This window comes from Triticum urartu, chromosome 7, assembly GCF_003073215.2.
Source record: "Triticum urartu cultivar G1812 chromosome 7, Tu2.1, whole genome shotgun sequence".
Taxonomy (NCBI): Eukaryota; Viridiplantae; Streptophyta; class Magnoliopsida; order Poales; family Poaceae; genus Triticum; species Triticum urartu.
In genome coordinates, this window is record NC_053028.1 from 657,537,090 (window position 1) to 657,598,721 (window position 61,632).

The 61,632-nt window shown below is 46.8% G+C and overlaps 3 protein-coding genes and 1 pseudogene across 4 annotated transcripts; 2 read left to right on the forward strand and 2 right to left on the reverse strand.

The window, feature by feature from the left end:
* Positions 1-8: 8 nt before the first annotated feature.
* LOC125522595 lies at positions 9-2,134 on the forward strand. 2 transcript variants are annotated; one of them, XM_048687642.1, is made up of 3 exons: positions 9-554; positions 633-1,640; positions 1,716-2,134. In XM_048687642.1, the coding sequence occupies exons 1-3, from the start codon at positions 141-143 to the stop codon at positions 2,004-2,006; spliced, it is 1,713 nt and encodes a 570-aa protein (XP_048543599.1). In that variant the 5' UTR covers positions 9-140; the 3' UTR covers positions 2,007-2,134. The 2 variants fall into 2 exon arrangements, with proteins under 2 accessions (XP_048543599.1, XP_048543600.1); XM_048687643.1 differs by having other exon boundaries at positions 654-1,640.
* Positions 2,135-16,320: 14,186 nt separating this feature from the next.
* LOC125523950 (formin-like protein 5) lies at positions 16,321-19,943 on the forward strand. The gene is made up of 4 exons (XM_048689022.1): positions 16,321-17,324; positions 17,424-17,567; positions 18,442-18,627; positions 19,576-19,943. Exons 1-4 carry the CDS (start codon positions 16,410-16,412, stop codon positions 19,654-19,656), a joined length of 1,326 nt encoding a protein of 441 aa, XP_048544979.1. The 5' UTR covers positions 16,321-16,409; the 3' UTR covers positions 19,657-19,943.
* A 416-nt stretch (positions 19,944-20,359) lies between these two features.
* Positions 20,360-25,009, reverse strand: LOC125523948 (vacuolar-sorting receptor 6-like). Its single transcript, XM_048689021.1, has 10 exons — positions 24,498-25,009; positions 22,535-23,015; positions 22,073-22,449; positions 21,901-21,984; positions 21,649-21,807; positions 21,474-21,556; positions 21,289-21,352; positions 20,974-21,206; positions 20,764-20,869; positions 20,360-20,678 (listed from the first exon to the last, which is right to left on the reverse strand). The coding sequence occupies exons 1-9, from the start codon at positions 24,793-24,795 to the stop codon at positions 20,765-20,767; spliced, it is 1,884 nt and encodes a 627-aa protein (XP_048544978.1). The 5' UTR covers positions 24,796-25,009; the 3' UTR covers positions 20,360-20,678; position 20,764.
* Positions 25,010-29,804: 4,795 nt separating this feature from the next.
* LOC125519315 lies at positions 29,805-31,207 on the reverse strand (annotated as a pseudogene).
* Between the last annotated feature and the right edge of the window lie 30,425 nt (positions 31,208-61,632).

Below are 61,632 nucleotides of genomic sequence, written 5' to 3' on the forward strand. Positions count from 1 at the left end.
TACTGCTGCTAGGATTGCAGCTAAGTATGAAGGTGTTATCAGTGCTAATCCAATGTGGAATATTGCAAACTTGAAAGCACACATCAGGGAAGACATGTTTGCAGAAGTTAGTACTTCTCAGGTGAAGAGAGCTAAAGGGAATGGTGATAAAGAAAATGTTTGATGCAACTAAGGAACAATACACTAGGATATTTGACTATCAAGAAGAGTTGCTTAGGAGCAATCCTGGTAGCACTGTTGTGGTTAAGCTTGATCCAGCTTGTGCAATTCCAACCTTTCAAAGAATTTATGTGTGTTTGAATGCTTTAAAGCAAGGTTTCATGTCAGGCTATAGAAAAGTCATTGGTTTGGATGGGTGCTTCTTCAAAGGAGCAACAAATGGAGAGTTGTTATGTGCTTTGGGAAGAGATGCAAATAGCCAAATGTATCCAATTGCTTGGGCCGTGGTTGAGAAAGAAAACAATGATTCTTGGGACTGGTTTTGCTCATTACTCTTCAAAGATGTCAATGTATATGATGGTGAAGGCTGGGTAATAATTTCAGACCAACAAAAAGTAAGTTATATGTTTTCTTTCATTTACACAGGAATATATGATGTATGTGATGCCATGTCTAACACAATTTGTGTACAGGGTATCATCACAGCTATACAGAATTGGGCCCCTCATGCAGAACATAGAAATTGTGCAAGACATGTGTATGCCAATTGGAGAAAAGAATTCAGAGTGAAAGAGTGGCAGAAACTTTTCTGGAATTGTGCAAAGGCTTCTTCTGTGAGCCTTTTCAACTTGGCAAGGGCAAAGTTAGCAAGAGAGACCGTCGAAGGTGCAAGGGCAGTAACCAGGTTAGATCCCAAGCACTGGTCAAGGGCATGGTTCAGGTTAGGATCTAATTGTGACTCTGTTGATAACAATATTTGTGAAAGTTTCAACAAATGGATCGTAGATGCAAGATTTTTGCCTATTATTTCAATGCTTGAGGCAATTAGACGAAAGGTTATGGTTAGGATTCAAGAAATGATTGAAAAATGTGAGAAATGGACATTAGAAATTGTGTGTCCTACTATAAATAAGAAGATGAACAAGTACATAGATTGGTCTGGGACTTGTCATCCTATCAGCAATGGAAATAATGTGTTTGAGGTCACCCAAAGGAAACATTACAGATTTGGTGTTGATCTAAATAGAAATAACTGCACTTGTGGTTATTGGCAAGTATCTGGTATGCCTTGTGCACATGCAATTGCAACAATACACACCATTACTAGTGACTTGACAAGTTACATTGCTAGTTGTTTTTATGTTGAGGCATTCAAAAGAACATATGCACATTGTCTGCAATCTGTTAATGGCGTGGATTGTTGGCCAATATCACCACGGACTAGACCTGCGGCTCCTGGTTATGTCAAGATGCCTGGTAGGCCAAAGACTGAGAGAAGAAAGGAGGAAACTGAGAAAAAAGTGTCGAAGACCAGATTGCCAAAGACTGGGACACTCATTAGGTGTGGTAAATGCAAAGGAGTTGGTCACAACAGAACAACATGTCATAGACAGCCAGGTGGGCAACAGAGTGGACAACAAAGTAGACAACAAACTGAACAACAGAGTGGACAACAAAGTAGAGAACAGAGTTCACACAGGGTGAGTAACCAGTTTATGTTGCATTTGTTTATTATTGTGTATTGCATGTGCTCATTACTATGTATTACATTGCAGGAAAATGTTGTGCCTTCTCAACAAAGCACCAATGATGCAGCCACATCTAGAGGGACAAAGAGACCAGTACCCATGTCCAAGCCTCCTAGGCCTGCTGTCCAAGGGAAAGGGAAGAATATTCAGAAGAACAAGTCCTCCTCGAAGGCTGCAATGAAAGGTGTCACTGTCAATGTGAGTTCTAGCTCAGTTGTCACTGTTAATGTGAAATCAGGAAATGCTAATTCACAGTTCAAGGCACCTGGAAGGGACACAAAAAGGCAAAGGAAGTTACCTACAAGACTGCTGGACTGAGTGTTGTGCTACTAAGGCCTATTTATAGTTTGTTTGTGTGGAACTATGTATGTTGTTATGTCTATGGTGAGACCTATCTAATTTGTTTGTGTGGAACTATGTGTGCTCTAATGTGTGTGCTATGAACCTATCAGAATTTATATATGATGTCAGAAACTGTGTGTTGTTACTCTCATATTTCTCAAAAAACAAACGAAACTATGGCAAATTTTCCCTGGTTTGTTGGTGCAAGCTGGACAGAGAGAGTCGCGCCACGTTGGCAAAGACTTGTCAAACCCGGGCTGAGTCAGCAGCGAAACCGCGTCGTCTCTGCGGAGGGGCGAAATATGACTGGTTTGGAGAGTTTGTGGTGCAACCTGTTCGGTTTTAGAGTTGAGGGACCAAAAGTGGCCAGATCAAAGAATTGAGGGACGAAAAATGGACTTTTCTCGATTATTTATCTCGGGACTCGTTATGTAAGAGTGCAGATTATTCGAGTAACATGTCAAAAGATATCTGTCAGACCTAGGGTATTGTGAAAGATTAATTCCAGAATCAAACATGTTCAACGCCTTGATGAATTAAGTTTTAAGGCTCAACAGACAAGTATTAAATATAAGGCATAAGTGTTAAGCATTATATAAGATTAATTTCTTGATGCTTAAGTGTTCTGCTAAAGACATTAAAGCTAAGAATCATATTTTTCAAAGAGCCTTGCCTTCTAATGTTGTTGGCATAAAGAATAAATGGTGGGCTACTATTAAGGATCAAATTATGATTTTGGAAACAAAACATATTTCTCTTTTTTTTAAAGCGCGCACATGAGGATATGCACAAGAATATATGAAGAGAAACTGCACTCCTGGGACCACTGCAACACCATCTCCCCACAAACCTAAAGGGGTTTGTTCCTTCGATGGAATGATGTACTGTTGTTAGTTAGATCAATGCTACTTAATTGACCATTGTATTTTATTGGCTCTGTATAAGTTCCAGCAAAGGGATGAGCTCATAAGTTTTTCAAGTAAGAGTTAAGTTCATGGAGCTCCTAAGTTAAAGAAATTCCATTTCGAGATGACGTGGTATATTGTAGTAACTGGGTTATACGGTACTAATGGACCGTTGCAATCCTTTTATCTCGTATGCCATTTTATTAAGAAGTGGGCTTATAAGTTTAGCCTTGCGATCAGGCGGAGAATGTTGGATGTTTTTTATCTAGGCTAAACCTAGGTCAATTAAGATCAATTATTAAGGCTGCTACAGTGCAGCTGTAACATCCACAATGCGGCTATATCTCCCACGTGTCGGGGCACGACTTAGAAGCATAGCCGCATGGTAGGCATGTCGCAAGAGGGGTAATCTTTACACATCTCATGTACTGAATAAGAAAGGGATAAAGAGTCGGCTTACAATCGCCACTTCACACAACACATAAAATATATCATACATCATCCAGAATACAAACAAGGTCCGACTACGGAACCAAAATAAAGAAAGACAACCCCAAATGCTAGATCCCCGATCGCCCCAACTGGGCTCCTCTACTGATCATCCGGAAAAGAAACATAGTAACAGCCCGAATCCTCGTCGAACTCCCACTTGAGTTCGGTAGCATCCTCTGCACTGGCATCATCAGCACTGATACGTCTCCAACGTATGTATAATTTTTGATTGCTCCATGCTATATTATCTACTGTTTTGGACATTATTGGGCTTTATTATCCACTTCTATATTATTTTTGGGACTAACCTATTAACCGGAGGCCCAGCCCAGAATTGTTGTTTTTTGCCTATTTTAGGGTTTTGAAGAAAAGGAATATCAAACGGAGTCCAAACGGAATGAAACCTTCGGGAACATGATTTTCTCAACGAACAAGACCTAGGAGACTTGGACCCTACGTCAAGACGCAGAAGAGGAGGCCTCGAGGTAGGGGCGCGCCTACCCCCCCCCCCAGGCGCGCCCTCCACCCTCGTGGGCCCCCTGTTGCTCCACCGACGTACTTCTTCCTCCTATATATACCTATGTACCCCCAAACGATCAGATACGGAGCCAAAAACGTAATTCCATCGCCGCAACTTTTTGTATCCACGAGATCCCATCTTGGCGCCTGTTTCGGAGCTCCGCCGGAGGGGGCATCGATCACGGAGGGCTTCTACATCAACACCGTAGCCCCTCCGATGAAGTGTGAGTAGTTTACCTCAGACCTACGGGTCCATAGTTATTAGCTAGATGGCTTCTTCTCTCTTTTTGGATCTCAATACAATGTTCTCCCCCTCTCTTGTGGAGAACTATTCGATGTAATCTTCTTTTTGCGGTGTGTTTATTGAGACCGATGAATTGTGGGTTTATGATCAAGTCTATCTATAAACAATATTTGAATCTCCTCTGAATTCTTTTATGTATGATTGGTTATCTTTGCAAGTCTTTTCGAATTATCAGTTTGGTTTGGCCTACTAGATTGATCTTTCTTGCAATGGGAAAAGTGCTTAGCTTTGGGTTCAATTTGTAGTGTCTTTTCCCAGTGACAGTAGGGGCAGCAAGGCACGCATTGTATTGTTGCCATTGATACGTCTCCGTCGTATCTACTTTTCCAAATACTTCTGCCCTTGTTTTGGACTCTAATTTGTATGATTTGAATGGAACTAACCCGGACTGACGCTGTTTTCAGCAGAATTGCCATGATGTTGTTTTATGTGCAGAAAACAAAAGTTCTCGGAATGACCTGAAACTCCACGGAATATCTTACAATAAATAATAAAAAATCCTCGCCAAAGATGAAGACCAGGGGGCCCACACCCTTTCCACGAGGGTGGGGGGCGCCCCCCCTAGGGCGCGCCCCCTACCTCGTGGGCCCCCTGGAGACCTCCCGACTCCAACTCCAACTCTATATAACTTCTTTCGGGGAGAAAAAAAATAGGAGAGAAGAAATCATCATGTTTTACGATACGGAGCCGCCGCCAAGCCCTAAAACCTCTCAGGAGGGCTGATCTGGAGTCCGTTCGGGGCTCCGGAGAGGGGGATTCGTCGCCGTCGTCATCATCAACCATCCTCCATCACCAATTTCATGATGCTCACCGCCGTGCATGAGTAATTCCATCGTAGGCTTGCTGGACGGTGATGGGTTGGATGAGATTTACCATGTAATCGAGTTAGTTTTGTTAGGGTTTGATCCCTAGTATCCACTATGTTCTGAGATTGATGTTGCTATGACTTTGCTATGCTTAATGCTTGTCACTAGGGCCCGAGTGCCATGATTTCAGATCTGAACCTATTATGTTTTCATCAATATATGAGTGTTCTTGATCCTATCTTGCAAGTCTATAGTCACCTATTATGTGTTATGATCCGTTAACCCCGAAGTGACAATAATCGGGTTATCGGTTATGACCGTAGTTTGAGGAGTTCATGTATTCACTATGTGATAATGCTTTATTCTGGTTCTCTATTAAAAGGAGGCCTTAATATCCCTTAGTTTCCATTAGGACCCTGCTGCCACGGGAGGGTAGGACAAAAGATGTTGTCGGTGTCAAAACCGACGGATCTCGGGTAGGGGGTCCTGAACTGTGCGTCTAAGGCGGATGGTAACAGGAGGCAGGGGACAGGATGTTTTACCCAGGTTCGGGCCCTTTTGATGGAGGTAAAACCCTACGTCCTGCTTGATTATTCTTGATAATATGAGTAGTACAAGAGTTAATCTACCACGAGATCAGAGAGGCTAAACCCTAGAAGCTAGCCTATGGTATGATTGTATGTTGTCTTACAGACTAAAACCCTTCGGTTTATATAGACACCGGAGGGGGCTAGGGTTACACAGAGTCGGTTACAAGGAAGGAGATCTACATATCCATATTGCCAAGCTTGCCTTCCACGCCAAGGAGAGTCCCATACGGACACGGGACGAAGTCTTCAATCTTGTATTTTCATAGTCCAACAGTCTGGCTAAAGGATATAATCCGGCTGTCCGAATACCCCCTAATCCAGGACTCCCTCAGTAGCCCCTGAACCAGGCTTCAATGATGATGAGTCCGGCGCGCAGATTGTCTTCGGCATTGCAAGGCGGGTTCCTCCTCCGAATACTTCATAGAAGATTTTGAACACGAGGATCGTGTCCGGCTCTGCAAAATAAGTTCCACATACCACCGTAGAGGGAATAATATTTACACAAGTCTAATCTGCTGACGTTCCCCGTAGTGTGACATCACACCACAGCCAGGTCTTTATTCGAATCGTTTTTCATAACCTGTCTCGGCGTGTTTCGCGAGGCGGTTTCCTTGGCATGTCTTGTCGAAGAAGAGATCATGTCCCCTTATTACGGGATTCCCATTAATACGGACGTGGGTAACCCAACCGCGCCATCAATTACGGCGCTTGGGGATAAGCAAGTTTTACCAGGGTGGTGGGGGCACATAGTTTTGTCCACCCTTATAAAGGGATAAGGTCTCACCTTTTTCTACCAACGCCTTCTTCCTCCTTGCCCATCCATTCTCGCGCACTCGAGCTCCAGCGCCCAAGTCCACATCCTTTTCCTCAACTCTCTCCAAACATTTCCGAAGCGGGAGGCAAGTGGATGGCCTCCTCTGTCACGGAGGGACACATAAAAAAACTACGTGGAGCCGGATACTTAGCCACGGATATCGCGCACCGGCTGCCAGCCGCGGGGCAGATCGTCCCTACCCCAGAACCTCACGAAAGGGTGGTTTTCTTCCCCCACTTCGTCCGCGGACTGGGGTTTCCCCTCCATCCATTCGTCCGCGGCCTTATATTCTATTATGGGCTGGACTTTCATGATCTGGCCTCGAATTTCATCCTCAACATCTCAGTGTTCATCGTCGTGTGCGAGGCTTTCCTCCGCATCCGGCCCCACTTCGGCCTATGGCTGAAGACCTTCAATATCAAGCCGAAGGTAGTAGGCGGCCAACAAGCAGAATGCGGCGAAGCCATGTTGGGCAAAATGCCCAACGTTACATGGCTCGAGGGCTCCTTCGTGGAGACCATAAAGGGGTGGCAATCGGGGTGGTTCTACATCATCGAGCCGCGCGACACCAACTGGGTGGCGGCCCCCGAGTTTCGATCCGGAATCCCCATGCGGCTCACTTCCTGAAAGGAGAAGGGCCTGTCTTGGGGCTCATCGGTGGAGCTGGACGGACTCCAGAAGTGTATCCGGAACATGACAAGCAAGAAACTTAAGCTTGTCAACATAGTCCAGGTCATGCTCTTCCGTCGGATCCTCCCGTGTCAACAACGGGCTTTCAACTTATGGGAGTTCGATCCGGCCCAGCACCAGACTCTGCGCGAGCTCTTCGACACGACGCATAAGGACGTCTGGAAGGTGCTGTTCAAAGGCGCCGAGGTCCCCCCTTCTCTTACCGAGGACCGTGGGTTAAGCGCGAAGCGCCCTGTGAATCCGGTAAGCTCTGTACACCGGGTAGGGTATTTATTTCCCATAGCTTAACCATGTGCGGGGTCTGAGCTCCCATGCCTTTGACAGGACTGGGTGGAGACATCGGAGCAGATTAACTGTTCGGCCCCTCTTCCCGAAGACCCTGCAGACGCTCTCTTGACGGAGATGCGGACTCCGGCTCCTTATGAGGTGCCGGAGAAGACCAAGTAGAAGGCCACGGGAACCCGAAAGAGTTCCCGGCGTCAAGTGGTATCGGACACATCATCCGATAACTCCGAGACGCACTCCTCCCGTGAAAACGAGGAGAAGGAAGATGAAGATTCTCCCCCTCCAGCTGGGGGAGACAAGAAAAAGAAGGCCGCCCCAACCGGGGAGGCCGAAGGGTCCAAGAAGGGAAGGACTCTCCTTCCGGACTGCTCCACCACCGCCGCCGACGGCGAAGACGAGTGGCTGCTCAGGGCCAAGCCCCTGGCGAAGTCGTAAGTATTCGGATACCAGAGTAACTCATAGCATACTTTTGTTGCACTGCTTCTCCTAACGTCGAATATGATTATGCAGTCCGCCCCAAGCCCGTATCGACGTATCCTCGTCGGACGGTTCCTTGGACTCGTCGGACATGAATAGTGATACACTTCCAACTGCCTCCTCTCCTTACTCTACGGACAATGCCGAAGTATTGTCTCAAGGGGCACCGAGCCGGGGGGAGATAGTCCCGGAGGCGCCTCAAAGCGACCTTCCGAACTCCAGGAGCAAAGGGAGAAGGCTCCCAGTGGCTCCAAGTTCGGCCCTCAGCCGAACACCGCGCCGGAACCTCTCGCTCAAATGGAACACGCATGATGACTGAAATTCCCTTTCCCGCAAAAAAAAAAATCACTCTCAGGAAGGGATTGCTCTTTTTTTGTCAATGGTATCTACTAGACCATTAAAAATTGTTTGTTTAGCCCTTTTTTGCGTGAGCATGGAGTGCATATAGTACAATTTATTCCTTCATCATCCTCACGAGTGCATCCAGCTCTACTTCACCTGAGAACTTGGGTCGTAGTATCGATGACAGCTCTACCTGAACCACTACTCAGCGTGTTGAGTGAGTTATTATATAGACAAACCCTTAATCAGTAGATTAGTGCACCCCACTTCTAGTAAATATAGCATAGAGCCAACAAGGTAGAGTCAACCTTGCTTCTGCATCATCAGACCGTAGCAGCTACACAAGTCATGGGCAAGCTCCAATGCTACATGGATGGATGATAGATACTAGCATCAATGACATCCGTCCAACGGCGGAGCTATGTTATGACCTAAGGGGGCCGTGGCCCCCCCAACCCAAACGATTTTATTTCATTACTAGGTAGCAGTGGCCCCTGCTGGCTGCAGCTCGGCCTAATCCATCTTCACGCGGCTTAATCCATCTTCACGTACAGTGCAGCAACTACAGTGCAGCAACGAACTAACTCATCTTCAGGCACGTGCTTCTCAGCTCATGTGTGTAGAGAGAGAGAGAAAGAGCGTACAGATCCTAAATGTAGGGCACGTTCGTGCATGGATAGATCAGCGGCAGCACATGACTAGCTGAAGTATTTAGGCATGACTTGTTCAGTGTTACAATATGGTGTGGTTCATCTCAACCAGCTGCCCCCGCCGTGACGCACAGCCTAAATCTGAAGAGCGTTGCCTGTACATCAACACTGATGTACAATGAATCAAACTAGGTTTTTTTTTTCTTGTGTGGTTTGATCTAACTAATTGGGGAGTTTTTGGTGATGGCACTATAATTTTTTCTCTAAGTGGCAGTTGGTCAGCCGTTGATTGCACTATTGGATTGTACACATTATAAATCAGTTTTACTAAGTCTTCGTGGATTAAGACTTCGTTATGTCTCAGTCGATACTATATCCCTTAGATCTTGTATATCCCTTAGATCTTGTATAGAGAATTGTGCATTCTTTTCTTCAGCTTCTTTCTTTTTCTTTTTATATACTATATCATTCGACTGAGGCTTGATTAAGTCTCAGTCAACCGAGACCTAACTACATTTATTATAAATTTCCTCTCAACAGGAGTTGCTCATCATGGATTTTTGTCTTTCGGCCCCCCAAGCATTTTTGTCTAGCTCCGCCACTGCTGCCGTCCCTTGTTATCCTTGAGGAGGGAGGCAACGGACTGGAACTTGAGCCAGGGCATGTGAGCATGCCTCACCCGCCTGCGCTGCTCGAACCGCTCACACATCTTGGCGTAGGTCACTTCAATGTCTTCGTCCGAGCCGTAGTCCGTCTCGTCCGACATGTAGTCCATCTCGTCCGCCTCCGCCATACCGGGGCCCCTCTCTCCGGCCAGCACCATGAACGCCGGGTCATTCGCCTTGGACTTGGCCTTGACGACAAACGTCTCCTCCTTCTCCGCCTTGGCCTTGACGACGAAAGCCTCCTCCTCCACACCCGCCTTGGCCTCCTTCTCCGCCTCCGCCTTGGCCTCCTCCGCCTCCGCACTGGCCTTGAGGATCGCCGCCACCTTCTCCGCCTCCGCCTTGGCCTTGAGGATCGCCGCCTCCGCCTCCGCCTCCATCCTGACGCTGACGAACGCCTCGTCCTCCGCCGCCTCCGCCATGGTGGCCCTGACGAACGCCTCCGCCTGCTCCTTCTCCGCCTGGAACGGGGTGAAGTGAAATCCCTCGTAGCCGGCGGCCATCGGCATGGCAAACTGCATCTCCTCAACCGCCATCGCCGGGTCTCTCTCGCCGATCTCTTCTGGTGGGTTAGGGTTTGGTGGATTGGGGATTTCTGTCTCTCTCTCTCGCTGGATCTTTGGAACGAAGGGGAGGAGGCGCGGCGGCTGGCGTATATATGTCCAGGCGAGCCCTAACCCAGGACCCGCCTCGGGTCGGACTCGGGTCCCGTCTCCGGACCGGCCTCTTCTTTCTTTCATTGGGCTGGGCTGGGCTGGGCCCACATCTTCTTTCTCTCTTTCTACTATCCTGTTTTTTCGGAGAGTGGGGGAGAGAGAGAACTCAGACAAGCTTGGGCCTCCTTTGGTTCATAGGATACGAATAATATAGGAATAGGAAAATCATAGAAAGTAAGATGACATGCATCTCAAATCCTATAGAGAAAAAGATGTCATTTGATGCATAGGATAGGATTTTTTCCATTGAGTCTAGGCTAATGTTTTTTTCCCTTTGAAATGTGAAGGATTGAATCCTATCCTACGTAGAAATAGGAATCCATTTCTATGAACCAAAGGGCTTCAAAGGAATTTTTCTTACAAAGTTCCAATCCTTTGTAATTCCTACAATATTCCTATGAACCAAAGGAGGCCTTGGGATTTTCTCCAGCCAGTGTCTTCCCATCTTTTGAAGACATGATCACTTTTTGAATTGTGAATATTTTTAAAGGCGGATATTTTTATAAGATTTCTGGAACATTTATTAGAAACACACAAAAATAAGTTTCAGGAAAACAATAAAATATGATTAGAAAAATTCAATGTTTTAAGTGAAAACATTTTAAAGAAAAATAGGAAACAATTTTTTGACATGAACATGTTTTAAAATTCAAGAACATTTGCTCGGGAGGTGCTCATATTTTCCTAGATTCATTTTAGGTCTTCGAGCGATGTGCGTTTAATGGGAGGAGACGTTCCCGTCAACTATGAAGGTGTCTGTGTCATCTTCGTCAATCTCAAGATGATGTGCCGGCTCAGTCTCTCGAAGGTGCTCATAGGGTAGGGTGTGCATGCGTGCGCTCGTAGGGGTGAGTGTATGAGCGTCTGCATACGTACTATGTTAAAAAATAATCGGAAATATTTTTTCAAATTGTGAATGCTTTTTATAAGTGGAGATTTTTTTAAAAAAATGGGAACATTTATAAGTTTCAAGAATTTTTTCATGAATTTTTTTCAAAAAAATGAAGAGATTTTTAAACTGATAGCTAAAATTATATTCATCTACTTACAAGGAAACAACAAACACAAGGAAGTTTTAGATTAATTCAAATTTTTAAGAGCTCCTTGAAAATATCATGAATTAAGTTGGGTTGTCTATTCTTTGCAATCTAATGGACCAGGTCAAGTCGTGCTCACAATACTATCAATCAAATACTATGGAGTACCACGGTATTAGGGATATCAGGTAATATCAACTTCTAGTGGTTGGAGACGATCTTAGTCCATGGTCGGCTTATTACTGATAACAAAACCCGCTTCCATTTCACGAAGAGATATAAAGCAAAGAAAAACAACTTTTGTGCTCTGAAGTTGGATACCATGAAAGCCTATGACCGAGTCAAATGGGATTATCTTAAGGCTATAATGCAGAAGGCAGGGTTTGCACCAACTTGGATCTCTATGATTATGAGTTTAGTAAGCTTGGTCAATTTTTCTGTTCTGTTTAATGATACTAAGCTTGAAACTTTTTAACCTACACGTGGTATCCGACAGTGGGACCCTATTTCTCCTTACATGTTCTTGTTGGCAGCGGAGGGCCATCCTTGCCCCTTAAAGCATAATTCTCAGTCATCGCACCTCTGTGGGATCGAAGTGGCAAAAGCGGCACCCCCGGTGAGCCACTTGCTTTTTGCAGATGACAACATGTTGTTATTCAAGGCCAATGGTGATGCAGCTAGAGAGTTGTCCTCTTTGTTGCAATGCTACTGTAATGCTTCGGGACGGAAAATAAATCTAACACTCAAGCGCCGCGCCTTTATTTTGACTGTTGTTTCATTTATGTTTTTACCTCCACGTAGTTGTTTAGGTAAAACCACCTTATTACCGTTTGGTCAGCAACTGACGAACAGACTATTTTCAGATAACACTCTGGGTGTGAATGTAGCCACGTAAGTGATGATGTAGTTGCGGGTTGGTAGTTACCTGTGCAACACCGCTCCCCTTTGGGATCGACATACCCTACTTACCGCGAATTGCAATAGCCATGTGCCCTTGCAGATCATCAGTTGCGGACAACTATCATTCTCCGCTAAGCAGAAATGCATGGTTGTGATGTCTACTACGCAACCTTTTTCTTGTGGATATTTTTGGGCCTTCAAGTGCAGAGGTTTGTAGGACAGTAGCAAATTTCCCTCAAGTGGATGACCTAAGATTTATCAATCCGTGAGAGGCGTAGGATGAAGATGGTATCTCTCAAGCAACCCTGCAACCAAATAGCAAAGAGTCTCTTGTGTCTCCAACACACCCAATACAATGGTAAATTGTATAGGTGCACTAGTTCGGCGAAGAGATGGTGATACAAGAGGTATATGGATGGTAGATATAGGTTTTTGTAAACTGAAAATATAAAAACAGCAAGGTAGCAAGCGATAAAAGTGAGCGTAAACGGTATTGCAATGATAGGAAACAAGGCCTAGGGTTCATACTTTCACTATTACAAGTTCTCTTGACAATAATAACATAATCGGATCACATAACTATCCATCAACATGCAACAAAGAGTCACTCCAAAGTCACTAATAGCGGAGAACAAACGAAGAGATTATGGTAGGGTACGAAACCACCTCAAAGTTATTCTTTCCAATCAATCCGTTGGGCTATTCCTATAAGTGTCACAAACAGCCCTAGAGTTCGTACTAGAATAACACCTTAAGATACAAATCAACCAAAACCCTAATGTCACCTAGATACTCCAATGTCACCTCAAGTATCCATGGGTATGATTATACGATATGCATCACACAATCTCAATTCATCTACTCAAACCAACACATAGAACCTCAAAGAGTGCCCCAAAGTTTCTACCGGAGAATCACGACGAAAACGTGTGCCAACCCCTATGCATAGGTTCATGGGCGGAACCCGCAAGTTGATCACCAAAACATACATCAAGTGAATCACGTGACATCCCATTGTCACCACAGATACGCACGGCAAGACATACATCAAGTGTTCTCAAATCTTTAAAGACTCAATCCGATAAGATTACTTCAAAGGGAAAAACTCAATCCATTACAAGAGAGAAGAGGGGGAGAAGAAATATAAGATCCAACTATAATAGCAAAGCTCGCGATACATCAAGATCGTGTCAAATCAAGAACACGAGAGAGAGAGAGATCAAACACATAGCTACTGGTACATACCCTCAACCCCGAGGGTGAACTACTCCCTCCTCGTCATGGAAAGCGCCGGGATGATGAAGATGGCCACCGGTGAGGGTTCCCCCCTCCGGCAGGGTGCCGGAACAGGGTCCCGAATAGGTTTTGGTGGCTACAGAAGCTTGGGGCGGCGGAACTCCTGATCTATTCTCTGTTCTGGAAGTTTTGCGATACGTAGGTATATATGGGTGAAATGAGTACGTCGGTGGAGCTTCGGGGGCCCCACGAGGCAGGGGGGCGCGCCCTAAGGGGGTGGGCGCGCCCCCACCCTCGTGGCCAGCTCCCGTATCTTCTGACGTAGAGTCCAAGTCTATCTGGTGGCTTTCCTTCCAAAAATAACTTCTCCAGTTGATTTCGTTCCGTTTCGACTCCGTTTGATATTCCTTTTCTTCGAAACACTGAAATAGGCATAAAACAGCAAATCTGGGCTGGGCTTCCGGTTAATAGGTTAGTCCCAAAAGTAATATAAAAGTGGATAATAAAGCCCAATATTGCCCAAAACAGTAGATAATATAGCATGGAGCAATCAAAAAATATAGATACGTTGGAGACGTATCAGGTTGCTCTGAGGATGCTTGCACTTGGTACCATCGACGATGCCGTTGGTGAGATGGTTCGGATGCGGGAGAGCACATGCCTAAAGACCACGGTGAGGTTTGCCAGTACCGCGGTGCAGGTGTTCGGAGCAGAGTATTTGAGAGAATGAAATGTGGAGGGTATAGAAAAGTTGCTCGCTATTGTAGAGGCAAGAGGTTTTCCAAGTATGGTTCAGTTGATTGCATGCATTGGCAATGGAAGAACTGCTCCCAAAGGTTTGCACATGAGTAACAATACCCCACCAAAAGAGCCACTATCATATTGAAAGAGATGGGATCACATGGCTCATGGATTTGGCATGCTTTCTTTGGAATTTCTGGTTCTCACAACGACATCAATGTGTTGCAGCGATCTCCCGTGTTCAAGAGAATTTGTAACGGGGAATCATCATCGTGCAACTACACTGTCAACGACCACGACTACAATATGGGGTGTTATCCCGATGACATCTATCCTCCGCGGGCAGCGTTTATAAAGACCATAGCCAATCCCCAAGGCAACAAACAAAGCCACTCTGCACAATGCAAGAAGCAGATAGGAAGGATGTGAAGAAGGCATTCAGAGTATTGCTCCAAGCTCGTAGAGAAATTGTTCGTGAAGCTGCAATGATGTGGAAATCAGAGACTTTGTGATAGGTGATGACATGTTGTGTCATTTTGCACAATAGCCCAAACCAATGTTTTGTCAAGTCTGAAGAACAAGTTCACATCCTGGAACAATAAGATGCAGATCAATTTATGAATGTTCTGTAGATGCATGAATATTTGAGAGCATCAGGTGCACATGCAGCTACTCAGTGATCTTGTGGAGCATACGTGGGCCCACAATGAACACCAAAAAGCTAATGTTTGAATTGTGCACTTAAAACAAATTTTATGTTCGAATTATATATTTCGCTATCAACAAATGTTATTTATGTGCGACATTCATGTGTATGATGGACGTGCATGGATATGCATGATTTGAATGTTTGGATTTAAGGTGTGTGGCTACCACGCACACTATAAGAAGGATTGTTTGGCGCCGGTCCTGATTTGCTAAGTCTGGTTTTTGTTTCGAGAAAAGGAAGAACTTATTCCTCAACCGGGTGAGAAATAGCAAAATTCTCATTCTACTAGAAGGTGCAGCGCGCACCATGATGATCCCCAGAAGAATGTTTCATTTGGAACGCTAATAACCACGCCCACTATGAGCATCTCATAAGTGCATTACACAATTCTGGATATGCATCGATAAAATAAATCCAAATTCCAGAGAATACATGTTTACTTACCGCATGCAAGCTGAAGCTTTGTCTCAAACATAGATCACATATATATCATGTGTGATTGACATTATATACCATTTAGTTGGACTCTAGCTACTGTTGTCTTAGCCGAAGCTCCAAAGGTCTATCCTCAAGAATCCTCTGTTCATCCTTCAATGTCTTTCATCACACGCCACTTCTCCCAAAATCAATAGAGAAAAGAGCGACTTTGCTGCTACTGCAAAAACAGATTTCACCAAACATCGGACAAAAAGCTAAACTCTATCATTACGAACTCATCTATTGGTGTCAAAAAGAAGCTTTCCTTTGTTAGTTCCAGTTCATTTACTTCAATGAGTCGATGTTTCTGAGGCCCTTACAAATTACAACCAACAGTTGATGGTCCTCTTTCTAAAAAAATGTTTTAGGAGCTCTGCACAAAACACAGCTGGTTCCATCTCAAAAAACTTTTGTTGATATCTAGCATTATGCCATGGGGACCGAACCTCCCAGCTACCATCATCCAAGATTCTGGCAACATCATAACTTGGAAGAGAAGCATCACGAGCCTATTTTTCTTGCTTGGATGCAAAGGGATGGGATCGGAGGAGATTAGATCGAGGTAATGAGAATGGATAGATACGACATTGGCGTGCTTGGTTGATTGCTCGATCGTTCGAGACAACATGTCACCTAATTCAGGAATGCTCATACATACGACACGGGTTAACTACGAGGTGGACCGAACCGACTGTCAACCTCTTCGTGCCGGCTGACAGGATGATCCCACACGTCTGCTACACCCCTCGACGCACCAGATAGCTCAATTTCGTGGGAGCTTAGTAACTGTACTGATTTTACAAGCACAAGTGACCATACGTGAAAGTGGAATATTGCTCTCAAATCTTCTAGCGAGAATGATGATCGGACGGCTAAAATACAGCCATCGACTGAGATCTAACGGCTACGATTTACGCCGGATCGAAATTCGTTCCAGGCCCCACTCCACAGCCCATTTCGTCGAACACCTCGCGAGCCCCAACCCTAGCCTGCATCGCGCGCTAAACCCATCCCCACCACCACCATGCGAGGCATCGGCGCCGCCGCAGCCGCCGCCGCCGCCCGGCGGCACGCGCACCTCCCCTCCTCCTACGCCGCCGCGTTCTCCTCCTTCTCCGGCATCGGCGGCAGCGGTGGCGCTGGGCGCGGGCGCGGGCGCGGCCTACCGCACTCCGCCTCCGCGCCGCCGCGCGCTCCCGGGAGCCCCATCCCCGAGGACGACAATGGAGCGGATCTCTTCGCAGCACCATCTTCTGCCGGCCGTGGCCGCGGGGAGCCCGTGATCCCGCCCTCCCCCACCACCCCGTCCTTCTCGTCCTTCTCCGGCGCCGGCCGCGGTCGCGGATCCCCGCTGCCCCCGCCGCCGCCGCCATCCGACGAAGATGCCCCCAAGCAACCCACCTTCGCAAAGCGCTTCGACTCCGTCCCTCCCCCCTCCGATCCGGAGCCGCCAGCCACCGCTGCCTCCTCCTCATCCGAGCCGCCGCGTTCGATCCCTACCTCCGGCGCGGGCCGCGGCGTGCCGCGTGTGCAGCCACCGGTGGACAGGGCCCCCGAGGAGAACCGCTTCGTTCGAAGCCGCGAGGCAAGGAAAGCTCCGACCCCTTCGGCTCCAAGCGGGCAGCCGAGATTGGCGCCACAGGAGGCTGTGAAGCGTGCTTTGGAGCTCCTTGGCCGTGACGATACTGGCGGTGGACGCGGCAGAGGGGGGCGTGGGGGCCGCGGAGGTGGCCGGGACGGTGGCCGTGGTCGGCCTGCTGACGTGAACGAGCGGGAAAAGGTCTTCTTGGGTGACAACGCTGATGGTGAGAAACTCGAGAAGCGGCTCGGGCCTGAGAAAATGAAGATTTGGGACGAGGCGTTCGATGAGGCAGCAGATGAGGCACTGCCACTGCCGATTGATGACGCGCTTCTCAACGCTATTCATACCAATAACATGGTGCGCTCTGCACTGCATCAGAGTTATCAAAATTATAAGATCTATGTGTGCTTGTTGGATCCCTGATGGGTTTTTATCTTTGGATGTTTGCGTGTGCAGATTGAGTTTGAGCCAGAGTACAATGTGAGCTTTGCTAATCCTGATATTGAGGAGAAGCCGCCTATGTCATTGGAGGAGATGCTGCAGAAAGTAAAGCCATTCATAGTTGCTTATGAAGGCATCCAGGACCAGGAAGAATGGCAGGTGATTTGTTTAACTGTCCTCATGCCATATCTGTTTCACCCTGGAAATGTTTGTGCAAATAGATATTTTCTGTGTGATATACTTGTATTTGCTGCAACTAGTAACCAAATACATCAGAGTGTGGCAGAGTAAGTCTACTGGACAAGGCTTTTTTACCTTGCTTTGCTGTTATAGCTTGCGTAATGGGTCCATATCTTTATTTGGATGATATAAGAATGCCTGCTTTAGACTTGATAAATAAATTATGGACCAGAGAATAATATCAAAATAGTACAGCTTCAGTTTGCAATTTATATCCTCGTGTGTTGGCAATCAAACTTCCCCTAACTTTGTCCAGTAGTATACATATAGAACTACCTAGATCGTGGTCGAAAAGGTATTTGTAGATTTGATGTTAAATCTCAGATCTACTTTGATAATGTTCTAGTGTTATAAGCTGATATGCATATTTTTGTAAATGATCTGGAGTCAGTATGAGGTTCACATAGAATATCTAACTTTCCAAGGTCAATTTTCTGGTTCGACCTGGCTGATAAGGTTAAGCTGCTAAACTATCAGATGAGTTTCCTGTTCCAAATAAAGGTAGTTTGCCAAATACATTGGATTTAAGTTTTGTAGATTATCTTTCCAGAAAGGCATGAACGTCTCAATAGTTTCATCATTAATATGGTAAGACGGTTATACTTTCCAGATACTGACCAGATTTGTAGAAAGAAGCATCTCTGATTTTAGAATTCAGCTTTTAGTGTGCCCTAAATTTCAAATTACATATATACATTAGCAGTTCACAGTTGTATACTTGCATTCACTTTGCTGCCATATGAGTTCTTTTTAGGGTTTCAACTGACCCACTAATCTACTGTATCATTCTTAGGATGCCGTGGAAGATATCATGAAAAGGGCACCCCATATGAAAGAGCTGATAGATATGTACAGCGGGCCTGATGTCGTAACTGCAATACAGCAAGAAGGGGAGTTGCAAAGGGTTGCCAACACTCTTCCAGAAAACATACCCAATTCAGTAAAGCGGTTTACTGATAAAACTTTACTTTCTCTCAAGGTTAGCCTTCTTATTACAACTGATGCTCTAGACAGCATAGTATCATGAGTCAATCAATTTAGCCTTTTGAGTAATTGAGCTGCTGAATGTTTAGTTGTAACGGAAGCAACATGATTCTTGTCTTATTTGGCTGGTTCTAACATAACCATTAATAGTCACCTTGTTTAAAAATAGATCAGCCTTCTGTTAGGATATCAAACAGATTTTAACTACGGCCGTGATCTCTTCCGGAAAAAAACTCTGGTCTTTGAACATCCCCTATCTAGCTGTATGTCTATGGGTGTCAGATACATCTATAAGAGCATCTCCAACAGTTTGTATGTTAGCTTGTTGGTAAAATATGCCATGTCATCAACCAACATCTTAACGTACAACATCTCCAATGGGTTGTATCTAGTATGCCCAATAGGATGTGAGATAATAAATAAGGTGCTCTCTCATTCTACATTGGAGCTTGTGCAATGGGTGTTGGTTCATGTACATACAACATTCCTCTCTTTCCTCATTTATTGCATGACACATCATCAAAAATCCTATGTGGCAAAGTCTACCAACAACTATCTTACAACCAAAGGGCCATAGTTTTTGAAGGCTCGTAGTGGGCGTTGATACTATCTAACTTTGAAGTTGGCTAAGCACATATGCTAAAAGTCAGCTTGTTATAAACTGCTTATGGATATGTAAGCATCACATATTGAAATATTTGCAGCTAGCATCGTAAACTCAAAATATGCAATGCCATTTGTCTCCATAGTTTTTGAAGGAAAAAGATGATAATCGTTTGCATTTCACATCTTAGTGTGCTGTTCTAGATAGTACCTTAAAAGGATAATTTATGTGTTGATACTTAATGTATTTCAGTATTCGTATCTTTTGTTTTCTTAGACAGAACCTGCTTCCTGCTTGCTACTCAGCTACTATTCGGCTGTGCCATCTTGTGTTTTGCAGAATAATCCTGGCTGGGGTTTTGACAAGAAGTGTCAATTCATGGACAAGTTTGTTCGTGAAGTTTCAGAGCAATACAAGTAAAAGGCTTCTGATACACTGTTGTAAGATCTCATTTAGCCCCTAAGAAGATTTAGCGGATTTTCCTTGTTTTGAGAGAAGGTGTAATGTTATATTCAATCCATGCAGCCCGTCTTCTTTCTACAGGCTGGTAGTTAGACAAATAAAATCACTGGGAAAGTGGATATTTCTTTTGGGAGATTTTCCTATCATCATTTTGATTCTAGAAGTGCCGTCGCCATTTGTTTATGACAACCCTGAAACTCTCTTACCTCTTTAAGGCACTAATGAGATAATGGATGCTTGAATGATCGTGGCGTGGTCTGTTTCCTCTTGTAATATGGATCACATATTTTGACCATTTTAGAAATAAAATGGTATTTATTTGGCAAGGGAGTCAGCATGGAGTCCTGTTTTCAGGGTACACAAGTCTTGTGGCCAAATAGGGTCACCAGAATCACATCATGGACCCGTCGATCGACGTGGACAAACCTAGAGCCTGGTGATGCTCCACTGTCCATGGAATGGATTGTAGGACGACGCATGGTAGCTCACGCAGCTACTAATAAAGTCGGGTTACCAGTGAGGACCTACTAGAAGTACCAAGTTATCAACTGCATGCCTACCATTGATTCTGAAACTGTAGCACTTACAACAGTATTGATACATGTCACAGTAGAGCCCCCGGTGTTCCGATGAGGGCATTCTAGAAAACAGACCTTAAAAATGACAGAAACACCAGTGCTGGTATTGGTTATAATCCATTGTACATCACACTTTGTATGTTCTTAGTGAAAGTATTCTGTCTAATGTGTTGTGATCCACAGCCACAAGGGGAGCAGAAATGCCTACCTAGCTATGTATCTACAGCTCACCCCTGTGCCTTGCTTTGTACAAACCATGGTTCTCTTGTTTCTTCTATATATAGAAAGTGAAGTTGTAGTAACAAAAAAATCATTGAAAAGCATCATAGCAAAGTATCTGCCGGGTATGGTTGATGAAAACTCTGCAAGCTTTCATTCCCAGATCCATTTTCCATCTATTGCCTGTTCATAAGATGCAGAAGCCTGAATCATTTTCAGGGATGTTTTAGTGCCCAAAAACAATTCATCTGTTGAATGATTTGATTACCTTAGGCGTCTGGAGCATGCTGCCGGAGCGGCTGGTGCTCGTTGTTCTGGCTGTCGAGCGGCATGTACTGGGACATGATGGCCATGATCTCCGAGTCCATGTACGACTAGTAGGAAATGAAACACACAGTCAGTTTTTGCCCTGTTGCACTAGAGGTCTTCTTGGTTAACCATTTGCTCTGGGGAGAAGGACGGTGCTGAACATACATACCCTGAGCCTGTACTTGTAGAAGATGAAGCCGGCGACCCCCAGGCCGGCGGCGCAGGAGACGGCGAGGACGGCGACGAGCCAGCCGAACCTGGACATGCTGTTGGCCACGCAGACGTCCTCCCCTCGGATGTACACCTGGTTGCCCCTGCAGCCGCACTCGTAGCTGCCCCAGGTGTTCTTGCAGTGGCAGTCCGGGCAGGTGCACGCCAGCTTATCCTTGCACTCGTCCAGGTCTGAAACTCGGCTCTGTTAGTACCCTCTCTCGATCATGTCTCATGTCAGTCTCAGCCAGGAATCGGCAGAGCGAGATCTTACCTTCGCATTTGTGGCCGTCGCCTTGGAACCCCGGCGGGCACCGGCACCCGCTCAGCGCCGTGTCCTGGCACCACCATTCATGGGTTAGCAGAGATCATGGATAGGTTCATAGGTAGACGATGAGGTTCAGAGGTTTCCTAAGTGAAACTCTGAAGGCTAGAAGTAGGGGAAGGAGGAGGTTGTACCGAGCAGGCGGAGAAGGTGCGCTCCCCCTTGGTCTCCGCCCAGCACCCGCCGTGGTTCAGCGCGCATCTGCCCGGACCAACAGCTGAAACAACAGGGGAGAAACATGAGCACACCGTGAAACCTCCAGCAGTATTTTCCTAGCGCCGTCGAGTGGAGGAAAGTGTAGGTAGGTACCTTTGCAGTGGGTGTACCCGTCGCCGTCGTAGCGGACGCCGTTCACCACCGGGCACTCGCAAACCCTGCCCCGGTACGTGTCCCTGCATGCCGTCACGTTCGTCGCCTCGTCCCGCCAGCACCCGCCGTTCCGGTGCAGGCACTCGTTCGTCTCCATGTCTGCGGAGAAAAGCTCGTCAGAAGTTCATCGTCGTTTCGCCGTCTTGTCTGACCGGCAGTTGGAATGGAAATGAAGGCCTTGGTGATGCCTACCATGGCTGAGGCAGACTTGCGGCTCGGTCCCCTCCTTGAAGCCGGCGCACACCGCCTTGAGCACCGCCGTCCTCTCCAGCTTCCCTGCACGCCCAACCAACAGCATCACGTCAAACCCTCACCTCTCCCGTCGCCGGAGAAATCTGCATGCAGCGACAGCCAGCCAACCAACCTCTGTACTGCACGTCGTTGATGACGAGCGTGGGCAGGATGGTGACGTCGCCCCTCGACCCGCGCCCGATCTGGTCCTCCTGCTCCTTGGACAGCACGGCGTTGTCGGCGTCGGCGTCGGGGTCGCCCATGCACGCCAGCACCTTCTCCAGCGACAGCCCCAGCGACGCCACCACCTCCTCGGCGCACGCCTTGCTGTACTTCTTCTCCTTCATGGAGCACCGGAGCTTGTAGTCCATGGCGAAGTCCCACCACGCCCACGGCCGCCCGCTCTCGTTCGCCACCCGGTGCACGCACAGCTGCCGCAGGTTCTCCACCACCACCTGCTTCCCCTCGTACCCCTCCCCGAAGTCCTCCTCCGGGTCCGGCGCGCAGTACCTGCACACCCGGTAACCACATTGTTCCTTGCCATGCCATGACAGGTACCAGAGAAAGCTTCCTAGACCGGCAATGGCGTACGTACCTGCCGTGGTTGATGCACTGGGACTGGCACTGGCGCGTGAGCCGGAACGCCTCGGGGCAGTACCAGGTGATGTAGTGCGGGGTGAAGCGCGCGTAGCCGCCGCGCTCCAGGATCTGGGCGTGGCCGCGGAAGCTCTTGACGAAGGCCGCCTGCTCGTCGCACCGGGGGCCGCACTCGTCGTTGCTGTTGGTCCAGAGCTCGTACTCCACCCGCTCGTCCGGGTGCGGCATCGACTCCCGCCAGTCCAGCTTCACCACCACCTCGCCCTCGGCGTCGGCCTTCTCCGCCATCCGCTTCAGCGACTCCCCGAAGGCGCGGTTCACCAGCGCCGACGGGATGTTGAGCTTGTCCAGGTACCTCGTGTCCGGGGACGCCTCGGGGGTGTCCATGGTCAGCAGCTGCTCGTCCACCGTGTCCGCGATCAGCACCGCCGCCGCGCCCGCCTGCTGCGCGTTCCATGACTTGAGCGCGAAGTAGCACTCTGGTGGGACAGTACAAACGCCAGTCAAATTGTTGTCAATTTACAGCCAGGGTTCCGTACCAGAATTCATCTTTTTATTTGTTACTACTACACAAAATGAAAGTGTGGAATTCTTCCTTTGCTTGGAAATCAATCAAGGAAGGATGATGAAACAGATAGTAGTTGATCTGATGCTTGAAGGAAAATGTCGAATTCTTTCTTTGCTTGGGGATTAACCAAGCAAGGATTGGACAGATAGTTGGTCTGTCTGATGCAGTCTTTGGCTTGAAGGAATTGCTTGCGGCACCAACTGATTCGAGTTGGTGGTGGAAGTGTTGTGATCAGGTGCGTTGCGATGGTTGGATCAAATGAAATGGGCACCAACAAATGAAGATAATCCATCAGGAAAATATTAGCTTAATCTTTTACAAATTCCGTTTTAATTTGGCATGTTTCCACATATTTGCATTTGAATTTGGTGTTCTTTTAACAAATTTCGTCACTATTCAAAATTTTGACTGGGTACATGATATTCGACCAAGAAAAGTTGCCTGATTCTACCTTTTCCAGTGACCACTAGCAGATCAGAATTGTGAATTCCCTTCCCCTACCGCAGATTAAAAAAGGTTCTGATCACAATGTCTCTTGTATCTAAGTTGGAGACCAATCCACATCATAAAACAAGGAAAAAAAGACGACTAGTGGCACTAAAGTAATTAGCATGTTTGCCTGTTTAAGATTAGCACATTGACTTAACCCGTCAATAGCATAGCTCTGACATTTACCAAGATATCGACACAAATTCGCCATAAATCGTCGGCAATCGAGCTCGCGCAATTAAGCTTGAGTAATCTCATTTTGACATGAACTTCAACAGTTCATTCCTCATGAGAATTAGCCAAAACCACTAATAAGGCAAATCATAGACTAGCATCATCAAAAGCGTGTATTTACCTCCACCGTCGAGCAGTAGGACGATTTGCGTTTGAATTTGGTACCTTTTTTTTTGTAAATTTCGTTTGAATTCGAATTTTTTGGCCACTTACATGACACTCAACCAAGAAAAGTCGCCTGATTCTACTACCTTTTAGTACAAAACAACTGACTAAATGGAACACGGCAAAAGTTATCTTTGTTCGTAAAGTCCCTTTCCCCACCGCAGATTTAAAAGCTTGTGAAAATCTCTCATATCTGAGTTGGAGATATATCTACATCAACAGGTTTAAAATACTACCACCAGCACTAAATTAATTAACATGTGTACGTAACAGGCTAATGTATTAGTACTACTCCCAGTAGCTTCCCAGTTAACACATCACCGATGGAAAAATAAATAAATTCGGCGGCACCGTAAATCGTCGAACAATTCAAGCTCGCATAGTCAGTCGCGCATCGGCAATGTCTTCCCCGTGAGAATTAGCCGGAGCCAGAATCAATCGATCAAATCAGCAGGGTTAATGGCTAGCTGAAGATAATTGCTGAGCGAGCTTGTGGTGGGTGTACCTCCGCGGTCGAGCAGGAGGACGACGGGGCGGCCGGACTTGGACTTGAACCTGGCCGGGAACTCGGCGCAGCCGGTGGCCTTCTTGTCCGGGTAGAGCACGACGCCCGTGAGCGTGCCGCCGTAGTCGGGCACGCCGAAGTTGCCGATGGCGGCGTCGTGGTGGCCCCGGATGTGCTCCGGCGCCAGCACCCTCACGCTGCTCTTCTCCACCACGAACCGCCCCCGCGCCGGCGCCACCATCGCCGCCGCCGCGGCAACCGCCAGCAGGGCAGCCAAGAACTGCCTCGCGCCACCCATTTCCGCGCGCGAGCTCGATCAATGGACCGATCGAATAGCACCGCCGGCTGTGGAGGGAGGGGGGGAAGGATCGGCCGAGGGGGCGTTTGGTGGGGAGGGAGCGAGGTTAGGTGGGCCGGGGAGAAAAGAAATGGCTCTTGCCGGGCGCGGGCTCGTGTGAGGCGGACGAGACGGGGTCGAGATGATGACGACGGGAGGGACGGGGGGAGGGGGTGGTGTTGCTTGGACTGTACTGCTGCCGAGGAGCTCGCGCTGGTTGCTTGGGTTGAGTCTTAAGTGACGTGCAAGGGAAGGGGAGGGGAGAGAGGCGGGAAGGCGACATGGGGGGTGGACGGTGTGTCTGTCTGTCTCTCTGTGTGCGTGCGTGGGAGCGGGCGGGCGGGCAGCGGCTGGTGGCGGGTGCATGCTCGGGGTAGGAGCGCGAAAGGAGAGGCGCACCTTTTTCCTCCTCCGGAAAGCAAAAATATGTGAGATGGGATCGAGTTAAGCCGAGCCAGGAAAACAGAGCGCGACTCGACTCGAGACTTTTGGGCTCGGAAGTCGTGAGATTCGCGTGCGTACGTACGTGTTGTCTCGACAACCCACGGTCGAGTCTTGTTTCGGCCGGGGTGCTCGTCACTGGCCTGAGTGTGAGCCTCTTCTCGGCCTCATCTCAGAGCATCTCCAGCGGTTCAGTCCTTTAGGAGATTGAAATAGCGTCGTGTGAGGGCGTGCCGGCGGAAAAATCGGCATGGGGTGATTGGTTTCCCAACTGCCGCCTCAGATGCCGTTTTTTAAAAATCAAACTCGGTCAAAATTCGTCAAACATGTCACAAATTTGGAGGAAATTTAGATGTTTTATTGATATTTGTACAAATTGAAAACATAAATCTAAAAGAAAACTAAAAACATAAATCTAAAAGAAAACTAAAAACAACAACAACTACTACTAGCCGCCGCCCGTCTTCTACATCCGAGTAGCTTGTAGAATTGATGTAGTCGCCGCCGTCGTTGTCGTCATCGTCCTACACACCACCGCTATCCTTGCTGCACCCCCGGCCTGCGTTGCCGATTCATGGCGCTCCATATCCTGCCGGATGTAGTCGTCCCGTGCCCATTTCAGTCTGGTCTCCTCGTCGGCGGCTATGGTCTCGTGCTCCTTCTTCACGGTGACGAGCCCCGGCTTGGTCTTCAGCTTGACGAGGCGGGAGGAGGAAGGAGAGGGCCACGACTGCCCTCGTTGATGACGAGGGCGGCGCCTCCTGTGGCTCTGGCTTAATGGGACGGAGCGCCGGTGATCCGAAGGAAAGGGAGCCCGACGACGAGGAGGACGCCGCCTCCATTCGCCGCGGCGTCCAGGAGCTGTCGTGGAATACACCAATCATAACTCTGGTCTGGTCCCTAGTTCCCTAAGTAGTTAGTGAAACTTCCAGCTGGGCGGCGGCGATAGAAGGAGGAAGGTGTTGGGTACTCCAATCACGGCATGTTGCCGGCCTCGATGTGCTCGAGGACGGCTTCGAGGGTGCGGCCGGGGACGCCCCAGCATTGGCGCCGCCCCTCGAAGTTGAGGCGGCCGCGGGGCTCGACACCATTGGTGGAGGCGAGCTGCTCCTCGTGGCGGCGGTCGAAATACGCCGTCCACAACATGTTGCTGTCGGGGGCATACCTCGACTGGTTTCGCACCTGCTTCGGCAACGACGACCGGATGCGCGCGATCACGGCGTCGCCGACGCTGAGCCTTATGTCCGGCGGGGCCAGGTAGTCCGCCTCGTAGAGGAGGCGAGCCTCGTCCTCATGCAGGCGGCGGCGACCGAAGCCATTGGGCGGCACACCGTCGCCAGGGTAGCGCTCGACCATTGTTGTCGGAGGAGGAGCATTGGCTGGGAGAAAGGGGGCGTCGATGGCGAGAGGGTCGTCTTCGGCGAGGGGGGAGAGGAGTGTGTGCGGCCACCAGCGAGGGAGGGCGGCTTTTATAGCGGCGGGTGGGCGACAAGCGGGCAGCATGCATGTGTACGCGTGGCGGGAGAGGGCAGGATGCGCATCAACGCGCCTTCACTGCGCCGCTGGTGAGGAATCAATGGAAGGCTGACCGGCGGTAGCCTTGGCATTGATTCCCTGCGGGAAACCAAGGTGATGAGGACGACGAACGCGCCTGGTCGTTGACTCGGCGGGTCCACCAGGCTTTTGCGCCAAAAATGTTTCCCCTAAGAGCAACTCCAAAGGGACGACCCATTTCGTCCGCCTGCGTCCGTTTGGGTCAGCGTGGACAAAAGTGGCGGCCCAATGCGCCGACCCAAACCCAAATCACGTCCGCACCGCGTTCGCGCCGACGCATTTGCGGCCCAAATTTGCGCCCCAAATGCATCAGCGCGGACGCCGAACGGACGCTTAGCGCGCCTTCTCGCTATCCGCCGCGTCCCCACATGGCGGCCGTCCAACTACCCGTTGCCCACGCGGTCAGCTTAATTTCTGACGACGGGCCCACGCGTCAGCGACGGCGCTCGTCCTTTTTTAAGCCGACCGTGCGGCAGGGCCGTCCTCATCCAAACTCGCCATCCACATCTGCCATCCTTTGCTCCCTCGTCGCCGGCAAACCCTAGCCACCACAACCACAGCGAGATGAGCCTCTTCTCCGGCGCCAACGGCAGCAAGGCCAAGGGCAAGTCCCCCGCCACCCCTTTCCCCTCAGAGTTCCTCCCGCCCCCGTCGGTGCCGGCGCCTCGCCGGCAGAGGCAGCGCGTGAACGTGCCAGTGCACCAGGCGGAGTGGCACTAGCAGCACCGCCAGCCTCTGCCGTATCCCGACGTGACGCTGCCGCACGACTGGCATCTAGATCCAGATAGGATCCCAGTGCCGGCGGCCCCGCGGTCGGCTCGTGCTCACGCGGAGGAGGTGCGGCGCCGGCGGGCGCTGCTGACGCCGGAGCAGCGTCGCGACCCCGCCTACGCAACCGACTCGCCCAACTGGGCGAGATGGTTCGCCTTCGAGCACGAGGAGGCGAGGCGACGGGGCGTGCGTGAGGTCGACCGGAGGTCGCCGCCACCGGCGCTCGTCGTCCGCGAGGAGGACCAGGCGGCGGAGGACGCCTACCAGGCAGCCCTTGCGGCCGTCTGCCGGGAGAGCGAGGAGGACGAGCGGCGCAAGGCGGAGGCGAAAGAGGAGGCTCGGTATGAGGCGGCAATGGCGCATGCCCTTGCCCTCTCCGTGGCGGACGACAACGTGGTGCCGCCGGTGGCCCCGCCGTCCCCCATCAAGCCGGAGCCGGAGCGGGAGCCGTCCCCCATCGAGCGCTATTCCTGGACGGGAGTAGTGCGCGAGTGGGTACGCGCGCCGTCGGTCTGGATGGGAGCGATGCCGACGCAGGAGCAGGCGTACCTCGAGCACTGGCGCAAGATCAGGATGGCTGAGGAGCGCCGCGACGGCGAGTACCTCGAGATGCTCGAGCGCGACCTCGAGTAGGAGCAGCGCGAGGCTGAGGAGGTGGCGCGCCAGGCCGCGGCTGCACAGGCGGCCGCACACCCCCGCGGCGGCACTGCCTGCGCCGGAACACGGCGTTCGCCTGGGCCGGGCCGGCGCCGACGCTCATCGACCTCATGAACCCCGAGGACGACGACGATGACGCCTATGGCAGCACGCCGCCTCGTAGTTTAGGCTGTTTTTATTTTTTTAATGCAAATGTGAACGCGTGGACTGTTGCCGGCCTTCGTGACCGGCTTTAATATTTAATTAATGATGTTTCTCATTTTTAATATGCATGTGTTCATTTTTTTGCCGTCAAAATGGGTTCATGCCAGCGTTGGGCGCACGCGCCGACCCAAATGCGGAAGTGGATATCCGTGTCCGTCTGGCCGATCCAAACGGACGAAAAACGGACGAAATCGCCACCCGTTTGGGTCGGCCCGTTGGAGTTGCTCTGACACCCCCGGACGGCCCCAGCGTGTCGGGTTCGGTTGAAGTCCACCGACGTCAAATTCGAATCTAACTGACAAAAAATGGATTTCTGAGGCGCGATTGGGTCTTGTTTTTTTTGGCGTCAACGATAAAAAAAGAGCCTTAAAAGGCCTGTTGGGAGCGAGTGGAGATGCTCTCACACGATCGAGGAGTAGACTGCGGGTCGGACGTGCGCGTTGGGTCGTAGTAGTGCAGTACATCATCCGTTTACTTTTACTTGGCACAACAAAGTCGCCACCGTGTCGTTGGGTGCTGGACGGTGTGAGGCGCCGGTCCTGAGACGCTCAAAGACTCGGACCAAGTCGGAGCAGCTGCTGCGCGCTACGCTGCCAATGCTTAACTGGTGCTAAAGGAAAAGTATGCATCATTTTGGTTCTCATCAAGGCCATGCCTTGCCTTCACTTTTCAATGTTTGGCTATTTGGTTTGGTGGGGCACGACGACCTAGTATTTTCTAATATAGCTCCGGCTCTACATGGACTGCTCATACATTTCAAGAATTAACAAGATCATCAAGATGGTCAGGAACAAGGTCCAGGGTGTCCATCAATGTGTTATTGCTACTTACAAAGGCAATGCAAATGCTAATATACGGTGTCTTTTTACGTTTCTAACAATTTACCTTCGCACATGTGATCTATTATGCCATTGACGCATGGCGTCCAACTAGCCCTCTGAAGTAGACTTATATAAATTTGCATGATCTGAGTTTAATGAAAACCGATTTTGAAAACCATTCCCCTCTATTTCTTGGTGTATAGCTCCTGAAAGGTTTTGCATAAAACACCTCCCTCGTTTCCTAGCTCTCGGCAAAAGAGGTCATTTTTTCCATTGGCTGAATGACCTTCAGAGCCACCAACTTGATCCTATTAACTGGTGCCTAGGTTTAAAGGAGGAGGAAGAGGGGGTATTCTAATTACTGAACTAGGAGAGGGCTAATCTAGGCCATGGAATCTTCATCTAGTGGTCCAAACATTTCCCACACCTAAAAGGCAAAACAAATCAGCTGCAATGTCGAAAACCTAAGATTTATCGCAACAAATCTATTCCAAGCAGCGCTACAATACAAGATGTTGAGGTTTAGCTTGGGGTGCCAGCGTCGAGGTGGCAATCCTCCGGATTGAAGCTAACAGAGGGTGTCCTAGCATGAAGGTCGAAGATGAAGCGATGGTTGATCTGTTGCCTGGCGCCGATGACTGTTAGCTCTGAAGACGGGAAGAAGGCGAGGCACATATAGACATAGTGGATGTTAGCGTGGACGATCTCGAGAAACACATGCTCTGGCATGACGTGGAGCCCCGCACCATTATCGAAATGCAATGTCATGCTCGGGAGGACGTCACAGTGGGCCGGCGGCTTGTGGACACACATGTGGTGACCCTGCATGTGCACGGGCTCTGCCCCATGGAGCTGCAGGTGGCGCCGCACTGCCCACTCAATGTGGATGTATGCCTTGTTCACAAACACACTCGACCACACACCCGCCTTTCCCGCCCGGGCCGCGCCGAAACATCTCCGGTGTGACACTAGGCACCCGGATGCCATCCACACTGACCGCAGTGAGCTTGACGTAGTAGCCATCGTTGGCCTGGGCTGGTAGAAGGATGGGCGTGCTCTGGCGATGCACGTTCGACAATGAATGGCTAGGAATGGTGTCGCCGAACCGCAGAAAGTTGTACGCACTCGTCCCTGGTGGGAACGGGCAGTAAGAGAAGCGCACACCTTGGCCATGATTGATCTGCTTCGTGAAGAAGGTAGGTGGCTTGGTAACCCTCCACATCCCCAGGCCAAGGACACCGGCAAGGACTTCGTGGGTGTAGAAGTGCTCGGTGTGGTGGGCGCAGCCAAAGACCATGCCAGGCAGCTGCTCAAACTAAACTTGGTGGCCACTTTTGAGAAAGGAGAAGGTGTCCTTGGCGAGGACTCCCCAAACCGACATAGAGCTACTCGAGTAGCTGATTTCGAACCCGCACATACGGTCTTGACGTCGTTTGTAGGGTGCACGACACAAACCGCTATCGCTCGCCAAAATATGGTGGAAGGTCGGGGACTGGGTTGGGTCAAACACCGGGTTGTATTGGCGCAGGCAGGGGTGGCACGGGGTGCACTGCATCTAGGTCAGCCCGGCGGCCATGTCCAGGGCGAGCTGGTAGCTCTTGGATCCATGCCCTGTGCCGACGTCCACCATGATGGCATACACCATGTCTGTTGCTGGGCACATGAGAGGCCTTATGGTGTTGACGTTGATGTTGGTGACGGTGCCCGGCCGGAGGAGATGGTTGATGATCCTGCACTTTACATGGTCTATGACACACTGGAGGCTTGCCAAGTCATTGTGCGTCGGCTAGTGATTGGAGACGAGCCGGAGGCTGAAGCCACCATTGCTGCCGTTGAGCGGCGGCAACGACATAAAGGCCGTGACGCCATGGGAGAATGGCACGAGGACCCAGGATGGTTAGTGCTAGAAGTAATTTGGGCGCCATGAAGTATGGATCGATGGTGCTAGCTTGTCCGAAATAAGATGCAAGAGTTGTGGAAATTGTGAGGCTATATGTATGTACTGGTCGAATCCATTTTTGTATACGGTATTTATTGGAGGGAATCTGGTTTTCGGATATGCATATCTTCTGTAGATCACCATCAATTAATAAGCTAATAATTAAATGCATAGTACATGAACGTGCACGAGAAATCCATGGGATACTCCCTCTATTATAATGTACTCCCTCCATAAACAAATATAAGAGTGTTTAGATCATTAAAGTAGTAATCTAAACACTCTTATATTTCTTTACAGAGGGTGTAGTGCGTATAGATTTTTTTCAAAAGTCCAACAATACAAATTTTGACAGTTTTTATAGACAAATATATGAATATTTAAAATACCAAATGCATATCATTGGATATATCATCCATTAGATTTTCATGTCGTATATGTTTGGAACGGAGGGAGTACTACCTAGCCCTTCAAGTACATCTATTTTAGATGCTCTTCAAGTATATTAATTAGCAAGGAATTTGTTTTTTTTACTATTAGCAAGAGACTCAACTGGCCCAGAGTACCATCGGCAATAGCCCATGTACATCTAATTGAAACACCGTGGGATACCTGGGGATGGGAGCTCCTAATGATTTTTCAAACTGGCGCCCACTACCCCGTCTAAATGAGCTTAGTCACGACTTCCTCTTGTTTCTTTTCCTAACCCTAGGCGACCAGGAGAAACTTTTCCCTTCTGATTTAAGCGAGCCCGTGGGCCTGAAGGAAATACGCCCTAGAGGCAATAATAAAGTAATTATTTATTTCCTTATTTCATGATAAATGTTTATTATTCATACTAGAATTGTATTAACCGAAAACATAATACATGTGTGAATACATAGACAAACAGAGTGTCACTAGTATGCCTCTACTTGACTAGCTCGTTGATCAAAGATGGTTATGTTTCCTAGCCATAGACAAAGAGTTGTCATTTGATTAATGGAATCACATCATTAGGAGAATGATGTGATTGACTTGACCCATTCCGTTAGCTTAGCACTTGATCGTTTAGTATGTTGCTATTGCTTTCTTCATGACTTATACATGTTCATATGACTATGAGATTATGCAACTCCCGTTTATCGGAGGAACACTTTGTGTGCTACCAAATGTTACAACGTAACTAGGTGAATATAAAGGTGCTCTGCAGGTGTCTCCGAAGGTACTTGTTGGGTTGGCGTATTTCGGGATTAGGATTTGTCACTCCGATTGTCGGAGAGGTATCTCTGGGCCTACTCGGTAATACACATCACTTAAGCCTTGCAAGCATTGCAACTAATGAGTTAGTTGCGGGATGATGTATTACGGAACGAGTATAGAGACTTGCCGGTAATGAGATTGAACTAGGTATTGAGCTGACGATCGAATCTCGGGCAAGTAACATACCGATGACAAAGGGAACAACGTAGTTTGTTATGAGGTTTGACCGATAAAGATCTTCGTAGAATATGTAGGAGCCAATATGAGCATCCAGGTTCCGCTATTGGTTATTGACTGAAGACGTGTCTCGGTCATGTCTACATAGTTCTCGAACCCGTAGCGTCCGCACACTTAAAGTTCGATGACGGTTATATTATGAGTTTATGTGTTTTGATGTACCGAAGGTAGTTCGAAGTCCCGGATGTGATCACGAACATGACAAGGAGTCTTGAAATGATCGAGACGTAAAGATTGATATATTGGACGACTATATTTGGATACCGGAATGGTTTCGGATGAAATCGGGATAATACCGGAGCACAGGGAGGTTATCGGAACCCCCCGGGAGGTATATGGGCCTTAATGGGCTTTAGTGGAAAGGAGGAGAAAGGAGCAAGTGTAACACCCCGGATGTAATTTACCTAATATGTACTCCAACTCTTGCCGTTTCCGGCGCTAAGTTATTTTATTTTCCTCGGGTTCAGGTTTTTGTCTCCGTATGTTGTTGTCGTTGTCATGCATCTCATATCATGTCATCATGTGCATTGCATTTGCATACGTGTTCGTCTCATGCATCCAAGCATTTTCCCCGTTGTCCGTTTTGCATTCCGGCGCTCCTATCTCCTCCGGTGGTCCTTTCTACCTCTTTTTGTGTGTGTGTGTGGGGGGGGGGGGGGGGGGGGTTAAACATTTCCAGATTGGACCGAGACTTGCCAAGCGGCCTTGGTTTACTACCGGTAGACCGACTGTCAAGTTTCGTACCATTTGGACTTCGTTTGATGCTCCAACGGTTAACCGAGGGACCGAGAAGGCCTCGTGTGTGTTGCAGCCCAACACCCCTCCAATTTGGCCCAAAACCCACCAAAACCCTCTCCATCATCTAGAGCGTTCGATCATGATCGCGTGGCCGAAAACCTCACCTCATTTGGACTCTCCTAGCTCCCTCTATGCCTATATATAGAACCCCCTCCGAAAATCCCGGGTCTCCACCACCCCTAACCCTAGTCCATCTTCCCCGCCGCGAGACGGACATGTCCGCCGCGCCGGACACCGCGTCCGCCGCCGTCCACAGCCATTGAGGCGCCGCCATGTGGCACCGGCCGACCCTCTCCACCGCGCGGCCCGGGAAGCCCGTGGCTGGCCCCCGAAGCCCATCGGTCTCGCCCGCGCCGACTGGGAACCGCGCCGCCCGCACGTTCGTCCCCGACGCCGCTCCGCCGCCCGCCGGCGACGCTCCACCTCGCCGCTGCGAGATCCGGCCACCGGAGCCCGGCCGTGCCAAGCTCCGCGGCGGGCGCCCCTCACCGCTGGCGATCGCGCCCGGTGCAGGCCCCGCCCGGCTTCCTCTTCTTCCTTTCCGGTGATCCCCGACGGCAAGTCCGGCGCCGAACTCCATCTCCGGCGACGTTGAACCTCGGGGCGCGCGCGTGCTACAGTACCGGATCCAGATCTGGAGCTTTGCCTCGGTTGACTTTCTCCCGAACCCTAGATATTTTGCGTTTTTCATCATGCTATAACTCCGCACCCGTAACTCCGATTTGAGCGTGTAGCATATCAAAATGTTCGCCTCAGAGAGTACATCATTTCATCTCATTGCATCATTTTCATTTGAGCTCATCTTGATGCCCGAAATACTGTTGGAAGAGAGCTATTTGAGTTAATTGTCAGATCTGCTGCACCAAATAGCTATTTGTCATTTTTGCCATGATTAATGTGTGCCTGATATGCTCCTGAGCTCTACATGAGTTTTGTTATATGTTTTGCCATATTTAAAGAGGTGCTTACCATGTTTTTCGTGATGTGTGTGGCGACTAGCACAAGCTTGCAAAATAGTGCATTCTTTAATGCTGATTTCAGGGACTTAGAATTTCTCTAAGTCCTTGATCTGTTTTTATCAATATGCCATATGTTCATGTTGTTTTCTAGTGATCCGTGCCTCTTTTGAGGATGATCAGTAAGGATGATTTGTTAATCTTGTGGTGCTATATTCATCCATGTCTTTGTTTGCAATTATGGAGCAACCTAGCTTGAGTCAATCGAGCTCTACTTTTGCTATTTCGTGAATCCTGGCAGATTGTCTACTTGTTAGCGATTTGCCGAGGATATTGTTGTTGATCCCTGCATGCTATGTTGTTTTTCTTGCCATGTCTAGCTTATATAATGTGTATTATTGATGGGTGTATGCTTAGATTGTCATGCCTGGCTCTGTAGTGAGTGCATCGAGCTCGTGAACATGCCTACTCGTTAACAGATTTGCATGTTCCAGTTTTTCTCTAAGTCTGTAACCTGATTATGTTTTTGCCATGTTCACATGCTTGCAATTGTATTTTCTGATCCCTTTTGGCTCAAGGTCACTAAGGGAATTTTGTTAAGATCTTTGAGTAGCTCCATTCCATGCTTTGCTTTGCCATGTTAAGTTCCTGTAGCATATAGTTTTCATGCTTCAAAGTGTCCTACCTGATCTGAAATTCCAGGCTTGTGTTAATTTCACCAAGTCTGAAACCTGTTTATCGATTGCACTTTTGCCATGCTTGTTTGAACCTGTTAATGGATGAATTGGCCGTAGCTCAATGTTCATCTTTTGTCAAGCATCATGAGTGGATCCCTGCCATGTATTTTGTTGCCATGTTTGAGTGCTGTAGCATAATTATCTTGATCCATTTAGATGGCTACTTGCTGTTTATCACAGACCGGTGCCATATTTGTTTTGCTTGCCATTTCCAAACCGTGCATCCGATTCCGGTGATCTTTATATCGATTTCAACCGAAATCACTTCACCTTTCCAGTGGAACTCTTGGATTTCCAAGTTGAGGCCAGGTTCAATCATTCCTTGTCAAATCTTGCATATGCATCACATATCGCATCCCGCATAGCATACCATGTTTTGCATCATATTGTTTGAGTTTTGCACGTGGTTGATTATGTTCCTTTTGCTTGTTTGTCTTGTTTGGGTAGAGCCGGGAGACGAGTTCGCTAATGAGGAGCCCGTTGAGTTTGCTTTCTAGGATACAGTCAACTCTGACAACTTTGCAGGCAAGATGATCATACCCTCAAAATCACTTCTATCTTTGCTTGCTAGATGCTCGCTCTTTTGCTATGCCTATGCTACGATGCCTACCACTTGCTTATCATGCCTCCCAAATTTCCATGCCAAACCTCTAACCCACCATGTCCTAGCAAACCGTTGATTGGCTATGTTACCGCTTTGCTCAGCCCCTCTTATAGCGTTGCTAGTTGCAGGTGAAGATTGGAGATCGTTCCTTGTTGGAACATTGTTTACTTGTTGGGATATCATTATATTATCTTGTTATCTTAATGCATCTATATACTTGGTAAAGGGTGGAAGGCTCGGCATTTTGCCTAGTGTTTTGTTCCACTCTTGCCGCCCTAGTTTCCGTCATATCGGTGTTATGTTCCCGGATTTTGCGTTCCTTACGCGGTTGGGTGATAATGGGAACCCCTTGACAGTTCGCCTTGAATAAAACTCCTCCAGCAATGCCCAACCTTGGTTTTACCATTTGCCACCTAGCCTCTTTTCCCCTTGGGTTTCGGGAGCCCGAGGGTCTTCTTATTTTAAACCCCCGGGGCCAGTGCTCCTCTGAGTGTTGGTCCAAACTAGAGTCCTGTGCAGCGCCCCCTCGTGGAAACTCGAGGTTTGGTTTTAGTTGTATGGAGAGCTCATCTGAGTGTGCCCTGAGAACGAGATATGTGCAGCTCCTATCGGGATTTGTCGGCACATTCGGGCGGTGTTGCTGGATTTGTTTTATCTTTGTCGAAGTTGTCTTGTAGAACCGGGATACCGAGTCTGATCGGAATGTCTCGGGAGAAGGTTTATCCTTCGTTGACCATGAGAGCTTGTGATGGGCTAAGTTGGGACTCCCCTGCAGGGATTTGAACTTTCGAAAGCCATGCCCGCGGTTATGGGCAGATGGGAATTTGTTAATGTCCGGTTGTAGATAACTTGAACCATAACTTAATTAAAATGAATCAACTGCGTGTGTTACCGTGATGGTCTCTTCTCGGCGGAGTCCGGGAAGTGAACACGGTGTTGGAGTTATGTTTGCCGTAAGTTGTTCTTTAGTTCTTCGTTCGTGCTTTGCCTTCTCTTCTCACCTCTCTTTTGCGAACAGGTTAGCCACCATATATGCTAGTCGCTTGCTGCAGCTCCACATATTACCTTGCCTTACCTATAAGCTTAAATAGTCTTGATTGCGAGGGTGCGAGATTGCTGAGTCCCCGTGGCTCACAGATTACTTCCAAACCAGATGCAGGGCCCGATGACTCCGTTCCAGATGATGCGCTTGAGCTCAAGTGGGAGTTCGACAAAGACTCACGCCGTTACTGTGTGTCTTTCCCTGATGATCAGTAGTGGTGCCCAGTTGGGGCGATCGGGACCATGTCGCTTGTTGGGGTTGATCTTTTATTTTGGTACCGTAGTCGGACCATGAGTGTATTGGATGATTGTAATGCTATTTATGTACTTTGTGTGACGTGGCGAGTGTAAGCCAACTATGTACCTTTCCCCTTATTATCTATTTACATGAGTTGTTGTGAAGATTACCTTACTTGCGACATTGCTTTCAATGCGGTTATGCCTCTAAGTCGTGCTTCGACACGTAGGAGATATAGCCGCATCGAGGGCGTTACAAGTTGGTAATCAGAGCCTTCCCCGACCTTAGGAGCCCCCACTGCTTGATCGAATTAGCTGCCGTTGTTGAGTCTAGAAAAATGTTTTGAGTTATTTAGGAATTATATATAGCGGAGAGTTTAGGAATTCTTTTTACTCCTCAGTCCCTTCATCGCTTTGGTAAGGCATCCTGACGTAGAGTTTTGTCTCTTCTCTTCTCAAATTTCACTAAAATATTTTTTTAGGATCACGCGGGTATCTTGGAATCGTTCCGATCGATTTGTGACGAGAACATTGTTCTTGGTGCCTCCTGTCATTTAGGGGTTGTGGCAGTGTCCCGGGGAGTTGAGCTCCGAGGTGTTGTCGTCACAATTTTATCGTTGCAGTTTTGGAATACCTGAGTTTAGTTCGCCGACATCGAAAATCTCTTTTATGCAGTTGTTGGTGAGATAACCTCGACGCCACCCAGTACTGGGGTGGGAGTTCGGGAGTATTGCCATAACTTGTATAACGGATGCTTTTTGAAGGTTGAGGTAGACGATTTCCGAAGTTTTCTCGGTTATGTGTTGAAGGATGGATACAGCTGGATGTAGGATTTGCTAGATTTGGGTGAGATATTATGCTTCCCCTGTATCCCCAACACCTGATTGCATAACCGGAAAGGTTCGGGAGTTTCATAGGTGGGAATTCTCGTAGCTCTAGTTCTTCTTCCACGGATATTTGGGTTGAGATTGGGCGATCCTCACCGAGTATTCGTTCTTGCTCCGTACCTTGTTGATTTTATTCCTCTACCTAAATTCTAAGTGGCTTCTCAATTTATGGATATGTGACCATTTCAATTGGAATGCATTCGTTCATTTTGTTCGGATGTGAAGACTATATGTTGCAATTTCATCCCATTGGGTTCAGCTTCAATATTTGTCTATCAATGTGCTAATGGATGCCAACCTCTTCAGGATGGCTCCTCCAACGCACACGACTCCGAATCCTGATCCGCCACCACCACCTCCTCCTCCGGAGGCATGGGAAGCTGTGATGGCCGCTACCAATGCAAACACGCAGCTGATCATGCAAATTCTTCAAGAGCGCAACCAAGTGAACCAAGGCAACCAAGGCAACAATCAGAATCACTTTGCTACACTCAACCAGTTCCTTGCTAACCAGCCAAAGACTTTCAGCAATTTTGTTGAGGCAACTGACGCTGATGATTGGCTCGTGGACTTGTGCAAGCATTTCGAGTGCAGTAACGTCAGGCCTGAGGACTTTTTCAAGTTCGCTTCCTTCCAACTCAAAGACCAAGCTGCAGAATGGTTTCAGCAGTACAAAGATTCCAGAGGAGGCCGTGAGATTACCTGGGATGAATTCCGTCAAGACTTCAAAGCTCATCATATTCCTCAGAGCGTGGTTGAAAGCAAGCGTGAGGAATTCCGCAACCTGAAGCAAGGCTCTATGTCTGTCGATGACTACAACAAGATGTTTCAGAAGCTCGCCCGCTTTGCTAAGCAAGACGTCCCTGACGAGAAGAGCATGATATACCAGTTTAGGGGTGGTCTCAGAGAAGAAATCCAGCTAGCTCTCGTTCTCTTTGAGCCCAGGAGGTACGATGAGTTTTACAACATGGCTTTGAAGCAAGAGGCTGCTCAACTGAAGTGTGATGCTTCCAAGAAGCGAGTCAGAGATGCGACTCCTTCTTCCTCAACTCAAGTGGCTAAGCAGCAGAAGTATTGGCTTCCTCCTCCTCCATTCCGTCAGCCGTATCAACAGAAGAGCAAAGGTGGCAGTGGATCTTCCCACCCACCCAACCCTGGCTTTCAGAACAAGACTTCGTCTCAAGCTTCAAGATCGAGTGCTCCGTATCACCGTCCGCTTTCAGAGGTCACGTGCAACAAGTGCCAATAGAAGGGTCACTATGCCAACAAATGCTTCAATCAGAGGCGTCTCCCTCCTCCTCCTGTGAAATCGGCAAGTACAACTATGGTCAAGCATAACCCCAAGTACGCCAAGGTCAACATGGTGAATGCAGCTCAGGCAGAGGACTCGTCAAATGTCATCATGGGTAACCTTCCTGTTAACGATGTTCCTGCAAAAGTTCTTTTTGACACTGGTGCATCGCATTGTTTCATTTCCAAACCTTTTGCATCAAAGTATGAGTGCGATTATCAGTATCTGCAAAGTTCTTTGCAAATCGTGTCACCGGGCAAGCAAATGACAGCTAATTTCTGCGTCCCGGATATTTCTATCACGTTGGGCGACTACAAATTTCTAGCTTCTCCTATTGTTCTGGGTGACTCAGATATTGATCTTATTCTCTGAATGGATTGGCTCTCTAAGCACAAGGCGCATCTTGATTGTGCAGCCAGGAAGATTCAATTGACTCATTCGTCAGAGGATGTAATTGTCTTTGCCGCTCGTGATGATACAATCCGTCTATTTTCTCTCAATGAGAAGGGTGAACTGGATGCCATCTCGAAATTCCAGTCGTTTGTGAATATCAAGACGTCTTTCCAGAAGAGCTTCCAGGAATGCCTTCGCATCGGCCAGTTGAATTCGTCATCGATCTTGAGCCTGGCACGGAACCGGTTTGCAAACGTCCTTACAAGCTCGGACCTGAAGAGTTGAAGGAGCTGAAGAAGCAACTCGATATTCAAGAGAGAATGGGTCTTATACGACCTAGTTCTTCTCCGTGGGGTTGTGGAGTACTTTTTGTGAAGAAGAAGGATGGAACGGACCGACTTTGTGTTGACTACCGTCCATTGAACAAGAAGACTATCAAGAACAAGTACCCACTTCCCAACATCAATGAGCTATTCGAACAACTCAAAGGTGCTCAAGTATTCTCCAAGCTTGATCTCCGTATGGGTTATCACCAGATTCGAATCCGTGACCAAGATATTCCCAAGACGGCTTTCAGAATAAGCTATGGTTCATATGAATACACTGTCATGTCTTTTGGCCTCGTCAACACTCCTCCGACTTTCTCTCGCATGATGAACTTCATCTTCAACGCCTACACAAATGACTTTGTCTTGGTCTATCTTGATGACATTCTGGTCTTTTCGAAGAACAAGGAAGATCATGCCAAGCACTTGCGTTTGGTGCTCGATAAGCTCAGGGAACATCAGTTCTACGCCAAGTTCTCAAAGTGCGAGTTTTGGCTCGATGAGGTTCTTTATCTTGGGCATATCATCTCTGCCAAGGGCATAGCGGTGAATCCTGAGAAGGTGTCTGCAATTGTGAATTGGGAACCACCTCAGAACATGAAGCAACTCCGCAGCTTCCTCGGTCTCGCAAGCTACTGTCGAAGATTCGTTGAGAACTTTTCAAAGATCGCAAAGCCTCTTTAAAACCTTCTCCAGAAGCACGTCAAGTACGTTTGGTCTCTGGAATGTGACATCACTTTCAACACGTTGAAAGAGAAATTGGTCACTGCTCCAGTTCTGACTCCTCCTGATGTATCCAAACCGTTCGAGGTCTTCTGCGATGCCTCTCTTCAAGGTCTTGGTGTAGTGTTGATGAAAGAGAAGAAAGTTGTGGCTTATACCTCTCGCCAGTTGAAGCCCAACGAGAAGAACTACCCCACTCATGACCTCGAGTTGGCGGCAGTTGTGCATGCTCTTTTGACTTGGAGACATCTTTTATTGGGAAGAAAAGTGGACATCTTCACTGACCACAAGAGTCTCAAGTACATCTTCACTCAGCCTAATCTCAACCTCAGGCAGACTCGTTGGGTCGAAATGATTCAAGAGTATAATCCGAGTATCGAGTATACTCCAGGCAAGGTCAATGTGATTGCTGACGCTTTAAGCAGGAAGGCTTATTGCAACAGTCTGATTCTCAAGCCTTACCAACCCGAGCTTTGTGAAGCTTTCCGCAAACTCAATCTGCAAGTTGTTCCTCAAGGTTTCCTCACCAACCTTCAAGTCTCTCCCACTTTGGAAGATCAGATTCGCGAGGCTCAACTTCTTGATGCTATGGTGAAGAAGGTGAAGATTGGGATTGCCAAGAGTCAACCCAAGTACAAGTGCTACCGCCTTGATGACAAGGATACTCTCTTCTTCGAGGACCGTATTGTTGTGCCCAAAGGTGACCTTCGTAAAGTTATCATGAATGAGGCGCACAATTCTCTCCTCTCCATCCACTCTGGGAGTACGAAGATGTATCAGGACCTCAAGCAGGCTTATTGGTGGACTCGAATGAAGCGCGAGATTGCTCAGTTCGTGAATGAGTGTGATGTCTGCAGAAGAGTGAAAGCAGAACACCAAAGGCCAGCTGGTCTCCTCCAACCTCTTGCCATTCGAGAATGGAAGTTTGACCACATTGAGATGGACTTCGTGACTGGGTTTCCAAAGTCCAAGTGTGACAATGATGTTATATTTGTTGTCAACGACAAACTCACTAAAGTGGCTCACTTTTTGCCTATCAAAGAGTCTATCACTGCAGCTCAATTGGCGGAGCTTTATACCTCTCGGATTGTCTCACTGCACGGCATTCCACAGGTGATCTCTTCAGACCGTGGCAGCATCTTTACCTCCAAGTTTTGGGATTCTTTTCAGAAGGCCATGGGCACCAACATCTGCTTCAGCACAGCTTTCCATCCTCAAACTAGCGGTCAAGTCGAGCGTGTCAATCAGATTCTTGAAGATATGCTCAAGGCTTGTGTGATCTCCTTCTGTATGAAGTGGGAAGATTGTCTTCCATATGCCGAATTCTCCTACAACAACAGTTTTCAAGCAAGTTCAGGCAAGGCCGCATTCGAAATTCTGTATGGCAGGAAGTGCCGTACTCCTCTTAACTGGTCAGAAACCGGTGAACGTCAACTTCTTGGAAATGACTTGATCACAGAGGCAGATGAGATGTGTAAGGTCATTCGTGATAACCTCAAAGCAGCGCAATCGCGCCAGAAGAGCTACTAGGATAGTAAGCACCGTGATTTGGCCTTCGAGATCGGAGATCATGTTTACCTCCACATCTCTCCAATGAAAGGTACTCATTGCTTCGGTATCAAGGAAAGCTTGCCCCTAGATACGTGGGTCCTTTCAAAATCGTCAGCAAGAGAGGCGATCTCGCCTATCAACTCGAGATTCCTTCAAACTTCGCAAATGTGCATGACGTGTTCCATGTCTCTCAGCTCCGCAAGTGCTTCAAGACTCCTGACCGCACCGTCAACTTCGAAGACATTGATCTCCAAGAAGATCTTTCTTATCGTGAGCACCCTGTTGCTATTCTTGAAGAGACTGAACGCAAGACTCGCAATAAGTCAATCAAATTCCTCAAAGTCAAGTGGTCACACCATTCCGACCGTGAAGCCACCTGGGAACGCGAGGATCACCTCCGTTCTGAGTACCCGGCGTTCTTCCAGTCCTAGATCTCGGGACGAGATCCTTTCGTAGTGGTGGAGTGTTGTAACACCCCGGATGTAATTTACCTAATATGTACTCCAACTCTTACCGTTTCTGGCGCTAAGTTATTTTATTTTCCTCGGGTTCAGGTTTTTGTCTCCGTGTGTTGTTGTCGTTGTCATGCATCTCATATCATGTCATCATGTGCATTGCATTTGCATACGTGTTCGTCTCATGCATTCGAGCATTTTCCCCGTTGTCCGTTTTGCATTCCGCCGCTCCTATCTCCTCCGGTGGTCCTTTCTACCTCTTTTCGTGTGTGGGGGTTAAACATTTCTGGATTGGACCGAGACTTGCCAAGCGGCCTTGGTTTACTACCGGTAGACCGCCTGTCAAGTTTCGTACCATTTGGACTTCGTTTGATGCTCCAACGGTTAACCGAGGGACCGAGAAGGCCTCGTGTGTGTTGCAGCCCAACACCCCTCCAATTTGGCCCAAAACCCACCAAAACCCTCTCCATCATCTAGAGCGTTCGATCACGATCGCGTGGCCGAAAACCGCACCTCATTTGGACTCTTCTAGCTCCCTCTATGCCTATATATAGAACCCCGTTCGAAAATCCCGGGTCTCCACCACCCCTAACCCTAGTCCATCTTCCCCGTCGCGAGCCGGACATGTCCGCCGCGCCGGACACCGCGTCCGCCGCCGTCCGCAGCCATTGAGGCGCCACCACGTGGCACCGGCCGACCCTCTCCACCGCGCGGCCCGGGAAGCCCGTGGCTGGCCCCCGAAGCCCGTCGGCCTCACCCGCGCTGACTGGGAAGCGCGCCGCCCGCGCCTTCGTCCCCGACGCCGCTCCGCCGCCCGCCGGCGACGCTCCGCCTCGCCGCTGCGAGATCCGGCCACCGGAGCCCGGCCGTGCCAAGCTCCGCGGCGGGCGCCCCGCACCGCCGACGACCGCGCCCGGTGCAGGCCCCGCCCGGCTTCCTCTTCTTCCTTTCCGGTGATCCCCGATGGCAAGTCCGGCGCCGAACTCCATTTCCGGTGACGTTGAACCTCGGGGCACGCGCGTGCTACAGTACCGGATCCAGATCTGGAGCTTTGCCTCGGTTGACTTTCTCCCGAAACCCTAGATATTTTGCGTTTTTCATCATGCTATAACTCCGCACCCGTAACTCCGATTTGAGCGTGTAGCATATCAAAATGTTCGCCTCAGAGAGTACATCATTTCATCTCATTGCATCATTTTCATTTGAGCTCATCTTGATGCCCGAAATACTGTTGGAAGAGAGCTATTTGAGTTAATTGTCAGATCTGCTGCACCAAATAGCTATTTGTCATTTTTGCCATGATTAATGTGTGCCTGATATGCTCCTGAGCTCTACATGAGTTTTGTTATATGTTTTGCCATATTTAAAGAGGTGCTTACCATGTTTTTCGTGATGTGTGTGGCGACTAGCACAAGCTTGCAAAATAGTGCATTCTTTAATGCTGATTTCAGGGACTTAGAATTTCTCTAAGTCCTTGATCTGTTTTTATCAATATGCCATATGTTCATGTTGTTTCCTAGTGATCCGTGCCTCTTTTGAGGATGATCAGTAAGGATGATTTGTTAATCTTGTGGTGCTATATTCATCCATGTCTTTGTTTGCAATTATGGAGCAACCTAGATTGAGTCAATCGAGCTCTACTTTTGCTATTTCGTGAATCCTGGCAGATTGTCTACTTGTTAGCGATTTTGCCGAGGATATTGTTGTTGATCCCTGCATGCTATGTTGTTTTTCTTGCCATGTCTAGCTTATATAATGTGTATTATTGATGGGTGTATGCTTAGATTGTCATGCCTGGCTCTGTAGTGAGTGCATCGAGCTCGTGAACATGCCTACTCGTTAACAGATTTGCATGTTCCAGTTTTTCTCTAAGTCTGTAACCTGATTATGTTTTTGCCATGTTCACATGCTTGCAATTGTATTTTCCGATCCCTTTTGGCTCAAGGTCACTAAGGGACTTTTGTTAAGATCTTTGAGTAGCTCCATGCCATGCTTTGCTTTGCCATGTTAAGTTCCTGTAGCATATAGTTTTCATGCTTCAAAGTGTCCTACCTGATCTGAAATTCCAGGCTTGTGTTAATTTCACCAAGTCTGAAACCTGTTTATCGATTGCACTTTTGCCATGCTTGTTTGAACCTGTTAATGGATGAATTGGCCGTAGCTCAGTGTTAATCTTTTGTCAAGCATCATGAGTGGATCCTTGCCATGTATTTTGTTGCCATGTTTGAGTGCTGTAGCATAATTATCTTGATGCATTTAGATGGCTACTTGCTATTTATCGCAGACCGGTGCCATATTTGTTTTGCTTGCCATTTCCAAACCGTGCATCCGATTCCGGTGATCTTTATATCGATTTCAACCGAAATCACTTCACCTTTCCAGTGGCACTCTTGGATTTCCAAGTTGAGGCCAGGTTCAATCATTCCTTGTCAAATCTTGCATATGCATCACATATCGCATCCCGCATAGCATACCATGTTTTGCATCATATTGTTTGAGTTTTGCACGTGGTTGATTATGTTCCTTTTGCTTGTTTGTCTTGTTTGGGTAGAGCCGGGAGACGAGTTCGCTAACGAGGAGCCCGTTGAGTTTGCTTTCGGGGATCCAGTCAACTCTGACAACTTTGCAGGCAAGATGATCATACCCTCGAAATCACTTCTATCTTTGCTTGCTAGATGCTCGCTCTTTTGCTATGCCTATGCTACGATGCCTACCACTTGCTTATCATGCCTCCCAAATTTCCATGTCAAACCTCTAACCCACCATGTCCTAGCAAACCGTTGATTGGCTATGTTACCGCTTTGCTCAGCCCCTCTTATAGCGTTGCTAGTTGCAGGTGAAGATTGGAGATCGTTCCTTGTTGGAACATTGTTTACTTGTTGGGATATCATTATATTATCTTGTTATCTTAATGCATCTATATACTTGGTAAAGGGTGGAAGGCTCGGCCTTTTGCCTACTTTTTTGTTCCACTCTTGCCGCCCTAGTTTCCGTCGTATCAGTGTTATGTTCCTGGATTTTGCGTTCCTTACGCGGTTGGGTGATAATGGGAACCCCTTGACAGTTCGCCTTGAATAAAACTCCTCCAGCAATGCCCAACCTTGGTTTTACCATTTTCCACCTAGCCTCTTTTCCCCTTGGGTTTCCGGAGCCCGAGGGTCATCTTATTTTAAACCCCCCGGGCCAGTGCTCCTTTGAGTGTTGGTCCAAACTAGAGTCCTATGCAGCGCCTCCTCGGGGAAACTCGAGGTTTGGTTTTAGTTGTATGGAGAGCTCATCTGAGTGTGCCCTGAGAACGAGATATGTGCAGCTCCTATCGGGATTTGTCGGCACATTCGGGCGGTGTTGCTGGATTTGTTTTATCTTTGTCGAAGTTGTCTTGTAGAACCGGGACTCACTCCCCTGCAGGGATTTGAACTTTCGAAAGCCATGCCCGCGGTTATGGGCAGATGGGAATTTGTTAATGTCCGGTTGTAGATAACTTGAACCATAACTTAATTAAAATGAATCAACTGCGTGTGTTACCGTGATGGTCTCTTCTCGGCGGAGTCCGGGAAGTGAACACGGTGTTGGAGTTATGTTTGCCGTAAGTTGTTCTTTAGTTCTTCGTTCGTGCTTTGCCTTCTCTTCTCGCTCTCTTTTGCGAACAGGTTAGCCACCATATATGCTAGTCGCTTGCTGCAGCTCCACATATTACCTTGCCTTACCTATAAGCTTAAATAGTCTTGATCGCGAGGGTGCGAGATTGCTGAGTCCCCGTGGCTCATAGATTACTTCCAAACCAGATGCAGGGCCCGATGACTCTGTTCCAGATGATGCGCTTGAGCTCAAGTGGGAGTTCGACGAAGACTCACGCCGTTACTATGTGTCTTTCCCTGATGATCAGTAGTGGTGCCCAGTTGGGGCGATCGGGACCATGTCGCTTGTTGGGGTTGATCTTTTATTTTGGTACCGTAGTCGGACCATGAGTGTATTGGATGATTGTAATGCTATTTATGTACTTTGTGTGACGTGGCAAGTGTAAGCCAACTATGTACCTTTCCCCTTATTATCTATTTACATGGGTTGTTGTGAAGATTACCTTACTTGCGACATTGCTTTCAATGCGGTTATGCCTCTAAGTCGTGCTTCGACACGTAGGAGATATAGCCGCATCGAGGGCGTTACAGCAAGGGAGGGGGCGCCCCCCCAAGCCCAATACTTATTGGGAGGGGCCGGCCCCCCTTTCCTTCCTCCCCCCTTCCTCTTCCTTCCCTCTCCCTCTCCAAATAGGAAGTAGGACTCCCCCCTTGGGCGCGCCTCCTCCCCTTGGCCGGCCCTCTCCTCCCCCCTTTATATACGGAGGAGAGGGGCACCTCATAGACACAACAATTGATCTCTTGGATATTTTAGCCGTGTGCGGTGCCCCTCTCCACCATAGTCCACCTCGATAATACCGTAGCGGTGCTTAGGCGAAGCCCTGCGACGGTAGAACATCAACATCGTCACCACGCCGTCGTGCTTACGGAACTCTCCCTCAAAGCTCGGCTGGATCGGAGTTCAAGGGACGTCATTGAGTTGAACGTGTGCAGAACTCGGAGGTGTCGTGCGTTCGGTACTTGATCGGTCGGATCGTGAAGACGCACGACTACATCAACCGCATTGTGCTAATGCTTCCGCTTTCGGTCTATGAGGGTACGTGGACACACTCTCCCCTCTCGTTGCTATGCATCACCATGATCTTGCGTGTGCGTAGGAATTTTTTTGAAATTACTACGTTCCCCAACAGGGCCCGCCTCCCCTCTGCCTACCGCTCCGGTGGCTAGTGGCGGGGGGGGAAGTCTCGGTGTCTCCGCTCCGGTTAGTAGTTTATGTTAGGATGTTTTTTAGTCCTTACAGATGCAATACTTGGGAAGATGGCAGGGCTTCTTTTTCGAGTTTATTTTCTGGCTTCGATACTCCTTGAGTTCGTTCATTTGGACGTAGTCGACATAGCTCATGCTGTTGGGGAACGTAGTAATTTCAAAAAATTTCCTACGCACACGCAAGATCATGGTGATGCATATCAACGAGAGGGGAGAGTGTAGTCTACGTACCCACGCAGACCGACTGCGGAAGCGTTGACACAACGTAGAGGAAGTAGTCGTACGTCTTCGCGATCCGACCGATCCAAGCACCGTTACTCTGGCACCTCCGAGTTCTTAGCACACGTACAGCTCGATGACGATCCCCGGGCTCCGATCCAGCAAAGCGTCGGGGAGGAGTTCTGTCAGCACGACGGCGTGGTGACGATCTTGATGTTCTACCGTCGCAGGGCTTCGCCTAAGCACCGCTACAATATGATCGAGGTGGAATATGGTGGCAGGGGGCACCGCACACGGCTAAGGAACGATCTCAAGGATCAACTTGTGTGTCCTAGGGTGCCCCCTGCCTCCGTATATAAAGGAGCCAAGGGGGAGGGGGCGGCCGGCCAAGGAGGGCACGCCAAGGGAGTCCTACTCCCGCTGGGAGTAGGATTCCCCCCCCCCCAATCCTAGTTGGAATAGGATTCCTCGAGGGGGGAAAGAGAGAGAGGGGGCCGGCCACCTCTCCTTGTCCTAATAGGACTAGGGGAGGGGGGAGGCGCATAGCCCACCTTGGGCTGCCCCTTTCTCCTTTCCACTAAAGCCCACTAAGGCCCATATAGTTCCCGGGGGGTTCCGGTAACCTCCCGGTACTCCGGTAAAATCCCGATTTTACCCGGAACACTTCCGATATCCAAACATAGGCTTCCAATATATCAATCTTTATGTCTCGACCATTTCGAGACTCCTCGTCATGTCCATGATCACATCCGGGACTCCGAACAATCTTCGGTACATCAAAATGCATAAACTCATAATAACTGTCATCGTAACGTTAAGCGTGCGGACCCTACGGTTCGAGAACAATGTAGACATGACCGAGACACGTCTCCGGTCAATAACCAATAGCGGGACCTGGATGCCCATATTGGCTCCTACATATTCTACGAAGATCTTTATCGGTCAGACCGCATAACAACATACGTTGTTCCCTTTGTCATCGGTATGTTACTTGCCCGAGATTCGATCGTCGGTATCCAATACCTAGTTCAATCTCGTTACCAGCAAGTCTCTTTACTCGTTCCGTAATACATCATCCCGCAACTAACTCATTAGTTGCAATGCTTGCAAGGCTTATGTGATGTGCATTACCGAGAGGGCCCAGAGATACCTCTCCGACAATCGGAGTGACAAATCCTATTCTCGAAATAAGCCAACTCAACATCTACCATTGGAGACACCTGTAGAGCTCCTTTATAATCACCCAGTTACGTTGTGAAGTTTGGTAGCACACAAAGTGTTCCTCCGGCAAACGGGAGTTGCATAATCTCATAGTCATAGGAACATGTATAAGTCATGAAGAAAGCAATAGCAACACACTAAACGATCGGGTGCTAAGCTAATGGACTGGGTCATGTCAATCAGATCATTCAACTAATGATGTGACCTCGTTAATCAAATAACAACACTTTGTTCATGGTTAGGAAACATAACCATCTTTGATTAACGAGCTAGTCAAGTAGAGGCATACTAGTGACACTAAGTTTGTCTATGTATTCACACATGTATTATGTTTCCGGTTAATACAATTCTAGCATGAATAATAAACATTTATCATGATATAAGGAAATAAATAATAACTTTATTATTGCCTCTAGGGCATATTTCCTTCAGTCTCCCACTTGCACTAGAGTCAATAATCTAGATTACACAGTAATGATTCTAACACCCATGGAGCCTTGGTGCTGATCATGTTTTGCTCGTGGAAGAGGCTTAGTCAACGGGTCTGCAACATTCAGATCCGTATGTATCTTGCAAATCTCTATGTCTCCCACCTGGACTAGATCCCGGATGGAATTGAAGCGTCTCTTGATGTGCTTGGTCCTCTTGTGAAATCTGGATTCCTTTGCCAAGGCAATTGCACCAGTATTGTCACAAAAGATTTTCATTGGACCTGATGCACTAGGTATGACAGCTAGATCGGATATGAACTCCTTCATCCAGACTCCTTCGTTCGCTGCTTCCGAAGTAGCTATGTATTCTGCTTCACATGTAGATCCCGCTACGACGCTTTGTTTAGAACTGCACCAACTGACAGCTCCACCGTTTAATGTAAACACGTATCCGGTTTGCGATTTAGAATCGTCCGGATCAGTGTCAAAGCTTGCATCAACGTAACCTCTTACGGTGAGCTCTTTGTCACCTCCATATACGAGAAACATATCCTTAGTCCTTTTCAGGTATTTCAGGATGTTCTTGACCGCTGTCCAGTGATCCACTCCTGGATTACTTTGGTACCTCCCTACTAAGCTTATAGCAAGGCACACATCAGGTCTGGTACACAGCATTGCATACATGATAGAGCCTATTGCTGAAGCATAGGGAACATCTTTCATTTTCTCTCTATCTTCTGCAGTGGTCGGGCATTGAGTCTGACTCAACTTCACACCTTGTAACACAGGCAAGAACCCTTTCTTTGCTTGATCCATTTTGAACTTCTTCAAAATCTTGTCAAGGTATGTGCTTTGTGAAAGTCCAATTAAGCGCCTTGATCTATCTCTATAGATCTTTATGCCTAATATGTAAGCAGCTTCACCGAGGTCTTTCATTGAAAAACTCTTATTCAAGTATCCCTTTATGCTATCCAGAAATTCTATATCATTTCCAATCAGTAATATGTCATCCACATATAATATCAGAAATGCCACAGAGCTCCCACTCACTTTCTTGTAAATACAGGCTTCTCCGAAAGTCTGTATAAAACCAAATGCTTTGATCACACTATCAAAGCGTTTATTCCAACTCCGAGAGGCTTGCACCAGTCCATAAATGGATCGCTAGAGCTTGCATACTTTATTAGCTCCCTTTGGATCGACAAAACCTTCCGGTTGCATCATATACAACTCTTCTTCCAGAAATCCATTCAGGAATGCAGTTTTGACATCCATCTGCCAAATTTCATAATCATAAAATGCGGCAATCGCTAACATGATTCGGACAGACTTAAGCATCGCTACGGGTGAAAAAGTCTCATCGTAGTCAACCCCTTGAACTTGTCGAAAACCTTTTGCGACAAGTCGAGCTTTATAGACAGTAATATTACCGTCAGCGTCAGTCTTCTTCTTGAAGATCCATTTATTCTCAATTGCTTGCCGATCATCAAGTCAACCAAAGTCCAAACTTTGTTCTCATACATGGATCCCATCTCAGATTTCATGGCTTCAAGCCATTTTGCGGAATCTGGGCTCACCATCGCTTCTTGATAGTTCGTAGGTTCATCATGATCTAGTAGCATGACTTCCAGAACAGGATTACCGTACCACTCTAGTGCGGATCTCACTCTGGTTGATCTACGAGGTTTAGTAGTATCTTGATCTAAAGTTTCATGATCATCATCATTAGCTTCCTCACTAACTGGTGTAGGTGTCACTGAAACAGTTTTCTGTGATGTACTACTTTCCAATAAGGGAGCAGGTACAGTTACCTCGTCAAGTTCTACTTTCCTCCCACTCACTTCTTTCGAGAGAAACTCCTTCTCTAGAAAGGATCCATTCTTAGCAACGAATGTCTTGCCTTCGGATCTGTGATAGAAGGTGTACCCAACAGTCTCCTTTGGGTATCCTATGAAGACACATTTCTCCGATTTGGGTTCGAGCTTATCAGGTTGAAGCTTTTTCACATAAGCATCGCAGCCCCAAACTTTAAGAAACGACAACTTTGGTTTCTTGCCAAACCATAGTTCATAAGGTGTCGTCTCAACGGATTTTGATGGTGCCCTATTTAACATGAATGCGGCCGTCTCTAGAGCATAACCCCAAAATGATAGCGGTAAATCTGTAAGAGACATCATAGATCGCACCATATCTAATAAAGTACGATTACGACGTTCGGACACACCATTACGCTGTGGTGTTCCGGGTGGCGTGAGTTGCGAAACTATTCCATAATTTTTCAAATGTACACCAAACTCGTAACTCAAATATTCTCCTCCACGATCAGATCGTAGAAACTTTATTTTCTTGTTACGATGATTTTCAACTTCACTCTAAAATTCTTTGAACCTTTCAAATGTTTCAGACTTATGTTTCATTAAGTAGATATACCCATATCTGCTTAAATCATCTGTGAAGGTGAGAAAATAACGATATCCGCCACGAGCCTCAATATTCATCGGACCACATACATCTGTATGTATGATTTCCAAGAAATCTGTTGCTCTCTCCATCGTGCCGGAGAACGGTGGTTTAGTCATCTTGCCCATGAGGCACGGTTCGCAAGTACCAAGTGATTCATAATCAAGTGGTTCTAAAAGCCCATCAGTATGGAGTTTCTTCATGCGTTTTACACCGATATGACCTAAACGGCAGTGCCACAAATAAGTTACACTATCATTATCAACTCTGCATCTTTTGGCTTTAACATTATGAATATGTGTATCACTACTATCGAGATTCATCAAAAATAGACCACTCTTCAAGGGTGCATGGCCATAAAAGATATTACTCATATAAATAGAACAACCATTATTCTCTGATTTAAATGAATAACCGTCTCGCATCAAATAAGATCCAGATATAATGTTCATGCTCAACGCAGGCACCAAATAACAATTATTTAGGTCTAATATTAATCCCGAAGGTAGATGTAGAGGTAGCGTGCCGACCGCGATCACATCGACTTTGGAACCATTTCCCACGCGCATCGTCACCTCATCCTTTGCCAGTGTTCGCTTAATCCGTAGTCCCTGTTTCGAGTTGCAAATATTAGCAACAGAACCAGTATCAAATACCCAGGTGCTACTGCGAGCTCTAGTAAGGTACACATCAATAACATGTATATCACATATACCTTTGTTCACCTTGCCATCCTTCTTATCCGCCAAATACTTGGGGCAGTTCCGCTTCCAGTGACCAGTCTGTTTGCAGTAGAAGCACTCAGTTTCAGGCTTAGGACCAGACTTGGGTTTCTTCTCCTGAGCAGCAACTTGCTTGCCATTCTTCTTGAAGTTCCCCTTCTTCTTCCCTTTGCCCTTTTTCTTGAAACTAGTGGTCTTGTTAACCATCAACACTTGATGCTCCTTTTTGATTTCTACCTCCGCGGCTTTCAGCATTGCGAAGAGCTCGGGAATAGTCTTATTCATCCCTTGCATATTATAGTTCATCACGAAGCTCTTGTAGATTGGTGGCAGTGATTGGAGAATTCTGTCAATGACGCAATCATCTGGAAGATTAACTCCCATCTGAATCAAGTGATTATTATATCCAGACATTTTGAGTATATGCTCACTGACAGAACTGTTCTCCTCCATCTTGCAGCTATAGAACTTATTGGAGACTTCATATCTCTCAATCTGGGCATTTGCTTGAAATATTAACTTCAACTCCTGGAACATCTCATATGCTCCATGACATTCAAAACGTCGTTGAAGTCCCGATTCTAAGCCGTAAAGCATGGCACATTGAACTATCAAGTAGTCATCAGCTTTGCTCTGCCAGACATTCATAACATCTGGTGTTGCTCCAGGAGCAGGCCTGGCACCTAGCGGTGCTTCCAGGACGTAATTCTTCTGAGCAGCAATGAGGATAATCCTCAAGTTATGGACCCAGTTCGTGTAATTGCTACCATCATCTTTCAACTTTGCTTTCTCAAGGAACGCATTAAAATTCAACGGAACAACAGCATGAGCCATCTATCTACAATCAACATAAACAAGCAAGATACTATCAGGTACTAAGTTCATGATAAGTTTAAGTTCAATTAATCAAATTACTTAAGAACTCCCACTTAGATAGACATCCCTCTAATCCTCTAAGTGATCACGTGATCCAAATCAACTAAACCATAACCGATCATCACGTGAGATGGAGTAGTTTTCAATGGTGAACATCGTTATGTTGATCATATCTACTATATGATTCACGCTCGACCTTTCAGTCTCCGTGTTCCGAGGCCATATCTGCATATGCTAGGCTCGTCAAGTTTAACCTGAGTATTCTGCGTGTGCAAAAACTGGCTTGCACCCGTTGTAGATGGACGTAGAGCTTATCACACCCGATCATCACGTGGTGTCTGGGCACGACGAACTTTGGCAACGGTGCATACTCAGGGAGAACACTTCTTGATAATTTAGTGAGAGATCATCTTATAATGCTACCGTCAATCAAAGCAAGATAAGATGCATAAAAGATAAACATCACATGCAATCAATATAAGTGATATGATATGGCCATCATCATCTTGTGCCTGTGATCTCCATCTCCGAAGCACCGTCATGATCACCATCGTCACCGGCGCGACACCTTGATCTTCATTGTAGGATCGTTGTCATCTCGCCAATCTTATGCTTCCACGACTATCGCTACCGCTTAGTGATAAAGTAAAGCATTACATCGCGATTGCATTGCATACAATAAAGCGACAACCATATGGCTCCTGCCAGTTGCCGATAACTTGGTTACAAAACATGATCATCTCATACAATAAAATTCATCATCATGCCTTGACCATATCACATCACAACATGCCCTGCAAAAACAAGTTAGACGTCCTCTACTTTGTTGTTGCAAGTTTTATGTGGCTGCTACGGGCTTAAGCAAGAACCAATCTCACCTACGCATCAAAACCACAACGATAGTTTGTCAATTTGACTCCGTTTTAACCTTCGAAAGGACCGGGCGTAGCCATACTTGGTTCAACTAAAGTTGGAGAGACAGTCGCCCGCAAGCCACCTATGTGCAAAGCACGTCGGGGGAACCTGTCTCGCGTAAGCGTACGCGTAATGTTGGTCCGGGTCGTCTCGTCCAACAATACCGCTGAACCAAAGTATGACATGCTGGTAGGCAGTATGACTTATATCGCCCACAACTCACTTGTGTTCTACTCGTGCATATAACATCAACATATAAAACCTAGGCTCGGATGCCACTGTTGGGGAACGTAGTAATTTGAAAAAAATTCCTACGCACACGCAAGATCATGGTGATGCATATCAACGAGAGGGGAGAGTGTAGTCTACGTACCCACGCAGACCGACTGCGGAAGCGTTGACACAACGTAGAGGAAGTAGTCGTACGTCTTCCCGATCCGACCGATCCAAGCACCGTTACTCCGGCACCTCCGAGTTCTTAGCACACGTACAGCTCGATGACGATCCCCGGGCTCCGATCCAGCAAAGCGTCGGGGAGGAGTTCCGTCAGCACGACGGCGTGGTGACGATCTTGATGTTCTACCGTCGCAGGGCTTCGCCTAAACACCGCTACAATATGATCGAGGTGGAATATGGTGGCAGGGGGCACCGCACACGGCTAAGGAACGATCTCAAGGATAACTTGTGTGTCCTAGGGTGCCCCCTGCCTCCGTATATAAAGGAGCAAGGGGGAGGGGGCGGCCGGCCAAGGAGGGCGCGCCAAGGGAGGTCCTACTCCCTCTGGGAGTAGGATTCCCCCCCCCCAATCCTAGTTGGAATAGGATTCTCGAGGGGGGAAAGAAGAGAGAGGGGGCCGGCCACCTCTCCTTGTCCTAATAGGACTAGGGGAGGGGGGAGGCGCGCAGCCCACCTTGAGCTGCCCCTTTCTCCTTTCCACTAAAGCCCACTAAGGCCCATATAGCTCCCGGGGGGTTCCGGTAACCTCCCGGTACTCCGGTAAAATCCCGATTTTACCCGGAACACTTCCGATATCCAAACATAGGCTTCCAATATATCAATCTTTATGTCTCGACCATTTTGAGGCTCCTCGTCATGTCCATGATCACATCCGGGACTCCGAACAATCTTTGGTACATCAAAATGCATAAACTCATAATAACTGTCATCGTAACGTTAAGCGTGCGGACCCTACGGTTGGAGAACAATGTAGACATGACCGAGACACGTCTCCGGTCAATAACCAATAGCGGGAACTGGATGCCCATATTGGCTCCTACATATTCTACGAAGATCTTTATCGGTCAGACCGCATAACAACATACGTTGTTCCCTTTGTCATCGGTATGTTACTTGCCCGAGATTCGATCGTCGGTATCCAATACCTAGTTCAATCTCGTTACCAGCAAGTCTCTTTACTCGTTCCATAATACATCATCCCGCAACTAACTCATTAGTTGCAATGCTTGCAAGGCTTATGTGATGTGCATTACCAAGAGGGCCCAGAGATGCCTCTCCGACAATCGGAGTGACAAATCCTATTCTCGAAATACGCCAACTTAACATCTACCATTGGAGACACCTGTAGAGCTCCTTTATAATCACCCAGTTACGTTGTGACGTTTGGTAGCACGCAAAGTGTTCCTCCGGCAAACGGGAGTTGCATAATCTCATAGTCATAGGAACATGTATAAGTCATGAAGAAAGCAATAGCAACATACTAAACGATCGGGTGCTAAGCTAATGGACTGGGTCATGTCAATCAGATCATTCAACTAATGATGTGACCTCGTTAATCAAATAACAACACTTTGTTCATGGTTAGGAAACATAACCATCTTTGATTAACGAGCTAGTCAAGTAGAGGCATACTAGTGACACTAAGTTTGTCTATGTATTCACACATGTATTATGTTTCCGGTTAATACAATTCTAGCATGAATAATAAACATTTATCATGATATAAGGAAATAAATAATAACTTTATTATTGCCTCTAGGGCATATTTCCTTCACATGCATAGATTCCTGTTGTCTCTTGAGGATGGTGAGGTTAGGATTTCCCGTCATGTTGCGAGATTTGATGTCCGGTGCATTATATCTATGCAAGAGTTCAACTACAACGACTGCAGCTCTAGGGCACTGGTCCTTAGGGGCACATGCATGGAGACTTCATGACTATTATCGACAAGGTCAAGCTAGCTGCAGTAGTGGAGCAGCGACAGTAGTGCGTCGGCAGCTTGTTCTGGCAGCACTAATGGTCGTTCGATGGTCTCGAAATCTTGTTGTAAATCGTTATTATGTGGGGATGCTTCATACTTCTGATGAGCTTTGATAATAGATCTGATTCTTTCCACAAAAAGGAGATCCTTCAGCAGTTGATTGCCCCATCTCCATCTAACTCAGGTGGTTTCTTTGAGGATGCATGGATTAGGTGTTTGGGAATTTTCATTGGGTATTTATAATGTTTTTCCTTTTTGTTAGTTTTCTTTTCTAATTTGTGGTGGTAGATGTATAAGACCTAGATATTTCTGTTGTTTTTCATTACTTAATGTATGTTTTTATTAACTCTTTTTAGGCACATTTTGTCAAAAACATTTGGTTTGTTCCGTCTAAAATATAAAGAAGGTTGCTAGCCAAAATACCGGTCAAGGTTTTCTTGGACAAATTTGCCCAAATTTAGCATCATCTCTGTCTCTACTATTATTATTTTTAAAAAGAATGATGTTTATTTTCTTCATCCAATCTTACTTGAGTTTTCTCCTTCCTCTCTTCTTTTCGTTTTTCCCTTCCTCTCTTTGTTTTTATTTCCCCCTGATATCTCTGTTTTTAGCAGCTTTCTTTGATAACCATTCCCCCTTATATTGACTTACACACAAGTGATTTTTTATTTAGATAGGTAAATCACAGGCATAACTTATCTCTACTACTTCAAGAAAGAGTAGTGTTTTTTTCCTGTCGGCAGAATGCTACGTCACCGGTTCTCCCCCTCTTACCACATCTCTCCATTGATTCTTTCGTCCAACCTGTTTTTTTTCTCACCATGCCCTCTGTCCGCATCTTCCTCGTATGCTAATCAATCACCTTAATTTATTTACCTTATGAATCAATTTCAGCTTAATTTAGTTACCAAACTTCTCATCAAACTATAACGTAAATCACAAGCAGGATTTGATAAATATTTATTAACACAATCACATTAATATGAGCAGGCAAATCGCAAAGCTAACGTACTAGAATATTTATATATGTTATTGCAATGCACGGGTATTGTCCTAGTAAATATTTATTTATACAATTATTTTAATATGTTTATGTAAATCAAGAGCTAATGTACCATAATATTTATATTTATTGGAAGATATGGACAATTATCTAGGCTTGTAAAAGTGGTCACTGGGCATGCTAAAAATTTGGCGCAACCCAATTTTCGTGTTTTTACCGGAACACCCAAATAAACATTAACCTTTTTAGCCGACCCAAAGTTGCTAGAAAAGTCATACTTTGCGTAGAACAAGCACGGACAAGTTATTTCCAGGAACAAAAATTCAGATAACCACAAATGTATGGGACACATTCACTTTTATTTTGAACTTTAGCACATTCACTTTTGTTAGCAACAGCACAATCACTTCTATGCGATGCGGCTCTCTCCTATCGCTGGACGGCCGGACCGTCCTTGGCCCTCGCCTGACTCAAATCACCCCAGCCCACCGCCGGATACTCCTCACTCCATCACCACGAGTGGGTGCCATGGACATGGCCGCACCAGTGGGACTTCCTATCTGCCGCATAGGATTCGAGCTCGCGACCGCAAGCCTGTAGACAGACGTAGCTAGCCACTACGCCTGATACAACTTGAGGGTGAAAAGGCAATGCAAATACTTTAGACCTAGTCACACCGGTAGATTGGACTATTTTTTTCCTTTTTTGATCTTTCTTGTAAATTATGAATATGTCTTTTAAAAAGTACAAGCGTTTTGGACAGAGAACACATGAGTTTTAAAAAAAAGTTAGCAATTTTTCAAATTTATAACCAAATTTGAAAAGCAGGAACAATTTTGAAGTTGTGGACAAATATTGAAAAATGGTTTTTTAAATTACAATCAATTTTTTGATAAAAATGAAAACTATTTAGAAAATGTGAAAATTTTCTGAAAATTGATTTGTTTAAAAAACATGAACATTTTTTGAATTTGTGAACAAATCTTGAAAAAATAGGAACATTTTCTAAATTCTGCACAATTTTTGACAATAATGCAAGTCTTTTCTACATGAATAACGAGCAAGTTTTGGCAAAAAGTGAACAATTTTTTAAAAAATGAACAGTATTGAATTTATGAACAAATTTTGAGAACAGGAACTTTTTTGAATTGTTGATTTTTTTTAAAACGGGAACATTTATTGAGAATCATGAACAAGTTTTAAATATGTGAACAATTTTTCATTCGGCAAACAAAATTTTAAAGTAGAAACTTTTTGAATTTGTGATTTTTTATAAAAAGCGGACAATTATTGAAAACATGGACATTTTATGAAAAAGGGAATTTTTTGCGTTTGTGAACTAAATTTGAAACTATGAACAAAATAAGGAAAGAGTGTTATTTGAAATTTGTGAACATTTTTATTGCGAACAAAATTTTAGAACAAGAACATTTCTTAAAAAGAGAACACTTTTTCAAATAGGCGAACCTTTTTTTAAAAACACAACTATTTTTGAATTTGTGAAAAAATTAATAACAAGATTTTTTGAATTTTCAAACAAATTTTGAAATATGAAAGAAAATTGAAACAAAAAATGTAGAAGAAAAAGGATTAGCAAAAGAAATAGAATAAATGAAATAAGTAAATAAAATAGGAAATAAAGAAACACAAAACAAAAGTAAAAAGAAACATAAAAAATGAAAAATAAAAAAGCAGTGAAAACCGGATAATGTAGCGCGTGCGTACGTTTGAGAATTGGGCCGGCCCATCTCTTTTCGCCAAGTCGCTCACCTCTGTGCGAAGCAGCGACAACTTGACACAAAGAGCGCCAGTTAGGGAATTCCCGCGCCAGCAGCGGCCTCGTCGTCCCGCCACGCTGCTCGATCACGCGTGGGCTGGGCCGGCATGGCCAGAAACGTCTACGGCGAGTACACGCGCATTACTTCACTGCAACGCACCCTTAAAAAAAACAGCAACGCAGGTCATGGCTGCAGATGGGACGCGCCCAAGCTCCTTTAGCACGTTCACTTATTTTTTGAGCAACAGCACATTCACTTCTATGCGATGCGGCTCTCTCCTGTCGCTGGACGGCCGGACCGTCCTTGGCCCTCGCCTGACTCAAATCACCCCAGCCCACCGTCGGATACTCCTCACTCCATCATCACGAGTGGGTGCCACGGACATGGCCGCACTAGCTGCACTTCCTACCTGCCGCATAGGATCCGAGCTCGCGACCGCGAGCCTGTAGACAAACGTAGCTAGCCACTATGCCTGATTCAACTTTGATGGTGAAAAGGCAATGCGAATACTTTAGACCTAGTCACACCGGCAAATCGGACTGTTCCTCCTTTTCTTGATATTTTCTTGTAAATTCTGAATATATATTTTTGAAAGTACAAACGTTTTGGACAGAACACACACGAGTTTTAAGAAAATGTTAGCAATTTTTCGAATTTATAACCAAATTTAAAAAACAGGAACAATTTTGAAGTTGTGGACAAATATTTAAAAAAAGAAACATTTTTTAAAATTACGATCAATTTTGATAAAAACGATTTTTTTTAGAAAATATGAACAATTTTCTGAATAGTGATTTGTTTAAAAAAACGAACATTTTTCCAATTTGTGAACAAATCTTGAAAAAACAGTAACATTTTCTAAATATCGCACAATTTTTGACAATCACGCAAGTTTTTTCTACATGAATAACGACCAAGTTTTGACAAAATGTGAACAATTTTTAAAAAAGGAATAGTTTTGAATTTGTGAACAAATTTTGAGAACATGAACATTTTTGAATTATTGATTTTTTTAATACAGGAACATTTTTTGAGTATCATGAACAAGTTTTAAAGATGTGAACAATTTTTCAATGTGTGAACAAATTTTAAAATAGAAACTTTTTTTGAATTTGTGGTTTTTTTTTAAAAAAGCTGATCAATTATTGAAAACATGGACATTTTATGAAAAAGGACATTTTTTGTGTATGTGAACTAATTTTGAAACTATGAACAAAATAAGGAAATAGTGTTATTTGAAATTTGTGAACATTTTTTAATTTGCGAATTTTTTTAAAACAAGAACATTTCGTAAAAATAGAAGACTTTATCAAATAGGTGAACATTTTTAAAATTCAAAATTATTTTTGAATTGTTGAAAAAAAATAACAGGATTATTTTGAATTTTCAAACAAATTTTGCAATCTGAAAAAAATCGAAACAAAAAATGTAGAAGAAAAAGGAATTAGAAAAGAAATAGAATAAATGAATTAAGTAAATAAAATAGGAAAAATTAAACCGAAAAAAGGAAAAAAGAAATATAAAAAATGATAAATAAAAAAATAGTTAAAACCGGTTCAGGAACCTTCTAGAAGGTTCACAAAACTGGATACTATAGCGCGTGCGTACGTTTGGAAATTGGGCCGGCCCATCTCTTTTCGCCTGGTCGCTCACCTCTGTGCGAAGCAGCGACAACTTGACGCAAAGAGCGTCAGTTAGGGAATTCCCGCGCCAGCACCGGCCTGATAGTCGCCCACGCTTGTCGATCACGCGTGGGCTGGGCCGGCATGGCCAGCAACGTCTACAGCGAGTATACGCACATTACTTCATTGTAACGCACCCTTCAAAAAAAAAAAAAAAACTGCAACGCAGGTTATGGCAGCGGGTGTGACGCGCCCAAGCTGCTGGACGAATTGCACCGCGTGCGCGTGTGGCTTCCGAGGACAAATAGGCAGCAAAGTTCATATATAAGGACCACGGGTAAAAGATTTAAGCATTAATACAGCGTGAGCTCAGTTATATAATAAGTACTCTCTTTTTTCTGGTTTATAGGGTTGAAATCTGAAACCTTATCAACCAAGGCATTTTTGTGAGTGGAGGAATGCATCTTGTACTTTACAAAACTACCTCAATTAAATTTATGCATTAAATTGGATTAATTGTAGTGCATGCATGCTTGGCCTCTACTCCCTCTTTTCCGGTTTATAAGGCCCCTCCCAGTGCTCCACCTTGTACAGGTACTAAGCCTTTCACGTAGGCAAAAAATC

What these genes read in the sequence shown, in the direction of transcription:
- LOC125523948 (XM_048689021.1), bottom strand. Translation starts at nt 24,795, where the DNA reads ATGGGTGGCGCGAGGCAGTTCTTGGCTGCCCTGCTGGCGGTTGCCGCG. An exon ending in CAGTGCATCAACCACGGCAG is followed by an intron (nt 22,450 to 22,534) that starts GTACGTACGCCA and finishes CCGGGTGTGCAG; the next exon opens with GTACTGCGCGCCGGACCCGG. An exon ending in GCAAGTCTGCCTCAGCCATG is followed by an intron (nt 21,808 to 21,900) that starts GTAGGCATCACC and finishes TTTTCTCCGCAG; the next exon opens with ACATGGAGACGAACGAGTGC.
- LOC125523950 (XM_048689022.1), top strand. Translation starts at nt 16,410, where the DNA reads ATGCGAGGCATCGGCGCCGCCGCAGCCGCCGCCGCCGCCCGGCGGCAC. An exon ending in CTATTCATACCAATAACATG is followed by an intron (nt 17,325 to 17,423) that starts GTGCGCTCTGCA and finishes TTGCGTGTGCAG; the next exon opens with ATTGAGTTTGAGCCAGAGTA. An exon ending in AGGACCAGGAAGAATGGCAG is followed by an intron (nt 17,568 to 18,441) that starts GTGATTTGTTTA and finishes TATCATTCTTAG; the next exon opens with GATGCCGTGGAAGATATCAT.
- LOC125522595 (XM_048687642.1), top strand. Translation starts at nt 141, where the DNA reads ATGGTGATAAAGAAAATGTTTGATGCAACTAAGGAACAATACACTAGG. An exon ending in TAATTTCAGACCAACAAAAA is followed by an intron (nt 555 to 632) that starts GTAAGTTATATG and finishes ATTTGTGTACAG; the next exon opens with GGTATCATCACAGCTATACA. An exon ending in GAGAACAGAGTTCACACAGG is followed by an intron (nt 1,641 to 1,715) that starts GTGAGTAACCAG and finishes ATTACATTGCAG; the next exon opens with GAAAATGTTGTGCCTTCTCA.